The 72,089-nt window shown below is 46.6% G+C and overlaps 2 protein-coding genes across 3 annotated transcripts; one reads left to right on the top strand and one right to left on the bottom strand.

The window, feature by feature from the left end:
- Window positions 1–23,287: 23,287 nt before the first annotated feature.
- On the top strand, window positions 23,288–24,839 carry KCNJ10 (potassium inwardly rectifying channel subfamily J member 10). The gene is given in 4 exon segments (XM_075261414.1): window positions 23,288–23,447; window positions 23,450–23,868; window positions 23,870–24,091; window positions 24,094–24,839. Coding segments are annotated over 4 exon segments (1,173 nt in total). The 3' UTR covers window positions 24,466–24,839.
- Window positions 24,840–39,926: 15,087 nt separating this feature from the next.
- On the bottom strand, window positions 39,927–69,881 carry LOC142187009 (junctional adhesion molecule A-like). 2 transcript variants are annotated; one of them, XM_075261418.1, is made up of 9 exons: window positions 69,785–69,881; window positions 49,529–49,576; window positions 49,343–49,453; window positions 49,110–49,262; window positions 48,836–49,038; window positions 43,239–43,338; window positions 43,040–43,155; window positions 42,310–42,354; window positions 39,927–40,235 (listed from the first exon to the last, which is right to left on the bottom strand). In XM_075261418.1, the coding sequence occupies exons 1-9, from the start codon at window positions 69,834–69,836 to the stop codon at window positions 40,200–40,202; spliced, it is 864 nt and encodes a 287-aa protein (XP_075117519.1). In that variant the 5' UTR covers window positions 69,837–69,881; the 3' UTR covers window positions 39,927–40,199. The 2 variants fall into 2 exon arrangements, with proteins under 2 accessions (XP_075117519.1, XP_075117520.1); XM_075261419.1 differs by lacking the exon at window positions 69,785–69,881 and adding an exon at window positions 64,629–64,651.
- Between the last annotated feature and the right edge of the window lie 2,208 nt (window positions 69,882–72,089).

Genomic DNA, 72,089 nt, shown 5'->3' with positions numbered 1-72,089 from the left:
ACAGGAGATTAGGTCTTGTATGGAGAAGAGAGTTTGTGGAGATTACATGTGAGGAGAGGACAGGTTGTGGCGATAACACATGAGGAGAGGACAGGAGATTAGGTCATGTATGGAGAAGAGAGTTTGTGGAGATTACATGTGAGGAGAGGACAGGTTGTGGCGATAATACGTGAGGAGAGGACAGGAGATTTGGTCATATATGGAGAGAACAGGTTGTGGAGTTTACATGTGAGGAGGTATTAGGAGATTTGGTCATGTATGGAGAGGACACGTTGTGGAGATTGCATGTGAGGAGAGGACAGGAGATTAGGCCATGTATGGAGAGGACAGGTTGTGGAGATTACATGTGAGGAGAGGACAGGAGATTAGGTCATGTATGGAGAGGACAGTTTGTGGAGATTACATGTGAGGAGAGGACAGGTTGTAGCGATAACACGTGAGGAGAGGACAGGAGATTAGGTCATGTATGGAGAGGAGAGTTTGTGGAGATTACATGTGAGGAGAGGACAGGTTGTGGCGATAATACGTGAGGAGAGGACAGGAGATTTGGTCATATATGGAGAGGACAGGTTGTGGAGTTTACATGTGAGGAGGTATTAGGAGATTTGGTCATGTATGGAGAGGACACGTTGTGGAGATTGCATGTGAGGAGAGGACAGGAGATTAGGCCATGTATGGAGTGGACAGGTTGTGGAGATTACATGTGAGGAGAGGACAGGAGATTAGGCCATGTATGGAGAGGACAGTTTGTGGAGATTACATGTGAGGAGAGGACTGGTTGTGGTGATAACACGTGAGGAGAGGATAGGAGATTAGGTCATGTATGGAGAGGAGAGTTTGTGGAGATTACATGTGAGGAGAGGACAGGTTGTGTCGATAATACGTTAGGAGAGGACAAGAGATTTGGTCATATATGGAGAGGACAGGTTGTGGAGATTACATGTGAGGAGGTATTAGGAGATTTGGTCATGTATGGAGAGGACACGTTGTGGAGATTGCATGTGAGGAGAGGACAGGAGATTAGGCCATGTATGGAGTGGACAGGTTGTGGAGATTACATGTGAGGAGAGGACAGGAGATTAGGCCATGTATGGAGAGGACAGTTTGTGGAGATTACATGTGAGGAGAGGACAGGTTGTGGCGATAACACGTGAGGAGAGGATAGGAGATTAGGTCATGTATGGAGAGGAGAGTTTGTGGAGATTACATGTGAGGAGGTATTAGGAGATTTGGTCATGTATGGAGAGAACACGTTGTGGAGATTGCATGTGAGGAGAGGACAGGAGATTAGGCCATGTATGGAGTGGACAGGTTGTGGAGATTACATGTGAGGAGAGGACAGGAGATTAGGCCATGTATGGAGAGGACAGTTTGTGGAGATTACATGTGAGGAGAGGACAGGTTGTGTCGATAATACGTTAGGAGAGGACAGGAGATTTGGTCATATATGGAGAGGACAGGTTGTGGAGATTACATGTGAGGAGGTATTAGGAGATTTGGTCATGTATGGAGAGGACACGTTGTGGAGATTGCATGTGAGGAGAGGACAGGAGATTAGGCCATGTATGGAGAGGACAGGTTGTGGAGATTACATGTGAGGAGAGGACAGGAAATTAGGTCATGTATGGAGAGGGCAGGATGTGGAGATTACATGTTAGGAGGTATTAGGAGATTAGGTCATGTATGGAGAGGAAAAATTGTGGAGAATACATGTGAGGAGAACAGGAGATTAGGTCATGTATGGTGAGGACAGGTTGTGGAGAATACATTTGAGGAGAGGACAGGAGATTAGGTCATATATGGAGAGGACAGGTTGTGGAGATTACATTTGAGGAGAGGACAGGAGATTACGTCATGTATGGAGAGGACAGGTTGTGGAGAATACATTTGAGGAGAGGACAGGAGATTAGGTCATATATGGAGAGGACAGGTTGTGGCGATTACATGTGAGGAGAGGACAGGAGATTAGGTCTTGTATGGAGAGGACAGGTTGTGGAGATTACATGTGAGGAGAGGACAGGAGATTAGGTCTTGTATGGAGAGGACAGGTTGTGGCGATTACATGTGAGGAGAGGACAGGAGATTAGGTCTTGTATGGAGAAGAGAGTTTGTGGAGATTACATGTGAGGAGAGGACAGGTTGTGGCGATAACACGTGAGGAGAGGACAGGAGATTAGGTCATGTATGGAGAAGAGAGTTTGTGGAGATTACATGTGAGGAGAGGACAGGTTGTGTCGATAATACGTGAGGAGAGGACAGGAGATTTGGTCATATATGGAGAGAACAGGTTGTTGAGTTTACATGTGAGGAGGTATTAGGAGATTTGGTCATGTATGGAGAGGACACGTTGTGGAGATTGCATGTGAGGAGAGGACAGGAGATTAGGCCATGTATGGAGAGGACAGGTTGTGGAGATTACATGTAAGGAGAGGACAGGAGATTAGGTCATGTATGGAGAGGACAGTTTGTGGAGATTACATGTGAGGAGAGGACGGGAGATTAGGTCATGTATGGAGAGGGCAGGTTGTGGAGATTACATGTGAGGAGAGGACAGGAGATTAGGTCATGTATGGAGAGGACAGTTTGTGGAGATTACATGTGAGGAGAGGACAGGTTGTGGCGATAACACGTGAGGAGAGGACAGGAGATTAGGTCATGTATGGAGAAGAGAGTTTGTGGAGATTACATGTGAGGAGAGGACAGGAGATTACGTCATGTATGGAGAGGACAGGTTGTGGCGATTACATGTGAGGAGAGGACAGGAGATTAGGTCTTGTATGGAGAGGACAGGTTGTGGAGATTACATGTGAGGAGAGGACAGGAGATTAGGACATGTATGGAGAGGACAGGTTGTGGAGATTACATGTGAGGAGAGGACAGGAGATTAGGACATGTATGGAGAGGGCAGGTTGTGGAGATTATACGTGAGGAGAGTACAGGAGATTAGGTCATGTATGGAGAGGACAGGAGATTAGGTCATGTATGGTGAGTACATATGTTGTCCTGGAGATTATTCTTTGGATAGACGTGTTTGGTGCTCCTGAGAACTCTGTTAGTGATTAAGTCTTTGTAGATTTGGCTGCTTTGGGCAGTTGGGGTTTGTCATCTCCTCCTTGTGCTCTGTAACCCGTCTCAGTCCCGCGGTAGACATGGTAGACCACAGCTGCTTGGCTTTGGGGAATGTTTCAGAGGCGGTCTCTTTGGAGACACAGTATGAGGCATCGGAGAACGTTCTCTTTTGTAGTCCTGTAAATGTCGATCTTGTTGGTTGGCCGAGTCATTGTCTCTTTCGAGGCTGAAGATAATCCAGTGAAAGGTCTTTATAATTCAGTGACAAACCTTGGCAGAACGTACGTGGTCTAGAGCCGGATCGTTCCATGGAGAGATTACAGAGCATTTTCTGAATTCTGAGCAGTGTCCTCGAGAGGCGACAGTCCTGACAGAGACAGGAACTTTTCTTCCAGGTTTACAGTTTCCTAGAATGCAGCAGGTGAGCGGCAGGACCAAGAAAGTCAGACGACGAATAATCCACTTCTCACAGTCTAAGACCAGTCCAAGACCTTCACTAGAGCTGGCCAGAAGACAGCGAGGAGGTGACCACAAACCTTATAGTGGGCAGCGAGAGTGCTGGAATAGGTACCACGCCTCCGTGTCGAGTCACCGCACCGCGCCTCCGTGTCAGGTCACCGTACCGCGCCTCAGTGTCAGGTCACCGCACCGCGCCTCCGTGTCAGGTCACCGTACCGCACCTCAGTCTCAGCTCACCGTACCGCGCCTCAGTGTCAGGTCACCGTACCGCGCCTCAGTGTCAGGTCACCTCATCGCACCTCCGTGTCAGCTCACCATACCGTGCCTCCGTGTCAGGTCACCGTACCGCGCCTCCGTGTCAGGTCACCGTACCGCGCCTCAGTGTCAGGTCACCGCACCGCGCCTCCGTGTCAGGTCACCGTACCGCACCTCAGTCTCAGCTCACCGTACCGCGCCTCAGTGTCAGGTCACCGTACCGCGCCTCAGTGTCAGGTCACCTCATCGCACCTCCGTGTCAGCTCACCATACCGTGCCTCCGTGTCAGGTCACCGTACCGCGCCTCCGTGTCAGGTCACCGTACCGCACCTCAGTGTCAGCTCAACGTACCGCACCTCAGTGTCAGGTCACCGTACCACGCCTCAGTGTCAGCTCACCATACCGCGCCTCCGTGTCAGGTCACCGTACCGCGCCTCCGTGTCAGGTTACCGTACCGCGCCTCAGTGTCAGCTCACCGTACCACGCCTCAGTGTCAGCTCACCGTACCGCGCCTCAGTGTCAGGTCACCGTACCACGCCTCAGTGTCAGCTCACCGTACCGTGCCTCAGTGTCAGCTCACCGTACCGCGCCTCCGTGTCAGGTTACCGTACCGCGCCTCAGTGTCAGCTCACCGTACCGCGCCTCAGTGTCAGCTCACCGTACCGCGCCTCAGTGTCAGGTCACCGTACCGCGCCTCAGTGTCAGCTCACCGTACCGCGCCTCAGTGTCAGCTCACCGTACCGCGCCTCAGTGTCAGCTCACCGTACCGCGCCTCAGTGTCAGGTCACCGTACCGCGCCTCAGTGTCAGCTCACCGTACCGCGCCTCAGTGTCAGCTCACCGTACCGCGCCTCAGTGTCAGCTCACCGTACCGCGCCTCAGTGTCAGGTCACCGTACCGCGCATCAGTGTCAGGTCACCGTACCGCGCATCAGTGTCAGGTCACCGTACCACTCCTTAGTGTCAGCTCACCATACCGCGCCTCAGTGTCAGCTCACCATACCGCGCCTCAGTGTCAGCTCACCATACCGCGCCTCAGTGTCAGCTCACCATACCGCGCCTCAGTGTCAGCTCACCATACCGCGCCTCAGTGTCAGCTCACCATACCACGCCTCAGTGTCAGCTCACCGTACCGCGCCTCAGTGTCAGCTCACCGTACCGCGCCTCAGTGTCAGGTCACCGTACCGCGCCTCAGTGTCAGCTCACCGTACCGCGTCTCAGTGTCAGGTCACCGTACCGCGCCTTAACACTAGATCACACTATAAGGACGGCTCCACAACTACACAACATGCAATGTGTGCAAAACAATCTCCACTTGTCGTGGAGACCCTTGGAAGTAGAAACCTTACTGATATGCAAATGATTGTTCAGTATGCAGTGTAAGCGCCCCCTGAAGGAGTCCTGGCACTAACACACCCGGACCTGCAATCAATGGGGTCATTAATGGATGAGGAACAATAAGTCACACTGGAGAAAGTCATCAGGATTGTCTTCTGCAGCTTCTCTTACAATGAGACAAGTCTGGAGATGCTGCAGGCCAGACTGAGCGCCCACAACCTGGAGATGGAGACGGGGCGACACAGGCAGACGTACAAGCCACGGGAGAAGAGACTGTGCCAGCACTGTGACCAGGGGGTCCTAGAAGACCAGACCCACTTCCTGCTACACTGCACCAAATACTCAGCTGTGAGGGCCGTCTACTACCAAAGACTCTCTGCCCACATCCCAGACTGGGAGAAGAGGAAACTCTACATCCTACTGGGAGAAGAAGAGGCCACTGTGGAGATCGCTGCCCAATACGTGTCCAGCTGTCACCAAACAAGAGGAAGATGAGACTCCACGGACTGTTATATTTATCCCAATACACCCGCCCCACCCCCACCCCCCCATATAGCAGCCACCAACTAAGAGGAAGACGAGACTCCACGGACTGTTCATTATATAACCCCACACTGTAATACCAGGAGGAGGATCAAAGGGATGTTCCAGGACTCCTCACTATAGAGGATAGACCTCCATTCCAGGACACATCACTATATAGAGGATAGACCTCCATTCCAGGACACATCACTATAGAGGATAGACCTCCATTCCAGGACTCCTCACTATATAGAGGATAGACCTCCATTCCAGGACTCCTCACTATATAGAGGATAGACCTCCATTCCAGGACTCCTCACTATAGAGGATAGACCTCCATTCCAGGACACATCACTAGATAGAGGATAGACCTCCATTCCAGGACACATCACTATAGAGGATAGACCTCCATTCCAGGACACATCACTATATAGAGGATAGACCTCCATTCCAGGACTCCTCACTATAGAGGATAGACCTCCATTCCAGGACTCCTCACTATATAGAGGATAGACCTCCATTCCAGGACACATCACTATATAGAGGATAGACCTCCATTCCAGGACTCCTCACTATAGAGGATAGACCTCCATTCCAGAACTCATCACTATAGAGGATAGACCTCCATTCCAGGACTCCTCACTATATAGAGGATAGACCTCCATTCCAGAACACATCACTATATAGAGGATAGACCTCCATTCCAGGACTCCTCACTATAGAGGATAGACCTCCATTCCAGAACACATCACTATATAGAGGATAGACCTCCATTCCAGGACACATCACTATAGAGGATAGACCTCCATTCCAGGACTCCTCACTATATAGAGGATAGACCTCCATTCCAGGACTCCTCACTATAGAGGATAGACCTCCATTCCAGGACTCCTCACTATATAGAGGATAGACCTCCATTCCAGGACACATCACTATAGAGGATAGACCTCCATTCCAGGACTCCTCACTATAGAGGATAGACCTCCATTCCAGGACACATCACTATATAGAGGATAGACCTCCATTCCAGGACTCCTCACTATATAGGATAGACCTCCATTCCAGGACTCCTCACTATATAGAGGATAGACCTCCATTCCAGGACACATCACTATAGAGGATAGACCTCCATTCCAGGACTCCTCACTATATAGAGGATAGACCTCCATTCCAGGACTCCTCACTATAGAGGATAGACCTCCATTCCAGGACTCCTCACTATAGAGGATAGACCTCCATTCCAGGACTCCTCACTATAGAGGATAGACCTCCATTCCAGGACTCCTCACTATATAGAGGATAGACCTCCATTCCAGGACTCCTCACTATAGAGGATAGACCTCCATTCCAGGACTCCTCACTATAGAGGATAGACCTCCATTCCAGAACACATCACTATATAGAGGATAGACCTCCATTCCAGGACTCCTCACTATATAGAGGATAGACCTCCATTCCAGAACACATCACTATATAGAGGATAGACCTCCATTCCAGGACTCCTCACTATAGAGGATAGACCTCCATTCCAGAACACATCACTATAGAGGATAGACCTCCATTCCAGGACACATCACTATAGAGGATAGACCTCCATTCCAGGACTCCTCACTATAGAGGATAGACCTCCATTCCAGGACTCCTCACTATAGAGGATAGACCTCCATTCCAGGACTCCTCACTATAGAGGATAGACCTCCATTCCAGGACTCCTCACTATATAGAGGATAGACCTCCATTCCAGGACTCCTCACTATATAGAGGATAGACCTCCATTCCAGGACTCCTCACTATAGAGGATAGACCTCCATTCCAGGACTCCTCACTATAGAGGATAGACCTCCATTCCAGGACTCCTCACTATATAGAGGATAGACCTCCATTCCAGGACTCCTCACTATAGAGGATAGACCTCCATTCCAGGACTCCTCACTATAGAGGATAGACCTCCATTCCAGGACTCCTCACTATATAGAGGATAGACCTCCATTCCAGGACTCCTCACTATAGAGGATAGACCTCTGTCACGGAGCAAAGGTATACGTCTTCCTCCGGATGGTCTTTTGAATCAACAGGGACGCAAGAGGTCGGGAGACAACAGCAATTTATTGTAATCCACAAAGTTAGTAGCCGGCAGCGGTCACATCAACCGTAATAACAATAAGTCCACAGAAGTCACAATCCAATGATAACTTTGGTTCCTTGGTCCTGTAACTATATCCTGGCTCTCTGCAGAGCTGTGCACAGGCCGGCTAACACATACTAACTGCTAGCTATATACTATATACTAAACTGTTACACCTATACCTGGGGGTGGGAAGGGCTGAGCCACAGATCCTTCCCCCCTCACCTATGCCAAGGAGAGCAGACTCCCTGTCTACTATGGACAATGCACCATCCAACATCTTCTTGGAGACACTGATCAGATTATCTCCACCCATTGTCCTCACTAGTTAGAGGTATTTGCATACAATGTGCTAACACACTAGACCCGAATCAGCCAACTACACACTGATGTATATAACAGGTTAGAGAATACATTCCACATGAAATATATATTACACATTGCCTATAGTATAGACTCTAACCATCCCGTGACAACCCCTCCCCCTCTCAAAACATGTGCATGACACAATTGGCCTACACAGGTAAATTGGGGAATGCACATCAGTCTCTATAGCTCATATGTCCTCCTGCCGGGATAACCCATCTGCGTTCTGGTGTTGGTTCCCTCGGCGGTACTGAATGGTAAAGTTGTAGGTTTGAAGGGCTGGCATCTGGCAGAAAATCCGGTGGATCCATGTTGGCGTCTCTCTGAGCTTGGCTTCGGGTCACTGCTCCCACAAAGTGGCACTGTAGATTTCCAACATCGTTGCCTAACAGAACATCGGCCGGCAGCCCGCTCATCACACCAATTGTGCATCGTTTTGGTCCATAACCATAGTCGAGTTCCACGGTAGCTTTAGGAATACGTCTTTGAGTACCCCCTGCCAACTTGATAGAAATGCCAGGGCCCTCCTCTAGGGCCTCGGGTCGCACAACTCGGGGGTCCGCTACCGTTAGGAAAGCTCCCGAGTCCCGGAATCCAACAACTGTTCGGCCATCCAGTAGGACCTCCTGCAAGTGCTTCCTCTGAAGGTTTGCGGGATGTGTGGCGGAAGGCTGAATCCCATAGACCCCTGGAGGTGGAACAGATGGGTCATTCATGGAGTCACCTGGAAATGGGGCCAAACTTTCTGTCCTAGGGGTGGTTCCCAGGTAGTGAATAGGCCGGGATGCCACGGTGGCCCGTGCCCCCATGTTAACAGGGCAACTAGCTTGCAAATGTCCAGGCCGCCCGCACCCAAAACATCTGCGCTCTAGCATTCTTCCAGTGGGTCGTTGTCTAGGGACAGGGTTGTTCATAGCTGGAGGCCGATGGGCTGGGGCAGGGGTAGAGGGGGAATTGTAATCCTGAGGCCGGACACGAAAGGTGGGTGGCTGGCTGAAGGGTGTCTGGCGGACTGTGGTAGTTTTCCGCTCCTCTGCAAACAACCTCTTCCACTGCGGCTTGATGGTCAGGCCCTCATCTGCAAGAGAAGCAGCTTGCTCAACTGTGGCTGGGTTCCGTTCCAGCACCCACTCACGGATCTCAGCGGGGCACTGGGAAAAGAACTGTTCCTTAAGTATGACTTGGAGGATCTTATCGACTGTGACAGCCTCCTCTCCTTCTAGCCAGCGCTTGCATGCTTGCTTCAACTTGTGGGCGAACATGTGGAAGGAGCTTCCCCCATTGTAAGACAAAGAGCGGAACTGAACTCGGTAGGTCTCTGGAGTGACTGCATAATACTTCTGCACCGCTCTTTTAATGGCCTCATAGTCCCGCTGATCACTAGGGTCCATGGCTCTGAGAGCTTCCGCAGCCCCATCTCGTAGGTGTCCCACCAGATACCGGACCCAATCCTTCTCTGGGACTTCCATCAGGTGGCACTGGTGTTCGAAGTCCTGAAAATATCCATCAACATCCCCAGCCGCTTCATCAAAGGTCTTGAAGTGTTTATGGGAGACATATGGTGGTTCTCTCACTGTTGGGCTGGGGGTCGGCGTTTGATTATAATTCCTCGTAGTTATCTCAGCCATTCGCCTTTCATGCGCCATTCTTTCCTTTTCATGCGCCATTCTCTGTTCCTCCTTCTCCGTTTCCTGAGCCCTCTGTAATGCTCTACTCCTTTGCTCTGCAGTTGCTCCTAGCCCCAGCACTGCCAATTCCTCCTCATACAAAACAACCCATCTGCTCTTTTGGGTCTGTACCTGCCACTCCCGTATCTCTACTGTCTCCTGGGGGCAGCCCTCCTCATGGTCGCTTTGCAGGGTCATCTCCTCCAGTGCCTCGATCAGTTGATCTTTCGTTCTTCCCTGGTAACTCAGGTTTAGTTCCCGGGCCCTTACTTGTAGACGTGCCATAGTCCAGTTCCTGTATTCTGAGGTTGTGGCTCCATTAATCGCTGAGCTGCTGTAGTCCATCTCGCTGTCCGCTGTTGATCCCACCGCTGCCACCAGTTGTCACGGAGCAAAGGTATACGTCTTCCTCCGGAAGGTCTTTTGAATCAACACGGACGCAAGAGGTCGGGAGACAACAGCAATTTATTGTAATCCACAAAGTTAGTAGCCGGCGGCGGTCACATCAACCGTAATAACAATAAGTCCACAGAAGTCTCAATCCAATGATAACTTTGGTTCCTTGGTCCTGTAACTATATCCTGGCTCTCTGCAGAGCTGTGCACAGGCCGGCTAACACATACTAACTGCTAGCTATATACTATATACTAAACTGTTACACCTATACCTGGGGGTGGGAAGGGCTGAGTCACAGATCCTTCCCCCCTCACCTATACCAAGGACAGCAGACTCCCTGTCTACTATGGACAATGCACCGTCCAACATCTTCTTGGAGACACCGATCAGATTATCTCCACCCATTGTCCTCACTGGTCCTCACTAGTTAGAGGTATTTGCATACAATGTGCTAACACACTAGACCCGAATCAGCCAACTACACACTGATGTATATAACAGGTTAGAGAATACATTCCACATGAAATATATATTACACATTGCCTATTGCCGGACTCTAACCATCCCGTGACAACCTCCATTCCAGGACTCCTCACTATAGAGGATAGACCTCCATTCCAGGACTCCTCACTATATAGAGGATAGACCTCCATTCCAGGACTCCTCACTATATAGAGGATAGACCTCCATTCCAGGACTCCTCACTATAGAGGATAGACCTCCATTCCAGGACTCCTCACTATATAGAGGATAGACCTCCATTCCAGGACTCCTCACTATATAGAGGATAGACCTCCATTCCAGGACACATCACTATAGAGGATAGACCTCCATTCCAGGACTCCTCACTATAGAGGATAGACCTCCATTCCAGGACTCCTCACTATATAGAGGATAGACCTCCATTCCAGGACACATCACTATAGAGGATAGACCTCCATTCCAGGACCCCTCACTATAGAGGATAGACCTCCATTCCAGGACTCCTCACTATATAGAGGATAGACCTCCATTCCAGGACACATCACTATAGAGGATAGACCTCCATTCCAGGACTCCTCACTATAGAGGATAGACCTCCATTCCAGGACTCCTCACTATATAGAGGATAGACCTCCATTCCAGGACTCCTCACTATAGAGGATAGACCTCCATTCCAGAACACATCACTATATAGAGGATAGACCTCCATTCCAGGACTCCTCACTATATAGAGGATAGACCTCCATTCCAGAACACATCACTATATAGAGGATAGACCTCCATTCCAGGACTCCTCACTATATAGAGGATAGACCTCCATTCCAGGACTCCTCACTATATAGAGGATAGACCTCCATTCCAGGACTCCTCACTATATCGAGGATAGACCTCCATTCCAGGACTCCTCACTATAGAGGATAGACCTCCATTCCAGGACTCCTCACTATATAGAGGATAGACCTCCATTCCAGGACTCCTCACTATATAGAGGATAGACCTCCATTCCAGGACTCCTCACTATATAGAGGATAGACCTCCATTCCAGGGACACATCACTATATAAAGGATAGACCTCCATTCCAGGACTCCTCACTATAGAGGATAGACCTCCATTCCAGGACTCCTCACTATATAGAGGATAGACCTCCATTCCAGGGACACATCACTATATAGAGGATAGACCTCCATTCCAGGACACATCACTATATAGAGGATAGACCTCCATTCCAGGACCCCTCACTATAGAGGATAGACCTCCATTCCAGGACTCCTCACTATAGAGGATAGACCTCCATTCCAGGACTCCTCACTATATAGAGGATAGACCTCCATTCCAGGACTCCTCACTATATAGAGGATAGACCTCCATTCCAGGACTCCTCACTATAGAGGATAGACCTCCATTCCAAGAATCCTCACTATAGAGGATAGACCTCCATTCCAGGACACATCACTATATAGAGGATAGACCTCCATTCCAGGGACACATCACTATATAGAGGATAGACCTCCATTCCAGGACTCCTCACTATAGAGGATAGACCTCCATTCCGGGACTCCTCACTATATAGAGGATAGACCTCCATTCCAGGACTCCTCACTATAGAGGATAGACCTCCATTCCAGGGACTCCTCACTATATAGAGGATAGACCTCCATTCCAGGACTCCTCACTATATAGAGGATAGACCTCCATTCCAGGACTCCTCACTATAGAGGATAGACCTCCATTCCAAGAATCCTCACTATAGAGGATAGACCTCCATTCCAGGACACATCACTATATAGAGGATAGACCTCCATTCCAGGACACATCACTATAGAGGATAGACCTCCATTCCAGGACTCCTCACTATAGAGGATAGACCTCCATTCCAGGACTCCTCACTATAGAGGATAGACCTCCATTCCAGGACTCCTCACTATATAGAGGATAGACCTCCATTCCAGGACACATCACTATATAGAGGATAGACCTCCATTCCAGGACTCCTCACTATATAGAGGATAGACCTCCATTCCAGGACTCCTCACTATAGAGGATAGACCTCCATTCCAGGACTCCTCACTATATAGAGGATAGACCTCCATTCCAGGACTCCTCACTATATAGAGGATAGACCTCCATTCCAGGACTCCTCACTATATAGAGGATAGACCTCCATTCCAGGACTCCTCACTATATAGAGGATAGACCTCCATTCCAGGGCTCCTCACTATATAGAGGATAGACCTCCATTCCAGGACACATCACTATAGAGGATAGACCTCCATTCCAGGACTCCTCACTATATAGAGGATAGACCTCCATTCCAGGACACATCACTATAGAGGATAGACCTCCATTCCAGGACTCATCACTATAGAGGATAGACCTCCATTCCAGGACACATCACTATAGAGGATAGACCTCCATTCCAGGACTCCTCACTATATAGAGGATAGACCTCCATTCCAGGACACATCACTATATAGAGGATAGACCTCCATTCCAGGACTCCTCACTATAGAGGATAGACCTCCATTCCAGGACACATCACTATAGAGGATAGACCTCCATTCCAGGACTCCTCACTATATAGAGGATAGACCTCCATTCCAGGACACATCACTATATAGAGGATAGACCTCCATTCCAGGACTCATCACTATATAGAGGATAGACCTCCATTCCAGGACACATCACTATAGAGGATAGACCTCCATTCCAGGACACATCACTATAGAGGATAGACCTCCATTCCAGGACTGCTCGCTATAGAGGATAGACCTCCATTCCACTCCATTCCAGGACTCATCACTATATAGAGGATAGACCTCCATTCCAGGACTCATCACTATAGAGGATAGACCTCCATTCCAGGACACATCACTATATAGAGGATAGACCTCCATTCCAGGACACCTCACTATAGAGGATAGACCTCCATTCCAGGACCTCCTCACTATAGAGGATTAGACCTCCATTCCAGGACTCCTCACTATATCGAGGATAGACCTCCATTCCAGGACTCCTCACTATAGAGGGATAGACCTCCATTCCAGGACACATCACTATATAGAGGATAGACCTCCATTCCAGGACTCCTCACTATATAGAGGATAGACCTCCATTCCAGGACTCCTCACTTATAGAGGATAGACCTCCATTCCAGGACTCCTCACTATATAGAGGATAGACCTCCATTCCAGGACTCCTCACTATATAGAGGATAGACCTCCATTCCCAGGACTCCTCACTATAGAGGATAGACCTCCATCCCAGGACACATCACTATATAGAGGATAGACCTCCATTCCAGGACTCCTCACTATATAGAGGATAGACCTCCATTCCAGGACACATCACTATATAGAGGTATAGACCTCATTCCAGGACTCCTCACTATAGAGGATAGACCTCCATTCCAGGACTCCTCCACTATATAGAGGATAGACCTCCATTCCAGACTCCTCACTATAGAGGATAGACCTCATTCCAGGACTCCTCACTATAGAGGATAGACCTCCATCCCAGGACACATCACTATATAGAGGATAGACCTCCATTCCAGGACTCCTCACTATATAGAGGATAGACCTCCATTCCAGACTCCTCACTATATAGAGGATAGACCTCCATTCCAGGACACATCACTATAGAGGATAGACCTCCATTCCAGGACTCCTCACTATATAGAGGATAGACCTCCATTCCAGGACTCCTCACTATATAGAGGATAGACCTCCATTCCAGGACCCATCACTATATAGAGGATAGACCTCCATTCCAGGACTCCTCACTATAGAGGATAGATCTCCATTCCAGGACTCCTCACTATAGAGGATAGATCTCCATTCCAGGACTCCTCACTATATAGAGGATAGACCTCCATTCCAGGACTCCTCACTATAGAGGATAGACCTCCATTCCAGGACTCCTCACTATATAGAGGATAGACCTCCATTTCCAGGACTCCTCACTATAGAGGATAGACCTCCATTCCAGGACCCATCACTATATAGAGGATAGACCTCCATTCCAGGACTCCTCACTATAGAGGATAGATCTCCATTCCAGGACTCCTCACTATATAGAGGATAGACCTCCATTCCAGGACTTCCTCACTATATAGAGGATAGACCTCCATTCCAGGACACATCACTATAGAGGATAGACCTCCATTCCAGGACACATCACTATAGAGGATAGACCTCCATTCCAGGACACATCACTATAGAGGATAGACCTCCATTCCAGGACTCCTCACTATATAGAGGATAGACCTCCATTCCAGGACAACATCACTATAGAGGATAGACCTCCATTCAGGACAGACCACCTCACTATAGAGGGATAGACCTCCATTCCAGGACACATCACTATAGAGGATAGACCTCCATTCCAGGACACATCACTATATAGAGGATAGACCTCCATTCCAGGACTCCTCACTATATAGAGGATAGACCTCCATTCAGGACACATCACTATAGAGGATAGACCTCCATTCCAGGACACCTCACTATAGAGGATAGACCTCCATTCCAGGACACATCACTATAGAGGATAGACCTCCATTCCAGGACACATCACTATAGAGGATAGTCCTCCATTCCAGGACTCATCACTATATAGAGGATAGACCTCCATTCCAGGACTCCTCACTATATAGAGGATAGACCTCCATTTCTAGGACTCCTCACTATAGAGGATAGACCTCCATTCCAGGGACACATCACTATAGAGGATAGACCTCCATTCCAGGGACTCCTCACTATATAGAGGATAGACCCTCCATTCCAGGACTCCTCACTATATAGAGGATAGACCTCCATTCCAGGACTCCTCGCTATATAGAGGATAGACCTCCATTCTAGGACTCCTCACTATAGAGGATAGACCTCCATTCCAGGACACATCACTATATAGAGGATAGACCTCCATTCCAGGACTCCTCACTATATAGAGGATAGACCTCCATTCCAGGACACATCACTATATAGAGGATAGACCTCCATTCCAGGACTCCTCACTATAGAGGATAGACCTCCATTCCAGGACTCCTCACTATAGAGGATAGACCTCCATTCCAGGACACATCACTATATAGAGGATAGACCTCCATTCCAGGACTCCTCACTATATAGAGGATAGACCTCCATTCCAGGACACATCACTATATAGAGGATAGACCTCCATTCCAGGACTTCTCACTATAGAGGATAGACCTCCATTCCAGGGACTCCTCACTATAGAGGATAGACCTCCATTCCAGGACACATCACTATATAGAGGATAGACCTCCATTCCAGGACTCCTCACATAGAGGATAGACCTCCATTCCAGGACTCCTCACTATATAGAGGAATAGACCTCCATTCCAGGACTCCTCACTATATAGAGGATAGACCTCCATTCCAGGACTCCTCACTATATAGAGGATAGACCTCCATTCCAGGACTCCTCACTATAGAGGATAGACCTCCATTCCAGGACTCCTCACTATATAGAGGATAGACCTCCATTCCAGGACACATCACTATAGAGGATAGACCTCCATTCCAGGACTCCTCACTATATAGAGGATAGACCTCCATTCCAGGACTCCTCACTATAGAGGATAGACCTCCATTCCAGGACTCCTCACTATATAGAGGATAGACCTCCATTCCAGGACACATCACTATATAGAGGATAGACCTCCATTCCAGGACACATCACTATATAGAGGATAGACCTCCATTCCAGGACTCCTCACTATATAGAGGATAGACCTCCATTCCAGGACTCCTCACTATAGAGGATAGACCTCCATTCCAGGACCCCTCACTATAAGAGGATAGACCTCCGTTCCAGGACTCCTCACTATATAGAGGATAGACCTCCATTCCAGGACTCCTCACTATAGAGGATAGAACCTCCATTCCAGGACTCCTCACTATATAGAGGATAGACCTCCATTCCAGGACTCCTCACTATAGAGGATAGACCTCCATTCCAGGACTCCTCACTATATAGAGGATAGACCTCCATTCCAGGACACATCACTATAGAGGATAGACCTCCATTCCAGGACACATCACTATATAGAGGATAGACCTCCATTCCAGGACTTCCTCACTATATAGAGGATAGACCTCCATTCCAGGACACATCACTATAGAGGATAGACCTCCATTCCAGGACTCCTCACTATATAGAGGATAGTCCCTCCATTCCAGGACCCCTCACTATATAGAGGATAGACCTCCATTCCAGGACTCCTCACTATAGAGGATATAAGACCTCCATTCCAGGACTCCTCACTATAGAGGATAGACCTCCATTCCAGGACTCTTCACTATATAGAGGATAGAACCTCCATTCCAGGACTCCTCACTATATAGAGGATAGACCTCCATTCCAGGACACATCACTATAGAGGATAGACCTCCATTCCAGGACTCCTCACTATATAGAGGGATAGACCTCCATTCCAGGACTCCTCACTATAGAGGATAGACCTCCATTCCAGGACTCCTCACTATATAGAGGATAGACCTCCATTCCAGGACTCCTCGCTATATAGAGGATAGACCTCCATTCCAGGACTCCTCGCTATATAGAGGATAGACCTCCATTCTAGGACTCCTCACTATATAGAGGATAAGACCTCCATTCCAGGACACATCACTATAGAGGATAGACCTCCATTCAGGACACATCACTATATAGAGGATAGACCTCCATTCCAGACACATCACTATATAGAGGATAGACCTCCATTCCAGGACACATCACTATAGAGGATAGACCTCCATTCCAGGACTCCTCACTATAGAGGATAGACCTCCGTTCCAGGACTCCTCACTATATAGAGGATAGACCTCCATTCCAGGACTCCTCACTATATAGAGGATAGACCTCCATTCCAGGACACATCACTATATAGAGGATAGACCTCCATTCCAGGACTCCTCACTATAGAGGATAGACCTCCATTCCAGGACTCCTCACTATAGAGGACAGACCTCCATTCCAGGACACATCACTATAGAGGATAGACCTCCATTCCAGGACTCCTCACTATAGAGGATAGACCTCCGTTCCAGGACTCCTCACTATATAGAGGATAGACCTCCATTCCAGACTCCTCACTATATAGAGGATAGACCTCCATTCCAGGACACATCACTATAGAGGATAGACCTCCATTCCAGGACATATCACTATATAGAGGATAGACCTCCATTCCAGGACACATCACTATATAGAGGATAGACCTCCATTCCAGGACTCCTCACTATATAGAGGATAGACCTCCATTGCCATGTTGCTGTAGATTGCTGATGTGCGGTCAGTGATCACCTGCAGTCGGACGTCTCGCTCACAATCTATTTTGGTGTTAACCCCTTGTACTGATTTGTCTCCTGCCCTGGGCTTGGGATGTGACACTTGTAGTACAGACTGGAGCACTGCGCCCCGTTTCTCTGATCTTATGATCCCCTGTAGTGTAGTCGCCTCCCACATGTCACAGATTAGAGTTGGAAATGTCATCACGTGCAGATCTTAGAGACAGCAGTGATTTCCGGGTTGTGCAGCGCCCCCTTCTGGAGGGTGGATGTCAATGCTGAGGAGTATAGACAATATATAGATGGGTGTATATAGATGGATGTATAGACAGTATATAGATGAGTGTATGAATAGATGGGTGTATAGACAGTATATAGCTAGGCGGATGTATATATGGGCATATAGACAGTATATACATGGGCGTATATAGATGGATATAGTCAGGGTATATCTAGTCGGTCAAGTTTCTCTCTCATCCTGGGCTTTTCATGTCAGCGGCCTGAAGGGGAGATGTTGACAGAGGGTAACAGAGCGGAGGTTGGGGAGGCCGGGGGCTGGCGGCGGCCCACCCCTCTCTGTGCATCCTAATGAGGCCTCCATTGTAAGCGGCTCTTTGTGCGGCCTCAGATCCATTCAGGCCTCTCCTCAGGAATGGACAATGGTGCCAGTGTCTGCTCCGCCAACACTCAGGGCCTTTCACTACCTTCCTCCTCCTCCTCTCTGCCGCAGCTCAGGAAGCAGGACACAGGTGCAGTCCTGACTGCCAAGGGACCCCAAATCTGCCGGGACTCTTGGGGTGCCTCAGGCTACTTGATCAGGACTGTGGTGGTGTCTGATAGGTCCTGAATGTTCTTGGAGTCCTCATAGTATACTGAGCAGCCAACCAAAGAGGCCATAGAAAGCAGCCGATCCCAAAATTATAACTGTCCGCCCCTAGTACGTGCGGCCGATCCCAGAGTCAGGACTGACCACAGAGTCAGGACTGACCGCCCCTAGTATGCGCAGCCGATCCCAGAGTCAGAACTAACCGCCCCTAGTACGTGCGACCAATCCCAGAGTCATGTCTGACCGCCCCTAGTACGTGCGGCCTATCGCAGAGTCAGGTCTGACCGGACTTAGCACGTGCGGCTGATCCCAGAGTATGGACTGACCGCCCCTAGTACGTTTGGCCGATCCCAGAGTCCCGTCTGACCAGACTTAGCACGTTCGGCCGATCCCAGAATCAGGTCTGACCGGACCTAGTACGTGCGGCCGATCCTAGAGTCAGGTCTGACCAACCCCAGTACGTGCGGCCAATCCCAGAGTATGGACTGACTGCCCCTAGTATGTGCGGTGGATCCCTGAGTCAGGTCTGACCCACCCCTAGTACTCACAGCCGATCCCACAGTCAGGACTGACTGCCCCTAGTATGTGCGGCCGATCCCAGAGTCAGGACTGACCTCCCCTAATACGCGCGGCCGATCCCAGAGTCAGGACTGGCTGGACCTAGTGCGTGCGGCCGATCCCAGAGTCAGGACTGACTGCCCCTAGTGCGTGCGGCCGATTTCAGAGTCAGGTCTGGCCGGACCTAGTACCTGCGGCCGATCCCAGAGTCAGGTCTGGCCGGACCTAGTGCGTGTGGCCAATCCCAGAGTCAGGACTGACTGGACCTAGTGCGTGCGGCCGATCCCAGAGTCAGGACTGACCTCCCCTAATACGCGCGGCCGATCCCAGAGTCAGGACTGGCTGGACCTAGTGCGTGTGGCCAATCCCAGGGTCAGGACTGACTGCCCCTAGTGCGTGCGGCCAATCCCAGAGTCAGGACTGGCTGGACCTAGTGCGTGCGGCCGATCCCAGGGTCAGGACTGACTGCCCCTAGTGCGTGCGACCGATCCCAGGGTCAGGACTGACTGCCCCTAATACGCGCGGCCAATCCAGGGTCAGGACTGACTGCCCCTAGTGCGTGCGGCCAATCCCAGAGTCAGGACTGGCTGGACCTAGTGCGTGCGGCCGATCCCAGGGTCAGGACTGACTGCCCCTAGTGCGTGCGACCGATCCCAGGGTCAGGAACTGACTGCCCCTAGTGCGTGCGGCCAATCCCAGAGTCAGGACTGACTGCCCCTAGTACCTGCAGCCGATCCCAGAGTCAGGACTGACTGCCCCTAGTACCTGCAGCCGATCCCAGAGTCAGGACTGGCTGGACCTAGTGCGTGTGGCCAATCCCAGGGTCAGGACTGACTGCCCCTAGTGCGTGCGGCCGATCCCAGGGTCAGGACTGACTGCCCCTAGTGCGTGTGCGACCGATCCCAGGGTCAGGACTGACTGCCCCTAGTGCGTGCGGCCAATCCCAGAGTCAGGACTGACTGCCCCTAGTACCTGCAGCCGATCCCAGAGTCAGGACTGACTGCCCCTAGTACCTGCAGCCGATCCCAGAGTCAGGACTGACTGCCCCTAGTGCGTGCGGCCGATTTCAGAGTCAGGTCTGACCGGACCTAGTACCTGCGGCCGATCCCAGAGTCAGGTCTGGCCGGACCTAGTGTGTGTGGCCAATCCCAGGTTCAGGATCTGACTGCCCCTAGTGCGTGCGGCCGATTTCAGAGTCAGGTCTGACCGGACCTAGTACCTGCGGCCGATCCCAGAGTCAGGACTGACTGCCCCTAGTGCGTGCGGCCGATTTCAGAGTCAGGTCTGACCGGATCTAGTACGTGTGGCCAATCCCAGAGTCAGGTCTGACCGGATCTAGTACGTGTGGCCAATCCCAGAGTCAGGTCTGACCGGATCTAGTACGTGCGGCCAATCCCAGAGTCAGGTCTGACCGGATCTAGTACGTGCGGCCGATCCCAGAGTCATCCCTGGTATATTATTACCGCTACGTATCCTGCACCACATCCACCACCACATTGCCTGATATCTCTGCTATACAGAGGTGTCTTGTGGGGGGAATCAGTCCATGATCTTCGGCCTCTGTACACACAGCCCTGCTGCTCTTAGCTTTGGACTCGGCTGTACTGTGATTTCAGCTCTTAACAATGAGCGGCCATTATTCATTGGCTTCCAGTCATTCATCCACCTCCCACCAATCACCGCACAGGGTTTAACCTCTGACCCCGTCTGGGTTTTGGAGAGATTCTTCTGCCCAGTATCCACAGGCGAGCGGAGTGCCAATCTGGTGACCATAGCTACAGGTCTGACCGTGAGGACAGGGCCTCATACACACTGAGGAGTCTCCAGGCTATGCACACAAGAGGGAAGACTAAGAAGGACATCTACAGAGTGAGGTCACTGACATCAAGCTAAGACGTGAAGGCCACCCCTCAAAGGGACCTTCTGCTGTCGGCATCGGGGGGCAGACGTATAGAAATCACTACAGGGGACAGAGCTCAGGTCCTCATCTCTCTTCTAGTCTCATCTCTATGGTCCATGTATAGTCCTCACCATAAGCCTCAGATCTTTCAGTTCTTGGACTTCAGACAACCTGAGGAACCTGTGATGTAGGGGTGGATTGTGTACGGAGAAGCTCCCACCACCTGATGTGGGTGGGGGGGGGGGGGAGGTTGTTCCCGTCCTTCAGGCGTCCCCTCTGGTTGTTACTGACCACATCTCTTCTGGTCCTCATCTTTCTTGTAATCTTCTCTCTCTCCGTGCTTGACTGAAATGGTCGCTACCTTTTCGGACCATTCATGGATCATGTGATTCAGGACAAATGAGAGATGAACTTGTGGCACCTGGAAAGCTGGAATTCCTCTCTAAAGTTCCTGCACTAGGTGTCTCCCTTCTAACTAGTTTGCAGCTCACTCTCTGTTACTTGGGAAGGTCTGTCCATAGATGCAAAACGACTTGACAAAGAATGTTGTGGGGAGGGGCTGATTCTCCTCATAGCCTCTATGCTGGTCTGCAAACTGCTTTCTCTGTGCACAGGGTTGAGCATTCAGCACATGTCACACAGTCTTTTGTGTCCTAGTATCTCCTCCTGGCCACCTGTGTGGTTGCAGATGGGATGTTAGTCACAGACAGAAGCTTTCCTTGCTGTGCTCATAGGTTGTGCTCTATTCCTGGGTCTACGCCTGCATGCGTGTCCCTTTTCCTTTGTGGCTCAGTGTTCCTGGATCTCCTATAGGTTGGTGACTTGGGATTTTCTCAGTATTTGTTTGCTCTTGTACAGTTACTCCTGGCAGAATTCTATGTAAAGAAACCAGTAGTAGATATAATGGATAGGGGAGGAGTCAGACTGCTCTTTATTGTTCACACCCACAATTTGCCGCAGCCATAAAGGGATAGGATGTCATGTGTGAACAGAGGCGTACAAGACTGCCCAGCACGGCTCTGAAGGCTCAGGACCCCTTTAAGACAGACTGAGGAGTTTCTTTACTCTATCAGCTTTCCTTGTAGATTTCACTTCTGGGCCAAACAGAGGTCTCAGTGGTCAGAACATCTGGATTAGTGGGTGCCCTTATATAAATCTTGACCTAGTCCTGCTCACACTGTGGATGACCACTGGGACTACACTGACACACTGTAACAAAGCCTTAGCCCATGATCAGCCATCCATGGCTCCTCCTTTGCAGCACACAGTAAGGTCTCTGAGATGATGAGGGTGGTAGTTGCTGCTGCAGGAGACCTTCCTCTGGGTCATACATGGTGACATGCGAGGGTTAATGTCAGGCAGGTTCTCTCCATTAGACAGGATCATCTTCAAGTCTTCAGCTCCACCAGCTGACCACTGGCGGTACTGCAGACACATTGCCGGGGTCATTGGTCATATAGAGAGAGGCCAGCCAGAACCAGGGGGCCCCCTGACACCTTATATCTCCACGCCTCAGGTAGTCATGCCCATGAGGGGAGGTGGGGGTCTCACAGAGACTGTCCAGGGGTGCTGCACGTGAAGTACCAATCTTCAGCTAGATAGTGAGCTGCCCCTAGAGGTAAAACTTGTCCCCTGATCCCATGACCAGTGCTCCCTCATGTGGTAGATGCTGGGACATACTGGACATGATAGTAGAGGATGACGCAATTAGATCCATGAATGATCACCAAAGCTGCAGGAACAGCGCCCCCTCCTGTCTACGGGTTTGACGTTAGAGTGGGACATAGACAAGTCGGGGGTAGGGTTAAATCCGATTTTCGATCATTTTCCAGCCAATCCCGATTGTGAAATTTGCTCGATGGCTGATCGGGATCCGATCTTTCCCGATCACGCTCGCTCAACCCAAGTAGGGGGCCTCTAGCATGTCTCTGAGGTCTTATGTTCTACAGACTGGAGATCCTGGATGTGTGAGCTCGTCTCCACTCATGCTAATGCTTCTTCTCTTCCATAGATGACTTCTCCGGTGAAGGTCTACTACAGCCAGACCACGCAAACAGACAGCCGGCCTCTTATCGCTTCCACCCTGAGGAGGAGACGTGTGATGACCAAGGATGGCCGGAGCAACGTGCGCATCGACCACATCACTGACAAGAGCTACCTCTACCTCAAGGACTGTGGACTACGTTCATTGACATGCAGTGGAGATACAAGCTGCTGCTTTTCTCTGCTACGTTTGCAGGAACCTGGTTTATTTTTGGAGTCTTCTGGTACTTGGTGGCTTTGGTCCATGGAGATCTGTTGGAATTTAATGCTCCCGCTAACCACACGCCTTGTGTCATGCAGGTGCACACGCTGACTGGAGCCTTCCTCTTCTCCCTGGAGTCACAGACCACCATTGGTTACGGGTTTCGGTACATCAGTGAGGAGTGCCCCTTGGCCATTGTGCTGCTCATCACTCAGCTGGTTCTCACTACAATCCTAGAAATTTTCATTACCGGAACCTTTTTGGCAAAAATCGCTCGTCCAAAAAAAAGGGCCGAAACCATCAAATTCAGTCAGAACGCCGTGGTGGCGCAACACGAAGGCAAAACTCTGCCTGATGATCCGAGTGGCCAACATGCGCAGGAGCCTACTGCTGGGATGTCAAGTGTCTGGAAAGCTTCTCCAGACGCAGGTCACCAAGGAAGGAGAGAACGTTCATCTCAATCAGATCAATGTCGAATTCCAGGTGGACACCTCCTCCGACAGTCCCTTCTTAATCCTACCACTCACCTTCTATCACGTGGTGGATGAATCGAGTCCGCTGAGAGAGGTGGCCAATTCGCTCTGGGAGAAGGAGACTTTGAGCTGGTGGTCATTCTCAGTGGGACGGTGGAATCTACAAGTGCCACGTGCCAGGTGCGCACGTCTTACCTTCCTGAGGAGATCCTCTGGGGTTACGAGTTCAGCCCTATCATTTCACTGTCCTCTAGTGGAAAATATGTGGCCGACTTCAGCCTCTTCGATCAGGTCCTTAAAGTATCTCCTCCGTGCTGCTTCCATGAGACTGTCCGCTTTGGAGATCCGGAGAAACTCAAACTGGAGGAATCATTCAGGGATAAATCTGAGAAGGACGGGAGTCCTTTAAGTGTCCGCATCAGCAATGTTTTGATGCCCAGAAGACCAGAGGAGCACTCTTACATTCTATAGTAGAGACTTGATCATCGCAATGCACTGCCTTATATCCTAATACCTTCTAGGAACTGATAGAAAACCACCAGGTGAATGTTTCTGCAGGACCAGACAATGACAAGAACTTGTCCCATAGTCCAGGAGCTGGAGAAGATGTAGTGTCAGCAGCAGGTCCCACTGTATAGGTGGGAGCGCTCCACTGTGTCTCCGTCTTCAGGGAGTCATTGTATCTCAATCAGATCCTGCTCCAGGAGAACATAGACATGATAGGGATGCCGCTTCACTCCACCTCAATCACGTTCTGGTGAAAACCCGATCCATGGTCCAGACTGTGGACACTACATGACCAATAGACAGACAAGAGATGGAGGACTAGAGAACCTATAGACAGGCAGGAGATGAGGACACTAGAGGACCTATAAGCAGGCAAGCAGGAGATGGAGGACACTAGACGATCTACAGACCGATAGCCTGGAGACAGAGTACTGTAGAAGACCTATAGAATTATATCCAACATACAGAAGACACTAGAGGACCTATAGACATGTAGCCAGGAGACAGAGGACACTAGAGGACCTACTGACATGTAGCGAGGAGACAGAGGACACTAGAGGACCTATAGACATGTAGCCAGGAAACAGAGGACACTAGAGGACCTATAGACATGTATCCAGGAGACAGAGGACACTATAGGACCTATAGATATGTATCCAGGAGACAGAGGACACTAGAGGACCTATAGACATGTATCCAGGAGACAGAGGACACTAGAGGACCTATAGACATGTATCCAGGAGACAGAGGACACTAGAGGACCTATAGACATGTATCCAGGAGACAGAGGACACTAGAGGACCTATAGACATGTAGCCAGGAGACAGAGGACACTAGAGGACCTATAGACATGTAGCCAGGAGACAGAGGACACTAGAGGACCTACTGACATGTATCCAGGAGACAGAGGACACTATAGGACCTATAGACATGTATCCAGGAGACAGAGGACACTAGAGGACCTATAGACATGTAGCCAGGAGACAGAGGACACTATAGGACTTACTGACATGTATCCAGGAGACAGAGGACACTATAGGACCTATAGACATGTATCCAGGAGACAGAGGACACTAGAGGACTTACTGACATGTATCCAGGAGACAGAGGACACTAGAGGACCTATAGACATGTAGCCAGGAAACAGAGGACACTAGAGGACCTATAGACATGTATCCAGGAGACAGAGGACACTATAGGACTTACTGACATGTATCCAGGAGACGGAGGACACTAGAGGACCTATAGACATGTATCCAGGAGACGGAGGACACTAGAGGACCTATAGACATGTAGCCAGGAGACAGAGGACACTAGAGGACCTATAGACATGTAGCCAGGAGACAGAGGACACTAGAGGACTTACTGACATGTATCCAGGAGACAGAGGACACTAGAGGACTTACTGACATGTATCCAGGAGACAGAGGACACTAGAGGACCTATAGACATGTATCCAGGAGACAGAGGACACTATAGGACTTACTGACATGTAGCCAGGAGACAGAGGACACTATAGGACCTATAGACATGTATCCAGGAGACAGAGGACACTAGAGGACTTACTGACATGTATCCAGGAGACAGAGGACACTAGAGGACCTATAGACATGTAGCCAGGAAACAGAGGACACTAGAGGACCTATAGACATGTAGCCAGGAGACAGAGGACACTATAGGACTTACTGACATGTATCCAGGAGACGGAGGACACTAGAGGACCTATAGACATGTATCCAGGAGACGGAGGACACTAGAGGACCTATAGACATGTAGCCAGGAGACAGAGGACACTATAGGACTTACTGACATGTAGCCAGGAGACAGAGGACACTATAGGACTTACTGACATGTATCCAGGAGACAGAGGACACTATAGGACCTATAGACATGTAGCCAGGAGACAGAGGACACTATAGGACTTACTGACATGTATCCAGGAGACAGAGGACACTAGAGGACTTACTGACATGTATCCAGGAGACAGAGGACACTAGAGGACTTACTGACATGTATCCAGGAGACAGAGGACACTAGAGGACCTATAGACATGTAGCCAGGAGACGGAGGACACTATAGGACTTACTGACATGTAGCCAGGAGACAGAGGACACTATAGGACCTATAGACATGTAGCCAGGAGACAGAGGACACTATAGGACTTACTGACATGTATCCAGGAGACGGAGGACACTAGAGGACCTATAGACATGTAGCCAGGAGACAGAGGACACTATAGGACTTACTGACATGTATCCAGGAGACGGAGGACACTAGAGGATCTATAGACATGTAGCCAGGAGACGGAGGACACTAGAGGACCTATAGACATGTAGCCAGGAGACAGAGGACACTAGAGGACCTATAGACATGTAGCCAGGAGACGGAGGACACTAGAGGACCTATAGACATGTAGCCAGGAGACGGAGGACACTAGAGGACCTATAGACATGTAGCCAGGAGACAGAGGACACTAGAGGACCTATAGCTATGTAGCCAGGAGACAGAGGACACTAGAGGACCTATAGACATGTATCCAGGAGACAGAGGACACTATAGGGCCTATAGACATGTAGCCAGGAGACAGAGGACACTAGAGGACCTACTGACATGTAGCCAGGAGACTGAGGACACTAGAGGACCTATAGACATGTATCCAGGAGACGGAGGACACTAGAGGACCTATAGACATGTATCCAGGAGACGGAGGACACTATAGGACCTATAGACATATTGCCAGGAGACAGAGGACACTATAGGGCCTATAGACATGTAGCCAGGAGACGGAGGACACTATAGGACCTATAGACATGTAGCCAGGAGACAGAGGACACTATAGGGCCTATAGATATGTAGCCAGGAGACTGAGGATACTAGAGGACCTATAGACATGTAGCCAGGAGACGGAGGACACTATAGGACCTATAGACATGTAGCCAGGAGACGGAGGACACTATAGGGCCTATAGATATGTAGCCAGGAGACGGAGGACACTAGAGCTGCTATAGATGGGGGAGTTGGAGGATCTTTCCTGTGTGTACTAACCCGCACTTTATCCATGAATGTACGTGTCACGACTGATGGAAGGGGCACAACTACAATTAGGAAATTAAACCTATTAATGCACAAGGTCCTGTGTTGTGGTTTCTATATGGGGTCGGATTCCGTCCTCCCCAGTCGGCACGCCTAGAAGGACACAGCATGCGGCTGAAGAGTGGTAGCTCTCTGTAAACTAAGCTACGCAACAGACATTGAACGTTACCACACACTAGATCACCGGGAATGGTGGTACAACTAATACACACTAGATCACCGGGAATGGTGGTACAACTAATACACACTAGATCACCGGGAATGGTGGTACAACTAATACACACTAGATCACCTGGAATGGTGGTACAACTAATACACACTAGATCACCTGGAATGGTGGTACAACTAATACACACTAGATCACCGGGAATGGTGGTACAACTAATACACACTAGATCACCTGGAATGGTGGTACAACTAATACACACTAGATCACCGGGAATGGTGGTACAACTAATACACACTAGATCACCTGGAATGGTGGTACAACTAATACACACTAGATCACCGGGAATGGTGGTACAACTAATACACACTAGATCACCTGGAATGGTGCTACAACTAATACACACTAGATCACCGGGAATGGTGGTACAACTACCAAACACTTGATCATCGGGAATGTTAGTACAACTACCACACACTAGATCACCAGGAATTTCAGTACAACTACCACACACTAGATCACCGGGAATGGTGGTACAACTAATACACACTAGATCACCAGGAATGGTGGTACAACTACTACACACTAGATCACCGGGAATGGTGGTACAACTACCAAACACTAGATCACCAGGAATTTCAGTACAACTAATACACACTAGATCACCAGGAATGGTGGTACAACTACTACACACTAGATCACCGGGAATGGTGGTACAACTACCAAACACTAGATCACCAGGAATTTCAGTACAACTACCACACACTAGATCACCGGGAATGTTGGTATCGCTTCTACACACTAGATCATCGGGAATGTTAGTACAACTACCACACACTTGATCATCGGGAATGTTAGTACAACTACCACACACTTGATCATCGGGAATGTTAGTACAACTACCACACACTTGATCATAGGAAAATGTTAGTACAACTACCACACACTAGATCACCGGGAATGTGATCCCCTTAGATAATGCTACCGTTACTACCAGAGGTGAACCTGCCCCGTTTGCCTCCCGAGGCGATCGACAGAAAGCCCCCACCCCGGGAGGAGGTGGCGTGGCGGTGGGGGGGTGGGGCTAAGCGAAGGGGTGGGGCTTAATGGAGTTCGCAGGCAGAGAGCAGGCACGGAGAGGACCTGCTCTCTGCCTGAGCGTGAGGGGAGGCTGCTGGAGCAGCACTGCTCCAGTGGCCTCCCCAATCCACCGCTCGGTGCTAAGCCAGTCCAGGACAGCTTGTCCTGGACTGGCTTAGGTAAGCAAAAATGCCGCCCTCCCTGAGGTCCTGGCATAGTGCCGCCTGAAGCGGTCGCTTCAGGTCGCCTCATGGGAGGTGCGGCGCTGGTTACTACACAATTTTCTCTGGTAAGTAAATATTTGGAATTCGAATCAGAGAAGATTCACAGAAGGGGGCGGACCATACCACCATAGAAATTCTATGATATCTAAAACTTCACTTTTATTATATAATTCATTAAAACATGAAAAAGTATAAAAACCTGTCCCGCACCATACACCACCTGCTCAAGGCACAACACCATGAGGATGGGAGGTGCTATAGGGAGATTAACCCTACAGAGTATTCCTTACTGCCTCCCTATGCCACATAGGATGTGAGCCAAGACTCCACCACCATGAACCAGAACCGAACCTCTATACCTCTCTGTTGGCGTGGCGTTAGGCCTGTAACCTCAGAGAGGTGGGGGAGACATCCATTGAGCAAGAGGTATAGAGGTTCAGTTCTGGTTCATGGTGGTGGAGTCTTGGCTCACATCCTATGTGGCATAGGGAGGCAGTAAGGAATACTCTGTAGGGTTAATCTCCCTATAGCACCTCCCATCCTCATGGTGTTGTGCCTTGAGCAGGTGGTGTACGGTGCGGGACAGGTTTTTATACTTTCTTTTTCATGTTTTAATGAATTATATAATAAAAGTGAAGTTTTAGATATCATAGAATTTCTATGGTGGTATGATGGTACGCCCCCTTCTGTGATAATAGTACGCCCCCTTCTGTGAATCTACCATTACTACACACTAGATCTCCTGGGATAACATTCCTGTTAATACACACTAGATCTCCTGGGATAACGCTCCCGTTATTATACACTAGATCTCCTGAGATAACGCTACCACATGACTACACACTAGATCCTATTAGAGAATGCTTCTGTTACTACACACTAGATCTCCTGCGATATCGCTACCTCTACTACACACTAGATCTCCTGTGATATTTCTGCATATACTACACACTAGATCTCCTGGGATAACACTACTGTTACTACACACTAGATCTCCTGGGATATTGCTACCATTACTACACACTAGATCTCCTGGGATAATACTACCGTTACTACACACTAGATCTCCTTAGATAACGTTACTGTTACTACACACTAGATCTTATTAGATAATACTCCCATTACTACACACTAGATCTCCTGGGATAACACTACTGTTACTACACACTAGATCTCCTGGGATATCGCTACCATGACTACACACTAGATCTCCTGGGATAACACTACTGTTACTACACACTAGATCTCCTGGGATAATACTACCATTACTGCACACTAGATCTCCTTAGATAACGTTACCGTTACTACACACTAGATCTCCTGTGATAATTCTGCATATACTACACACTAGATCTCCTTAGATAACACTCCCATTACTACACACTAGATCTCCTGTGATAACGCTACCGCTACTGCACAATAGATCTCCTTAGATAATGTTACTACACACTAGATCTCCTTGGATAACGCTACCATTACTACACACTAGATCCTCTTAGATAACATTACTACACTCTACAAATTACCATCCCTGCCCTATAAGGGATAAGAGCCCCCCGTGTGTTTTCTGTCCTGTATGGGGGAGTGGGGATTCCTTGGCCGCCTCTTTCTTCCCTTTTTCTGTTGTTAGAGTTCTTTCCTTCCTGTGACGTTCCTTCCCTTCGCTGCTCCTGATGTCTTTGTGTCCCTGATTTCTTTTCCTTTCTGCCGGGACTTTCCGACATTGTGATGAAGCAGCGTTCTTATGTCGTGGCCCCATCTTCTGAGGACACTGACGTCTTCTACTTCTGTAGTTGGCTACTCCTACAACATGGATCTTACCTGATGGAGAGCGACATTCCTCTCCCGGATGGCTATGACTACAATCACGGTCGCCCCCTCTGAAGAACCCTCCATTCAAGGAGTATGTGGAGGACTCTATGAAAGATTAAAGAATCCATCTCCCAGATTTTCTAGAAACCCTGACTTTCTAGTTCTGTTATGTTTTCCAACAAGGAATTTGGTGTCTTCTGATGATGAACTGGAAGGGTCTGGCATGCCAATCTTTCCTGTAGAGAGGATTCAAAAGTTTCTCAAGTCCGTCAAGTCAGGCAACCATGATGGAGAAGCCTCTGAGTCCATCTCTTGGGGGTCTAGGGTCTTCAAAGTGGAAAGAGCTATGATGTCTGAATGGAGATACCCTGAGAAAACCTTCATCCCAACAAGATGGCTCAAAACACTTCATCTAATTTAGGAGGACCAATTTAACAGCTGGAATCCACCACTTAAAAGTGGTGAATCCCATGGCTGCCTAATCCATGGCTTTACTATGGCTGCCCATAGACTCTTCTGGCTGAGACCTTGGCAGGTCGATAACACCTCCACCCATTACATCTCTGCTCTTCCCTTTGAAACTGGTAAAAGCTATTGAAAAAGAGTTGGATAATATTATGTAAGGGTTAGCGGACAACAAGGGGAAGTCTCTTCTACAATCCTTCTGTAGAAGTCCCAGACAAGCTAGAAGGGGTAGGAGCCCTCAGAGATTTAAGCAGCCCAGATCCAGGTTTCAGAGGGGTTCCAGGCTCTAGAATAGAGGGCCAGGGCGTAAAAACTTCAAGGAAACAGAGAAACAAGAAGCCTGAAGTTTGATGCCAGGTTCTTCCCAGTGAAGATAATCCCATTGGAGATTGTGCATATTTTTTTCTTCTAGGGTGGGAAACCTTTATTTCAGACCCTTGGCCATAAAACATTATCCAGTCAGGCTCATGTTTTTTTCTCTTCCTCCATCAGACAAATTCCTCTGGTCCAGAATTCTCCCGGCAGAAAAACAAAGTATCCTTAAGAAATCTGTCAACCCTTCAAATTGCAAAACGGTTCTGGGTTTCATCTTCAGTTTAAGAGAAATGGCCCGAAAATTAAGAGTCATTGAGGCTGCAAGATTCCTATCCATTCCTCGTCAGGCACTATCTGGACAGCCATGTGAATGAGGCTCCTTGGGCCTTGTAGTACCTGCGGCCTCTTCAGGAAGAAGTCCTCCAAGTATGCAATTACAGGCCTCAAGGGTTAGACAAGAAGATCTCCCGGTCTCGGAATACCTGTCATTCCCTCTCATTGTGGATCAGTCCACGATCCCTCCTCGTTGGACCTTGTTGACCACAGATGTGTCTCTCTTGGGCTGGATGGATGTTCCAGTACAAGGAATTTGGAGTTCTCTAGAGAGGAGTAGGTCGTTCAATATGGCAGAACACAGAGCAGTTTATATGACATTACTCCAATCCTCCCCTCAGCTCAGAGGGAAATCCCGGTAAGGATCCGTTCAGACAACGCGACGACTGTTCTCTTTACCAACAGACATGGAGGTACCAGATCCCAAGTGCTCCTCAGAGATGTGTGGAGGAGATTATTTTGTGCAAAGAACGATCTGTCCCATTAATTGGCTGCACACATCAGAGGTTCTCGGAATATAATAGCGGACCAAGTGAGTTGGGGTCACACATGATTGCCAGGGAGTGGTTTCTGGGCATATTTCTTCAGATTACCCAAATGTGGGGATCCTCAGAAGTGGATCTCATGGCAACCAGACTGAATGCCATGGTAGAAATGTTCTGCGCTCTATATCAGGAGGACAATCTCTTGGCATTGGACACCCTGTCCATCCCTTGGAGGTTCTGGCTGGCCAACATATTCCCCCCACTTTCCATGATCCTGAAGGTATTGATGAACATGAGACAGGACCAAGCCACGGCAATAGTCATCATACTGTTCTGGCCAGAAAGAGGTTGGTTTTCCCCAACTCATTCAGATGAGTTGAGGGATTTACTGGAGGCTTCCCCTAATCCAGAACCTGGTTTGTCAAGGATCCCAGATGTACTTGGATCTGAAGAGGTTCACCCTGACAGCCTGGAGGTTGACCAGTCCATATTAAAATCTAGAGGAGGGAGATATTAAATTTCTGCTGCTGAAGGTGACCTTTCTATTGGACGTTACTATGGCAGAAAGAGTTGGAGAGCTTCAGGCCTTGTCTTCTGAAGGACCTTACGTCTTTGTGCCCCGACAGAGTTAAGGTTTCATCCCTAAAGTGACTTCTGGGATTTACGCTAATCAGATTCCCTACCTGTAGTTACTCCTAGTCTTCCTTCCACAGAAGAGGACAAGGTTCATTCTCCATCTTTCCAAATGTCTCAGGGTTTTTTGGACCAAACGTTACCCTTTCGGAAGTCTGAGAATCTTCTAATAAATTATTCTGGAACAGAGGCCTTTCTGGGCAAAAAATAATTTTTCAAAAAAGGTCCATCAGTGCCCTTAATGGCTTAATAAGAGCACCGAATCCCTCTCGCAGTGTTGAGTCATTTCTGGTACTCCGGAAGCTCCGGGCATCTTCTGCATTTGTTGCTTTGGGCCACTCAGAGATGAATCCTCCCCCCTCACACCCACCTCAGTGTTTCCCTAGCTAGCCCCCCAACTACTAGCCCTTTCTAACTCCCTCAACCCCCCCACCCCATCATATTTACCATTATTCAGTATTGGTCACGTTTCATTTCACCTCTTCCAGTAATGAAACATCAATTGAAAAATCAGAAAATGTTTATGGGGCACAATTTATCCCAGGGCAACACGGTGGCTCAGTGGTTAGCTCTGTAGCCTTGCAGCGCTGGAGTCCTGGGTTCCAATCCTGCCAGGAACAACATCTGTAAGGAGTTTGTATGTTTTCTCCGTGTTTGTGTGGATTTCCTCCCATTCTACAAAGACAGACTTGAATGCTCTTTCAGTGACAACTCTATGTATGTCTATACTGCCAGACCGGCCATCACCGCTGCACTGTAGTCTGACTGTCCAGGTCACCCTTTGAGTGCTAAATCTCATCTCAGGGATTCTATTATGCACAATTTGCCATCACTCAAGTGATCTAGTATGGCCGGGCCGGAGTGTATAGTGACAACGCTAGTTTGTTTAACCCTCTCCCAACATCTGCCGTACGATGATAGATATATAAATACACTGGCCGCCATAGCCGCCGAGTCTCTGCTGTTTTATAACCTCACAGATCATGGGAATAAAGGACCCCGATGCCCAATGAAAGCTGACCGAGGTGCCCAATGAAAGCTGACCGAGGTGCCCAATGAAAGCTGACCGAGGTGCCCAATGAAAGCTGACCGAGGTGCCCAATGAAAGCTGACCGAGGTGACCAATGAAAGCTGACCGAGGTGACCAATGAAAGCTGACCGAGGTGCCCAATGAAAGCTGACCGAGGTGCCCAATGAAAGCTGACCGAGGTGCCCAATGAAAGCTGACCGAGGTGCCCAATGAAAGCTGACCGAGGTGCCCAATGAAAGCTGACCGAGGTGCCCAATGAAAGCTGACCGAGGTGCCCAATGAAAGCTGACCGAGGTGCCCAATAGGGTTGAGCTGATCTTGAGATTTCAGGATCGATCTTAAAATCCTCTTTCCGATCATTTTCCAGCCGATCCCGATTGTGAAGTTTCTTCAATCGCTATCGGGATCCGATCTTTCTCGATCGCTCAACCCTAGTCAATGCTTCTCTATGGGAAAAGTCAAAAGTCTTGATATTTCAAAATCCGATTTCCGAACATTTTCCTCCTGATCGCGATTGTGAAACTTGCTCGATCGGCGATCGGTATCCGATATTTTCTGATCCCAATCGCTCAACCCTAGTGCTGAATGAAAGCTGGCCGAGGCGCCATTTTCCCAGTGGTCTCCCATTGATTTGCATGGCAGGCTCTTTGTGCAGCTTTATAAACCTCTAGAAAGATTTTTCCCATACGGTGAGCTCTGGAGCAGGATAGAATCATGATGGACAATATTTCACTCTTCGGCTCTATCGTCTGCAGGAACTTGCTACCAAAGGAGAGGTCCGATGTGCCAGAAAGGTCCAATCTACAATGTGTAGTAAATGTATGGACCAAAGACCAAGTAGCTGTTCTACAGATCTGGTCTAAGGAGGCCTCAGCCCCAACAGCCCAATGGACAGGGCTCTGGTAGAACGAGCTTTAAGGTGCCTACACCCAGACACAGATAGGCCCTACAAATCACATTCTTAACCCAACAGCAAGAGACTTCCTTGACAATTTCTTCCCTTTGTTTGGGTCACAAAACTGAATAAAAATCTTCTCATCCTTTCTCCAAACTGAAGAGGCTTCCAGATAAGAAGGGGAAGGGACAGGTCTACGAACATCAAGCCTATGAAATGATTCTTCCCTCCTGTCAGATGGACGTGGACAAAAGGATGAAGGAATGATCTCCTGCGACACACGAAAATTGGAAACCACTTTGGATAAAGAGTAGGGTCAGGCCGGAACACTATTCTGTCCTCCAAAATTTTTAGGAAAGGTTGTCTGGTAGCGAGGGCCTGAATTTCACTAACTCTCCTGGCAGATGTTATGGTAACCAGAGAAGCCGCTTTCCAGGACAATTCCCCGATATTGGACTGAGCGGATCGCTAAAAAGGCCGTAGAGTTAGGCCCTTAAGGACCACGATGAGATCCCACTGGGAGAAACCTGCAGGCCTTTGAAAAAAATCTTTTGACCCGGTGATGGTTGGCCAAGTCAGAACAACTGCTAAGGGATGACTCTTGTACCTTCAGAGCATTAGGTTTTCGACCAACCCTTATCCAGATCTGCTCACAAAAACTCCGAAGATTTTTGCTATATTTGGGTGGTTTATATCAGGAACACTACGGCCACACCAGGAAAGGGATTTCTTCCACACCTTACTGTAGATCACATGGGTAGCTTTGCTCAGGCTGCTAACTGGTTTCTCTGAGGGTCTGGATGGAATATTGGACCTTGATGTAAAAGGTTTGGAACTAACAGAAGCACCAGAGGATCCGCTAGGTGGAGTTTGTTTAGAAGACCAAGCCATGCTCTTTTGGGCCATACTGCGGCTATTAGGAGAATCTTCAGATCCCCCTGATTATCTTGTGTAGAACCCTTGGAAGTAACGGAATCGGAGGGAAAGCATATGCCAGGGTGGACTCCTGATGGTGGGAGAGGGTGTCTTCCCCTAGACAAGGTTCTCTTGGGTTGAGTGAAAAGAACTGAGGAACTTTTGTGTTTTGATGATTGGCAAGTAGGTCCACTCCTGGAGTCCTCCAGATCTGACAACCTGCTGGGAGAATTCTGTCTTTAGACTCCAATCTCATACTTTAGAGGTTTCCTGCTCAGAAAATCCTTTGGCAGGCTGAAGATCCCTTTAGATGGAGAGCAGAAATGGATGTTAGGTGACTCTAGGCAGAATATTTGTGTTGAGAATGTAAAGATTTTACCATCGAGCACCACCCTGGGGCACAGAACCGCTACTGCGGACATGTTGTCAGACAATATCCTGACATATGAGTCTTATCAATGGCTCCCCAATCTGATCTGATTGTATCTGTAGTAATCTGAATTACCAGAGAAGGGTTCCAAGGGATTCCCTCTTGTAGATGAGCCACTGAGCAGCATATAATCCCGTGTGTGGGCCCCTGCGCATCATATAATCCCGTGTGTGGGCCCCTGCGCATCATATAATCCCGTGTGGGGGCCCCTGCGCATCATATAATCCCGTGTGTGGGCCCCTGCGCATCATATAATCCCGTGTGGGGGCCCCTGCGCAGCATATAATCCCGTGTGGGGGCCCCTGCGCAGCATATAATTCTGTGGGGGTGGCCCCTGCGCAGCATATAATCCTCTTTGGAGGCCCCTGCGCAGCATATAATCCCATGTGGGGGCCTCTGCGCAGCATATAATCCCGTGTGGGAGCCCCTGCGCATCATATTCTCTTTGGAGGCCCCTGCGCAGCATATAATCCCGTGTGGGGGCCCCTGCGCAGCATATAATCCTCTTTGGAGGCCCCCTGCGCAGCATATAATCCCATGTGGCGGCCCCCTGCGCAGCATATAATCCCATGTGGCGGCCCCCTGCGCAGCATATAATCCCATGTGGCGGCCCCCTGCGCAGCATATAATCCCATGTGGCGGCCCCCTGCGCAGCATATAATCCCATGTGGCGGCCCCCTGCGCAGCATATAATCCCATGTGGGGGCCCCCTGCGCAGCATATAATCCCATGTGGCGGCCCCCTGCGCAGCATATAATCCCATGTGGGGGCCCCTGCGAAGCATATAATGCCGAGTGTCCCAGTATTGGTTACATGCTGACTGTGTTCTTTTTCTCTCTCTTTCATGTATCGCTGCATCACCCGTAATCGCCACTATCAAGAATTCGCTCTAGGGAGGGAGGTAGGGGGCCCACAAGACGTTAGTCACTAGGTTAGGGGTGGGCAATTAATTTCCCCATGGGGCCACATGAGAAATTGTAACGGTTCTATAGGGCCATGCGCGCCACGGCAAGTTTAGCTCCACCCACTTCTATGCTGACTCTGCCCATTCTCAATCATCTTTCCAAATGCCCCCAGAAAGTATAATCCTCCTAAAGTCACCCGTACATTATATGTCCCCACATTATAATGTTCCCCTCCAATAGTCCCACAGTATTAAGTCCCTCTCCTGGTGCCCCAGTATAAACTGGAGGAAACTAGAGGGGATATTAAACTAGGGCAGCTGGAGGGGGACATTAAACTGGGGGCAACTAGAGGCAGACACGTCCCCCTCCAGCTACCCCCCATGGTTTAATATCCTCCTCCATCTGCCCGCTAGTTTAATGTCCCCCCTCCATGTGCATTCAGTGTAACTGCCCCCCTACATCTGCCCCTAGTTCCCCCTCTTGCTCACACATGCGGTCTCTTCTCTCTCTATCATCCAGCAGCCTCCATTGCTGGCAGCTTGCAGAAAGAACACAGTCCTGTGTGGCTCCGCCCACTAACGATTGTGATAGGCTGTGAAGATATCATCTCAGGTCCTTGAACGAACTGCCACAAGTTATGCGGGCCGGTTAGAAGCAGCCAGAGGGCCGGAGGTTTTTAGCAGCCTCCATTGCGCTGTGTTCTCCACTCCACCAATAGGGAGGTCTCTGGTCCACCTGATCCTCAGGACGCCAAACATTTTAAGTTTCCTCTTTGGTACCTTTTCCTGAAAAACCATAAGTGTGTAAGTCAAAACCAGAAGTGACGTTGGCGGGTAGCGTGGAACGCAGGCTCCGTATAGCAGGTGGGGGACGAGAAGGAACGAGGCTGGCACTACCCATCTCCACTTTACCAGGATGGCGCAGGGAGAGACATCACTCACCACTGAGACTCCGAGGAGAAACTGCGCAGGACTGCAAGGACAACCGCACTGGACCCTCCTCTGCCAAGTACATAAAACCTCATCTACCCCAACTGGGAAGGGCTAGTTAACCTCTTGTGTGCCTCTCCCACCCCTAATAGTGGGTGCAGATACAACCTCCTGCTGTGCCGTCATGGAGGGCATTTGGAGGTCCTAATTCTATCACATTTCTCAGGAATGGGAAAGTCTTTCTGTTGCCAATTCTGTTGAACCTTCCATTCATGAGGGCCAATCACATAGGTGGTCACCTACATAGTTACCCACATGGGATCGGACATAGATGGGCTTTACAGATGTTATCCCCCATGTCCAGGACTCCACTGAGGCATCTATGAGGAATCCTCCTGACTGTAAAAGCAGAGGACGTGAAGCAAGAAGTTCTTCTCTTGGGTTCCTCGGCTGAGATGGTTCTCCAATGGACTTAACTATGTAGACATCGACCTGGCCACACAGATATTGACCTCTGCCTTACACTCCATAGGACGCTTTAGTGGCAAAGAATCTTCCACAAGGGTGATGGTTCCTTCCCCACTCAACACCAGTATGTCCACTTTAGGGGTGGGGTCAGCAGAAACACTTGTATCCATTGAAGATACTAATTAGATATTGGTGGAATTGGACCGACCCGTAGAACTCAGGTGACATCTCCGTTTGGTGGAACAGTGAACGCTGTAAAAACTAAGCCCAAAAGAAAGTCGCACACACACTTTTTGTCACAGTCTTCAGTAAGACCACTCATAACAGTAGAACGCTCAGGATCAGATTGTGAGGGGTCAGGAGAGATGGCCGGAGAAGAGGTCACCTCCTCCTGGGTTTGTGTCTTGATGCTACCTATAAGCAAAGATTGTTTCTTCTCAGTGGAGGGTTAGAAGTAGATGGTGATCTTGAGGAACATCTAGCACAACACTTGCAGGCCTGAGATTTCCACTTTTTTCTTGTAAAAATCCATCCTTGTCTCCTTATAAGACATAAGTCCTTACATTACTAGCCTTAGTGGGCTGGGGACAGCACCATGTTCCACAGACTCGGAGCGAGCGGGAGCAGTCACCATGGTCAGACATTACTGTAGCCTCAGGGGGGCGAATGACCACTGGTGCAGAGATTAAATTCTGCCTCCACCAACAGATACAACCTCCTCTTACATGGGCCACTCCAATCCCAAAGCCACCAGACGAGTCACAAAAAACTTAATTGGTCTGGTGGGCAGGCTCTTGTGGCCGATATGTTCTCATCTGGTAAAGAGACTTCCAAGATGGAGAGTACCAAGTCTCCATGGAGAAAACGGAAGCCCGAAAATACAACTCCCAGCATAAAAAGTGATGGAAGGAGCCGGAAGCAAAGTCCCATCAGGAAGAGGAAGGCAGAGGGATACACAAGCGATCCAGACACCAGTCACTCTGTGCCCTATAGCATGTGGAAGAGGAGGAGCTTCCTCTGAAACCCGTTTCCTGTCTCTATTAGGTCATGGGGTCATCTCCCCATGGTGCTGTCATGGAGGGTAACTGGGAATACGAGGATTGGAATCTGCCTCTACCCCCTGATAGAGAGCAGGGCCCTATGGCGAGAAGGTTCTGGAACATGCTGCCACTATAATAGTGGAGGGGACCCCGCTGCAGATCATCTCACGACACTCTCAGATTGGGTTTATTTCATTTATTCCCAAGAATTGATTAAAAAACAAAAACAAAAAAAGATAGAAAACACAAGATAAAAACATTTCAGACAGAAGACAATGTAAAATGCCCAGCCCCCCACCCCCCGCTCCGCAGGGCCTTCTAGTGGTCATTTAGGAGTCTTGCTACCAGTTCATTTCATGAAGATCCAACATAGTGCAAATATCAGCCGGGGGAGCCCAACGTGGGGGGCGGCGGGGGGCGATAAATAACAGGGTGAGACTCCAGCAGTGTTCAGGCAGACGACAGCAGCTCGCGCTCCGCTCACACCACAAAGGACGACGTCTGCTGGAAGTTCTTCTACAAGACAGATTAACAAAAAAAAGTAAAAACATTCAGCATCTTAGAGGGCAGAAGATGTGACCCCGGAGGCCGACCACTGAGAGCAACTGTAGGGGACGCACCACAGCAAAGGAGCAACACCAGTACAGTCACATGACCTCTGGAGAGTGCAACCATCCCCCCCATCACATGACCTCCTCCTACCCCTCTCAGAGCAGCCATCCCCCCCATCACATGACCTCCTCCTACCCCTCTCTGAGCAGCCATCCCTCCCCATCACATGACCTCCTCCTACCCCTCTCTGAGCAGCCATCCCTCCCCATCACATGACCTCCTCCTACCCCTCTCTGAGCAGCCATCCCTCCCCATCACATGACCTCCTCCTACCCCTCTCTGAGCAGCCATCCCTCCCCATCACATGACCTCCTCCTACCCCTCTGAGCAGTCATCCCCCCCATCACATGACCTCCTCCTACCCCTCTCTGAGCAGCCATCCCTCCCCATCACATGACCTCCTCCTACCCCTCTGAGCAGCCATCCCTCCCCATCACATGACCTCCTCCTACCCCTCTCTGAGCAGCCATCCCTCCCCATCACATGACCTCCTCCTACCCCTCTCTGAGCAGCCATCCCCCCCATCACATGACCTCCTCCTACCCCTCTCTGAGCAGCCATCCCTCCCCATCACATGACCTCCTCCTACCCCTCTCTGAGCAGCCATCCCTCCCCATCACATAACCTCCTCCTACCCCTCTCTGAGCAGCCATCCCCCCCCATCACATGACCTCCTCCTACCCCTCTCTGAGCAGCCATCCCTCCCCATCACATGACCTCCTCCTACCCCTCTGAGCAGCCATCCCCCCCATCACATGACCTCCTCCTACCCCTCTCTGAGCAGCCATCCCTCCCCATCACATGACCTCCTCCTACCCCTCTCTGAGCAGCCATCCCTCCCCATCACATGACCTCCTCCTACCCCTCTGAGCAGCCATCCCTCCCCATCACATGACCTCCTCCTACCCCTCTCTGAGCAGCCATCCCTCCCCATCACATGACCTCCTCCTACCCCTCTCTGAGCAGCCATCCCTCCCCATCACATGACCTCCTCCTACCCCTCTCTGAGCAGCCATCCCTCCCCATCACATGACCTCCTCCTACCCCTCTCTGAGCAGCCATCCCTCCCCATCACATGACCTCCTCCTACCCCTCTGAGCAGCCATCCCTCCCCATCACATGACCTCCTCCTACCCCTCTCTGAGCAGCCATCCCTCCCCATCACATGACCTCCTCCTACCCCTCTCTGAGCAGCCATCCCTCCCCATCACATAACCTCCTCCTACCCCTCTCTGAGCAGCCATCCCTCCCCATCACATGACCTCCTCCTACCCCTCTCTGAGCAGCCATCCCTCCCCATCACATGACCTCCTCCTACCCCTCTCTGAGCAGCCATCCCCCCCATCACATGACCTCCTCCTACCCCTCTCTGAGCAGCCATCCCCCCCATCACATGACCTCCTCCTACCCCTCTCTGAGCAGCCATCCCCCCCCCATCACATGACCTCCTCCTACCCCTCTCTGAGCAGCCATCCCTCCCCATCACATGACCTCCTCCTACCCCTCTCTGAGCAGCCATCCCCCCCATCACATGACCTCCTCCTACCCCTCTCTGAGCAGCCATCCCCCCCATCACATGACCTCCTCCTACCCCTCTCAGAGCAGCCATCCCCCCCATCACATGACCTCCTCCTACCCCTCTCTGAGCAGCCATCCCTCCCCATCACATGACCTACTCCTACCCCTCTCTGAGCAGCCATCCCTCCCCATCACATGACCTCCTCCTACCCCTCTCTGAGCAGCCATCCCTCCCCATCACATGACCTCCTCCTACCCCTCTCTGAGCAGCCATCCCCCCCATCACATGACCTCCTCCTACCCCTCTCTGAGCAGCCATCCCCCCCCATCACATGACCTCCTCCTACCCCTCTCTGAGCAGCCATCCCTCCCCATCACATAACCTACTCCAGCTATCCTTCCTAGCACGGCCTCTTCATCGCAGCCATCCCACCCAATCACATGACTTCATCACACTTACATCGCTGCGGGTCTCTGACGGTTGGCTGTAGATGACTTTTTTGCTGTAAGAATAAGAGAGAAATCGTGAGACACTTCTGGCAGCAGCCATGATACCAAACAGACGACTGCTACCACCAGGCTGCTCCTGAAAACGGCGCCCTCCACAGGCACGGCTACAGAACTCCACTTACTTGGTTTTCTCTGAAATAGAAGATGATAAAGGCCATTAGACCACAAGAAATTACAGGTCCTCCACCACCACCACCAGAAATTACAGGTCCTCCACCACCACCACCAGAAATTACAGGTCCTCCACCACCACCACCAGAAATTACAGGTCCTCCACCACCACCACCAGAAATTACAGGTCCTCCACCACCACCACCAGAAATTACAGGTCCTCCACCACCACCACCAGAAATTACAGGTCCTCCACCACCACCACCAGAAATTACAGGTCCTCCACCACCACCACCAGAAATTACAGGTCCTCCACCACCACCACCAGAAATTACAGGTCCTCCACCACCACCACCAGAAATTACAGGTCCTCCACCACCACCACCAGAAATTACAGGTCCTCCACCACCACCACCAGAAATTACAGGTCCTCCACCACCACCACCAGAAATTACAGGTCCTCCACCACCACCACCAGAAATTACAGGTCCTCCACCACCACCACCAGAAATTACAGGTCCTCCACCACCACCACCAGAAATTACAGGTCCTCCACTACCCTCAGTCAGATACTCACTCCCGATGTATCCACGGCTGTACGCAAACCACACGCCAAATGCAATCAGGCCCACGAGGAGGAGGACGATGATGACCGCAGCCACAATCCCACCAACATTCTTCTCATCTGCAAGGATCGAAAAGTAAGTGACCCTCCACTCCAGCTGCAGAAGACAACAGTGGGCTCCACACCACAGAACGTGTACTCACATGTCTCCATAGTGACTGGTACAGACGTCAGGCGACCTAGTTCATTGGACGCCTCGCAGTAATAGTCCCCAGCGTCCGCCTGCGTCACAGGGTTAAAGGTCTAAAGGACAATGAAGGAAATTGTGGTTAATAGCGCTCACCTATACAGAAGGGATGTGGAAAAATAGATGATCACCACACAAATCCATGAGCAGTATAGAGGAGATCAGTATGGAGATGGGGAGCTCACCATATAGATCCATGAGCAGTATAGGGGAGATCAGTATGGGGGAGATCAGTATGGAGATGGGGAGCTCACCATATAGATCCATGAGCAGTATAGAGGTGATCAGTATGGAGATGGGGAGCTCACCATATAGATCCAGGGGCAGTATAGAGGTGATCAGTATGGGGGAGATCAGTATGGAGATGGGGAGCTCACCATATAGATCCAGGGGCAGTATAGAGGTGATCAGTATGGAGATGGGAGCTCACCATATAGATCCATGAGCAGTATGGGGGAGATCAGTATGGAGATGGGGAGCTCACCATATAGATCCATGAGCAGTATGGGGGAGATCAGTATGGAGATGGGGAGCTCACCATATAGATCCATGAGCAGTATGGGGGAGATCAGTATGGAGATGGGGAGCTCACCATATAGATCCATGAGCAGTATGGGGGAGATCAGTATGGAGATGGGGAGCTCACCATATAGATCCATGAGCAGTATGGGGGAGATCAGTATGGAGATGGGGAGCTCACCATATAGATCCATGAGCAGTATAGAGGTATCAGTATGGAGATGGGAACTCACCATATAGATCCAGGGGCAGTATAGGGGAGATCAGTATGGAGATGGGGAGCTCACCATATAGATCCATGAGCAGTATAGGAGAGATCAGTATGGAGATGGGAGCTCACCATATAGATCCATGAGCAGTATAGAGGAGATCAGTATGGAGATGGGGAGCTCACCATATAGATCCATGAGCAGTATAGGGGAGATCAGTATGGAGATGGGGAGCTCACCATATAGATCCATGGGCAGTATAGGGGAGATCAGTATGGAGATGGGGAGCTCACCATATAGATCCATGAGCAGTATAGAGGTGATCAGTATGGAGATGGGAGCTCACCATATATATCCATGAGCAGTATAGAGGTGATCAGTATGGAGATGGGGAGCTCACCATATAGATCCATGGTCAGTATAGAGGTGATCAGTATGGAGATGGGGAGCTCACCATATAGATCCATGGGCAGTATAGAGGAGATAAGTATGGAGATGGGGAGCTCACCATATAGATCCATGAGCAGTATGGGGGAGATCAGTATGGAGATGGGGAGCTCACCATATAGATCCAGGGGCAGTATAGGGGAGATCAGTATGGAGATGGGGAGCTCACCATATAGATCCATGAGCAGTATAGGGGAGATCAGTATGGAGATGGGGAGCTCACCATATAGATCCATGGGCAGTATAGGAGAGATCAGTATGGAGATGGGGAGCTCACCATATAGATCCATGAGCAGTATAGGGGAGATCAGTATGGAGATGGGGAGCTCACCATATAGATCCAGGGGCAGTATAGGGGAGATCAGTATGGAGATGGGGAGCTCACCATATAGATCCATGAGCAGTATAGGGGAGATCAGTATGGAGATGGGGAGCTCACCATATAGATCCATGAGCAGTATAGGGGAGATCAGTATGGAGATGGGAGCTCACCATATAGATCCATGAGCAGTATAGGGGAGATCAGTATGGGGGAGATCAGTATGGAGATGGGGAGCTCACCATATAGATCCATGGGCAGTATAGGGGAGATCAGTATGGAGATGGGGAGCTCACCATATAGATCCATGAGCAGTATAGAGGTGATCAGTATGGAGATGGGAGCTCACCATATAGATCCATGAACAGTATGGGGGATATCAGTATGGAGATGGGGAGCTCACCATATAGATCCATGGGCAGTATAGAGGAGATAAGTATGGAGATGGGGAGCTCACCATATAGATCCAGGGGCAGTATAGGGGAGATCAGTATGGAGATGGGGAGCTCACCATATAGATCCATGAGCAGTATAGGGGAGATCAGTATGGAGATGGGAGCTCACCATATAGATCCATGAGCAGTATAGGGGAGATCAGTATGGAGATGGGAGCTCACCATATAGATCCATGAGCAGTATGGGGAGATCAGTATGGAGATGGGGAGCTCACCATATAGATCCATGAGCAGTATAGGGGAGATCAGTATGGAGATGGGGAGCTCACCATATAGATCCATGAGCAGTATGGGGAGATCAGTATGGAGATGGGGAGCTCACCATATAGATCCATGAGCAGTATAGGGGAGATCAGTATGGAGATGGGGAGCTCACCATATAGATCCATCGGCAGTATAGAGGTGATCAGTATGGAGATGGGGAGCTCACCATATAGATCCATGGGCAGTATAGGGGAGATCAGTATGGAGATGGGGAGCTCACCATATAGATCCATGAACAGTATGGGGGATATCAGTATGGAGATGGGGAGCTCACCATATAGATCCATGAGCAGTATAGGGGAGATCAGTATGGAGATGGGAGCTCACCATATAGATCCATGAGCAGTATAGGGGAGATCAGTATGGAGATGGGGAGCTCACCATATAGATCCATGAGCAGTATAGGGGAGATCAGTATGGAGATGGGAGCTCACCATATAGATCCATGAGCAGTATAGAGGTGATCAGTATGGAGATAGGGAGCTCACCATATAGATCCATGAGCAGTATAGGAGAGATCCGTATGGAGATGGGAGCTCACCATATAGATCCAGGGGCAGTATAGAGGTGATCAGCATGGAGATGGGGAGCTCACCATATAGATCCATGAGCAGTATGGGGAGATCAGTATGGAGATGGGAACTCACCATATAGATCCATGAGCAGTATAGGGGAGATCAGTATGGAGATGGGGAGCTCACCATATAGATCCATGGGCAGTATAGAGGTGATCAGTATGGAGATGGGGAGATCACCATATAGATCCATGAGCAGTATGGGGGAGATCAGTATGGAGATGGGGAGCTCACCATATAGATCCATGAGCAGTATGGGGGAGATCAGTATGGAGATGGGAGCTCACCATATAGATCCATGAGCAGTATGGGGGAGATCAGTATGGAGATGGGGAGCTCACCATATAGATCCATGAGCAGTATAGGGGAGATCAGTATGGAGATGGGGAGCTCACCATATAGATCCATGACCAGTATGGAGGTGATCAGTATGGAGATGGGAGCTCACCATATAGATCCAGGGGCAGTATAGGAGAGATCAGTATGGAGATGGGGAGCTCACCATATAGATCCATCGGCAGTATAGAGGTGATCAGTATGGAGATGGGGAGCTCACCATATAGATCCATGGGCAGTATAGGGGAGATCAGTATGGAGATGGGGAGCTCACCATATAGATCCATGAGCAGTATAGGGGAGATCAGTATGGAGATGGGGAGCTCACCATATAGATCCATGAGCAGTATAGGGGAGATCAGTATGGAGATGGGGAGCTCACCATATAGATCCATGAGCAGTATAGAGGTGATCAGTATGGAGATGGGGAGCTCACCATATAGATCCATGGGCAGTATAGAGGTGATCAGTATGGAGATGGGAGCTCACCATATAGATCCATGGGCAGTATAGGGGAGATCAGTATGGAGATGGGAGCTCACCATATAGATCCATGGGCAGTATAGAGGTGATCAGTATGGAGATGGGGAGCTCACCATATAGATCCATGAACAGTATGGGGGATATCAGTATGGAGATGGGGAGCTCACCATATAGATCCATGAGCAGTATAGGGGAGATCAGTATGGAGATGGGAGCTCACCATATAGATCCATGAGCAGTATAGGGGAGATCAGTATGGAGATGGGGAGCTCACCATATAGATCCATGAGCAGTATAGGGGAGATCAGTATGGAGATGGGAGCTCACCATATAGATCCATGAGCAGTATAGAGGTGATCAGTATGGAGATGGGGAGCTCACCATATAGATCCATGGGCAGTATAGGAGAGATCAGTATGGAGATGGGAGCTCACCATATAGATCCATGGGCAGTATAGAGGTGATCAGTATGGAGATGGGGAGCTCACCATATAGATCCATGAGCAGTATGGGGGAGATCAGTATGGAGATGGGAGCTCACCATATAGATCCATGAGCAGTATAGAGGTGATCAGTATGGAGATGGGGAGCTCACCATATAGATCCATGAGCAGTATGGGGGAGATCAGTATGGAGATGGGGAGCTCACCATATAGATCCAGGGGCAGTATAGAGGTGATCAGTATGGAGATGGAAAGCTCACCATATAGATCCATGAGCAGTCTAGGGGAGATCAGTATGGAGATGGGGAGCTCACCATATAGATCCAGGGGCAGTATAGAGGTGATCAGTATGGAGATGGGGAGCTCACCATATAGATCCATAGACAGTATAGAGGTGATCAGTATGGAGATGGAAAGCTCACCATATAGATCCATGAGCAGTCTAGGGGAGATCAGTATGGAGATGGGGAGCTCACCATATAGATCAATGGCCAGTATAGGGGAGATCAGTATGGAGATGGGGAGATCACCATATAGATCCATGGGCAGTATGGGGGAGATCAGTATGGAGATGGGGAGATCAGTATGGAGATGGGGAGCTCACCATATAGATCCATGAGCAGTATGGGAGAGATCAGTATGGAGATGGGGAGCTCACCATATAGATCAATGGCCAGTATAGGGGAGATCAGTATGGAGATGGGGAGATCACCATATAGATCCATGAGCAGTATAGGGGAGATCAGTATGGAGATGGGGAGCTCACCATATAGATCAATGGCCAGTATAGGGGAGATCAGTATGGAGATGGGGAGATCACCATATAGATCCATGAGCAGTATAGGGGAGATCAGTATGGAGATGGGGAGCTCACCATATAGATCAATGGCCAGTATAGGGGAGATCAGTATGGAGATGGGGAGATCACCATATAGATCCATGGGCAGTATGGGGGAGATCAGTATGGAGATGGGGAGATCAGTATGGAGATGGGGAGCTCACCATATAGATCCATGAGCAGTATGGGAGAGATCAGTATGGAGATGGGGAGCTCACCATATAGATCAATGGCCAGTATAGGGGAGATCAGTATGGAGATGGGGAGATCACCATATAGATCCATGAGCAGTATAGGGGAGATCAGTATGGAGATGGGGAGCTCACCATATAGATCAATGGCCAGTATAGGGGAGATCAGTATGGAGATGGGGAGATCACCATATAGATCCATGAGCAGTATGGGGGAGATCAGTATGGAGATGGGGAGATCACCATATAGATCCATGGGCAGTATGGGGGAGATCAGTATGGAGATGGGGAGATCACCATATAGATCCATGGGCAGTATGGGGGAGATCAGTATGGAGATGGGGAGATCAGTATGGAGATGGGGAGCTCACCATACTCCATGAGCAGTAACATGTGGATTCAGTGATGGGTACAGACATGAGGGATCGGTAGACACGTATACAGGGTACATTAGGATTTGGCTCAGCAGGTTACCAGGTCTCCAGTTGTAGGGTCAATGGTGTAGGTTGAGTTCAGGAAGCTGGGACTGGTCTTGGGGTCTTCGGGCATTAGGACCTTATTCTTGTACCAGTTGATGATGGGGCGGGGCGAGGCGTCGCTCTCAGCACAGTGCAGTGTAGTGGGGCTCCCAATGGTCACAGATTTGGGCACATGAGCCACGGGTGTAGATGGTGGAACTGGCAAGTAACAGAGAACAAGTTAGAGACATTGTAAAGAGAAGCTGAGGCCATCGGAGAACGTCCCTTACCCAAGACCACCAGCTGGGTCTTCTTCTCTGCGTAGGACGGTTTCCCAGAGCTGGTGTCCGTCACCTCACACGTGTACTCGCCCGAATCCTTCCTGGTCAAACCATTCAGCCGCAGCCCTCGTGGGTAAGGTTGGGCTCGGTCCTGATAGTTCACTAGAAGAAGGAGACTAGTCAGACAGGTCCTCAGGTCAAAATCGGGCAGATCTGTGACCCCCTATATTTAGAGCACGCACCGGTCGTCTTTCCATCGAAATAGATGAGCGAGGCTTCCTGGCTGGAGGTGAACTTCCACTCGATACGCGGATTCTGAAAGCTGGAGGGGTAATCACAGGGGAACTCCACACCTGCAGAGAGATAATGACATGGTCAGCAGGGGGCGCAGTCACCGGGCAGTGGCACTACATGATGAGATGACTTACTCTCTCCTTCCTTGGCCCTAATAGGGTTGTCACCGAACACAGCAGCACCTGTAGAGGGAGAAGACGAGACTGTCAGAGGCAGGCGGTGACATCAGGCTGACTTTCACTCTGAAATCTCTGCTATATCTGCCATGTGGATGTAGGGGTTGATGCTGGAGCTAAACATGTCAGTGCTGCTCTATATATGTCCCGCACAGTCCTGGGACCGCTCCTGAGTCAGAGCGGCTTCACAGTCCCATCGCCAGAGGAGGGAGCACTGCCTGGTCACCGGACCCGGTCCACACACACATCTGACACAGAATATAAGAAATCTCTAGACCACTGGTTGCGATCGGACACCCAGAGCCCATCCTGATCAGCTATTTGGGCTGCCAGAAACCTATTTAATCCCTTACGGACCGCGCCTCTTTATATGGCAATAACAGAGACGCTGTAACTTACACAAGTGAATGTGAGATTGCTTTTTCGTGACACATTGCACTTCATGTTAGTGGTAAACATTGATCAAAATTTTGGGGAAATTTGGAAAAAAGATTGCAATTTTCAAAATGTGAAATTCTCCGCTTTTCAGGCAGATTTCAGATGAAATTTAGACATTTCATTTTTTGCAGTAATCTATTCATTTACCCTAAAATGATCCCATTCACAAAGGGTTAAAGGAGAAAATCCATCTCACAGTTTGTTCTACAATGACTCCGGAGCACAGAAATCCCCCACATGGGGGTGTCACTGATATTTAGGCAGACGGACCCTCGGGAGTGAAGGAGCGACACCGGGGGTAAGAAAAGCAGATTTTGCTGGAATAGTTTTCAGGCGCCCGGTCTCATTTGCAGAGCCCCTAGGGGACCAATAGAGTGGAAACCCCCCAAAAGTGACCCCATTATAAAAACTACACCCATCAAGGAATGTACCAAGGGGTATTATCAGTGTGAGGCTAAAAAGGCTTCCCAAAAATGTATGTACAAAATGAAAATCAAAATATTGAAAGAAATCTGCCATTTCAGTGCCCAATACATTGCACCCACTTTGTGCTGTCAGAGACCTGCACTCCAAAAACCATGAAGGGGCCAAAACATTATGTATGTGGGTGTAAACTGCTGCTCGGGCACACCGCAGGGCTCAGGTGGGAAGGAGCACTGCGCTTGTTAGCTATTGGGGTACAGAGTTACAGGGACTTTCTGGGCGCCATGTTGTTTTTGCAGAGCCCTGGAGGTGACAGTAAATACCCCAAGAGGTGACCCCATATTTTAGGGTCTCTGCAAAAGTGTCATGGCATCCAAAAACCAAATACCCCCTTCTTCCCTTCTGTGTCCGGCTGTGCCCTAATATCAGTATATACCACATATGACATTAGATACGTTATCCTGGGTACACCAGTGTCATACATGTGCCCTAATATCAGTATATACCACATATGACATTAGATACGTTATCCTGGGTACACCAGTGTCATACATGTGCCCTAATATCAGTATATACCACATATGACATTACATATGTTATCCTGGGTACACCAGTGTCATACATGTCCCCTAATATCAGTATATACCACATATGACATTACATATGTTATCCGGGGTACACAAGTGTCATACATGTGCCCTAATATCAGTATATACCACATATGACATTACATATGTTATCCGGGGTACACAAGTGTCATACATGTGCCCTAATATCAGTATATACCACATATGACATTACGTCCGTTATCCTGGGTACACCAGTGTCATACATGTGTCCTAATATCAGTATATACCACATATGACATTACATATGTTATCCTGGGTACACCAGTGTCATACATGTGCCCTAATATCAGTATATACCACATATGGCATTGTGTATGTTATCTGGGGTACACCAGTGTCATACATGTGCCCTAATATCAGTATATACCACATATGACATTACATATGTTATCTGGGGTACACCAGTGTCATACATGTGCCCTAATATCAGTATATACCACATATGACATTACGTCCGTTATCCCGGGTACACCAGTGTCATACATGTGCCCTAATATCAGTATATACCACATATGGCATTGTGTATGTTATCTGGGGTACACCAGTGTCATACATGTGCCCTAATATCAGTATATACCACATATGACATTACATATGTTATCTGGGGTACACCAGTGTCATACATGTGCCCTAATATCAGTATATACCACATATGACATTACGTCCGTTATCCTGGGTACACCAGTGTCATACATGTGCCCTAATATCAGTATATACCACATATGACATTACGTCCGTTATCCGGGGTACACCAGTGTCATACATGTGCCCTAATATCAGTATATACCACATATGACATTACGTACATTATCCTGGATACACCAGTGTCATACATGTGCCCTAATATCAGTATATACCACATATGACATTACGTACATTATCCTGGATACACCAGTGTCATACATGTGCCCTAATATCAGTATATACCACATATGACATTACATATGTTATCCGGGGTACACCAGTGTCATACATGTGCCCTAATATCAGTATATACCACATATGACATTACATATGTTATCCGGGGTACACCAGTGTCATACATGTGTCCTAATATCAGTATATACCACATATGACATTACGTACATTATCCCGGGTACACCAGTGTCATACATGTGCCCTAATATCAGTATATACCACATATGACATTACGTACATTATCCTGGATACACCAGTGTCATACATGTGCCCTAATATCAGTATATACCACATATGACATTACATATGTTATCCGGGGTACACCAGTGTCATACATGTGCCCTAATATCAGTATATACCACATATAACATTACGTACGTTATCCTGGGTACACCAGTGTCATACATGTGCCCTAATATCAGTATATACCACATATGACATTACATACATTATCCCGGGTACACCAGTGTCATACATGTGCCCTAATATCAGTATATACCACATATGACATTACGTCCGTTATCCTGGGTACAGCAGTGTCATACATGTGCCCTAATATCAGTATATACCACATATGACATTACATCCGTTATCCGGGGTACACCAGTGTCATACATGTGCCCTAATATCAGTATATACCACATATGACATTACATACGTTATCCGGGGTAGACCAGTGTCATACATGTGCCCTAATATCAGTATATACCACATATGACATTACATACGTTATCCTGGGTACACCAGTGTCATACATGTGTCCTAATATCAGTATATACCACATATGACATTACGTACGTTATCCTGGGTACACCAGTGTCATACATGTGCCCTAATATCAGTATATACCACATATGACATTACACACATTATCCTGGGTACAGCAGTGTCATACATGTGCCCTAATATCAGTATATACCACATATGACATTACGAATGTTATCCGGGGTACACCAGTGTCATACATGTGCCCTAATATCAGTATATACCACATATGACATTACGTACATTATCCGGGGTACACCAGTGTCATACATGTGCCCTAATATCAGTATATACTACATATGACATTACATACATTATCCCGGGTACACCAGTGTCATACATGTGCCCTAATATCAGTATATACCACATATGACACTACGTACATTATCCGGGGTACACCAGTGTCACACATGTGTCCTAATATCAGTATATACCACATGACATTACATACGTTATCCTGGGTACACCAAGTGTCATACATGTGCCCTAATATCAGTATATACCACATATGACATTACATACGTTATCCTGGGTACACCAGTGTCATACATATGTCCTAATATCAGTATATACCACATATGACATTACATACGTTATCCTGGGTACACCAGTGTCATACATGTGCCCTAATATCAGTATATACCACATATGACATTACGTACGTTATCCAGAGTACACCAGTGTCATACATGTGCCCTAATATCAGTATATACCACATATGACATTACACACATTATCCTGGGTACACCAGTGTCATACATGTGCCTTAATATCAGTATATACCACATATGACATTACATACATTATCCAGAGTACACCAGTGTCATACATGTGCCCTAATATCAGTATATACCACATATGACATTACATACGTTATCCAGAGTACACCAGTGTCATACATGGCCTTAATCTCAGTATATACCACATATGACATTACATCCGTTATCCGGGGTACACCAGTGTCATACATGTCCCTAATATCAGTATATACCACATATGACATTACGTCCGTTATCCTGGGTACACCAGTGTCATACATGTGTCCTAATATCAGTATATACCACATATGACATTACATATGTTATCCTGGGTACACCAGTGTCATACATGTGCCCTAATATCAGTATATACCACATATGACATTACGTCCGTTATCCCGGGTACACCAGTGTCATACATGTGCCCTAATATCAGTATATACCACATATGACATTACGTACGTTATCCTGGGTACACCAGTGTCATACATGTGCCCTAATATCAGTATATACCACATATGACATTACATATGTTATCCGGGGTACACCAGTGTCATACATGTGCCCTAATATCAGTATATACCACATATGGCATTGTGTATGTTATCTGGGGTACACCAGTGTCATACATGTGCCCTAATATCAGTATATACCACATATGACATTACATATGTTATCTGGGGTACACCAGTGTCATACATGTGCCCTAATATCAGTATATACCACATATGACATTACGTCCGTTATCCCGGGTACACCAGTGTCATACATGTGCCCTAATATCAGTATATACCACATATGACATTACGTACGTTATCCTGGGTACACCAGTGTCATACATGTGCCCTAATATCAGTATATACCACATATGACATTACATATGTTATCCGGGGTACACCAGTGTCATACATGTGCCCTAATATCAGTATATACCACATATGACATTACATACATTATCCCGGGTACACCAGTGTCATACATGTGCCCTAATATCAGTATATACCACATATGACATTACGTCCGTTATCCTGGGTACAGCAGTGTCATACATGTGCCCTAATATCAGTATATACCACATATGACATTACATCCGTTATCCGGGGTACACCAGTGTCATACATGTGCCCTAATATCAGTATATACCACATATGACATTACATACGTTATCCGGGGTAGACCAGTGTCATACATGTGCCCTAATATCAGTATATACCACATATGACATTACGTACGTTATCCGGGGTAGACCAGTGTCATACATGTGCCCTAATATCAGTATATACCACATATGACATTACATACGTTATCCTGGGTACACCAGTGTCATACATGTGTCCTAATATCAGTATATACCACATATGACATTACGTACGTTATCCTGGGTACACCAGTGTCATACATGTGCCCTAATATCAGTATATACCACATATGACATTACGTACATTATCCTGGGTACACCAGTGTCATACATGTGCCCTAATATCAGTATATACCACATATGACATTACATACGTTATCCTGGGTACACCAGTGTCATACATGTGTCCTAATATCAGTATATACCACATATGACATTACATACGTTATCCGGGGTAGACCAGTGTCATACATGTGCCCTAATATCAGTATATACCACATATGACATTACGTACGTTATCCGGGGTAGACCAGTGTCATACATGTGCCCTAATATCAGTATATACCACATATGACATTACATACGTTATCCTGGGTACACCAGTGTCATACATGTGTCCTAATATCAGTATATACCACATATGACATTACGTACGTTATCCTGGGTACACCAGTGTCATACATGTGCCCTAATATCAGTATATACCACATATGACATTACGTACATTATCCTGGGTACACCAGTGTCATACATGTGCCCTAATATCAGTATATACCACATATGACATTACATACGTTATCCTGGGTACACCAGTGTCATACATGTGCCCTAATATCAGTATATACCACATATGACATTACACACATTATCCTGGGTACAGCAGTGTCATACATGTGCCCTAATATCAGTATATACCACATATGACATTACGAATGTTATCCGGGGTACACCAGTGTCATACATGTGCCCTAATATCAGTATATACCACATATGACATTACATCCGTTATCCGGGGTACACCAGTGTCATACATGTGCCCTAATATCAGTATATACCACATATGACATTACGTACATTATCCTGGGTACACCAGTGTCATACATGTGCCCTAATATCAGTATATACCACATATGACATTACATCCGTTATCCGGGGTACACCAGTGTCATACATGTGCCCTAATATCAGTATATACCACATATGACATTACGTACATTATCCTGGGTACACCAGTGTCATACATGTGCCCTAATATCAGTATATACCACATATGACATTACGAATGTTATCCGGGGTACACCAGTGTCATACATGTGCCCTAATATCAGTATATACCACATATGACATTACATACATTATCCCGGGTACACCAGTGTCATACATGTGCCCTAATATCAGTATATACCACATATGACATTACATACGTTATCCTGGGTACACCAGTGTCATACATGTGCCCTAATATCAGTATATACCACATATGACATTACATACATTATCCCGGGTACACCAGTGTCATACATGTGCCCTAATATCAGTATATACCACATATGACATTACGTACATTATCCTGGATACACCAGTGTCATACATGTGCCCTAATATCAGTATATACCACATATGACATTACGTACATTATCCGGGGTACACCAGTGTCATACATGTGCCCTAATATCAGTATATACCACATATGACATTACGAATGTTATCCGGGGTACACCAGTGTCATACATGTGCCCTAATATCAGTATATACCACATATGACATTACATCCGTTATCCGGGGTACACCAGTGTCATACATGTGCCCTAATATCAGTATATACCACATATGACATTACGTACATTATCCCGGGTACACCAGTGTCATACATGTGCCCTAATATCAGTATATACCACATATGACATTACATACATTATCCCGGGTACACCAGTGTCATACATGTGCCCTAATATCAGTATATACCACATATGACATTGTGTATGTTATCTGGGGTACACCAGTGTCATACATGTGCCCTAATATCAGTATATACCACATATGACATTACGTCCGTTATCCCGGGTACACCAGTGTCATACATGTGCCCTAATATCAGTATATACCACATATGACATTACGTCCGTTATCCTGGGTACACCAGTGTCATACATGTGCCCTAATATCAGTATATACCACATATGACATTACATACATTATCCCGGGTACACCAAGTGTCATACATGTACCCTAATATCAGTATATACCACATATGACATTACATACATTATCCGGGGTACACCAGTGTCATACATGTACCCTAATATCAGTATATACCACATATGACATTACATACATTATCCCGGGTACACCAAGTGTCATACATGTACCCTAATATCAGTATATACTACATATGACATTACATACATTATCCCGGGTACACCAGTGTCATACATGTGCCCTAATATCAGTATATACCACATATGACATTACATACGTTATCCTGGGTACACCAAGTGTCATACATGTACCCTAATATCAGTATATATGACATTACATACGTTATCCTGGGTACACCAGTGTCATACATGTGCCCTATATGATATAGAGATTAGAGTGTCAGCTCCTGGGGTCAGGGATGATGGGGGTGATACTTGGTGTATGTGCAGTGTCAGTAGTAGAGCAGGTCGGACCGGTCAGGTGACATTCTGTTCGGGCTCTCCTATGTACATAGTGGGGGGGGGGTGTTACATTCTCAGTATCGTTTCCACCCACATCACCACCAGGCCTGGGGGGGTTTCTCATGACTTGTGCTGCGCCCCCAGGACTCTGGTAACTGCCCCAGACCTGCTGACACATTGTAACGAACCTTCAGCTGCTCTACAGTTACTCCAATCATCTAACATGACCAGCAAGCTTTGGGCACAGGGACAAGAAGAGGGGCCCCGACAGATCAGCGGCAGCACGTCACCCCCCGAATATTACCAGATACCTAAACATCAGGAAGGCAAACCCCCAAAACTTCTCAGCTGTATATAGTCACACGTATACAGCACTATATACAGTAGTATCTATATAGTCACACACATACAGGACTATATACAGTATTATCTATATAGTCACATATACAGGACTATATACAGTAGTATATATACTCACATATACAGGACTATATACAGTAATATCTATATAGTCATACATATACAGGACTATATACAGTAGTATCTATATGGTCACACATATACAGGACTATATACAGTAGTATCTATATAGTCACACATATACAGGACTATATACAGTAATATCTATATAGTCACACATATACAGCACTATATACAGTAGTATCTATATGGTCACATATACAGGACTATATACAGTAGTATCTATATAGTCACACATACAGGACTATATACAGTAGTATATATACACACATATACAGGACTATATACAGTATTATCTATATAGTCACATATACAGGACTATATACAGTAGTATATATACTCACATATACAGGACTATATACAGTAGTATTTATATAGTCACACATATACAGGACTATATACAGTAATATCTATATAGTCACACATATACAGCACTATATACAGTAGTATCTATATGGTCACATATACAGGACTATATACAGTAGTATCTATATAGTCACACATACAGGACTATATACACACATATACAGGACTATATACAGTAGTATCTATATAGTCACACACACAGGACTATATACAGTAGTATCTATATAGTCACACATACAGGACTATATACAGTAGTATTTATATAGTCACACACATACAGGACCATATACAGTAGTATCTATATAGTCACACACATACAGGACTATATACAGTAGTATCTATATAGTCACACATATACAGGACTATATACAGTGGTATCTATATAGTAACACACATACAGGACTATATACAGTAGTATCTATATAGTCACATATACAGGACTATATACAGTGGTATCTATATAGTCACACATATACAGGACTATATACAGTGGTATCTATATAGTAACACACATACAGGACTATATACAGTAGTATCTATATAGTAACACACATACAGGACTATATACAGTAGTATCTATATAGTCACACATATACAGGACTATATGCAGTAGTATCTATATAGTCACACACATACAGGACTATATACAGTAGTATCTATATAGTCACACATACAGGACTATATACAGTAGTATCTATATAGTCACACATACAGGACTATATACAGTAGTATCTATATAGTCACACATACAGGACTATATACAGTGGTATCTATATAGTAACACACATACAGGACTATATACAGTAGTATCTATATAGTCACACATATACAGGACTATATACAGTATCTATATAGTCACACACATACAGGACTATATACAGTGGTATCTATATAGTCACACACATACAGGACTATATACAGTAGTATCTATATAGTCACACACATACAGGACTATATACAGTGGTATCTATATAGTCACACACATACAGGACTATATACAGTAGTATCTATATAGTCACACACATACAGGACTAAATACAGTAGTATATATACACACATATACAGGACTATATACAGTAATATCTATATAGTCATACATACAGGACTATATACAGTGGTATCTATATAGTCACACACATACAGGACTATATACAGTAGTATCTATATGGTCACACATACAGGACTATATACAGTAGTATCTATATAGTCACACACATACAGGACTATATACAGTAGTACCTATATAGTCACACACATACAGGACTATATACAGTAGTATATATACACACACACATACAGGACTATATACAGTAGTATCTATATGGTCACACACATACAGGACTATATACAGTAGTATCTATATAGTCACACACATACAGGACTATATACAGTAGTATCTATATAGTCACACACATACAGGACTATATACAGTAGTATCTATATAGTCACACACATACAGGACTATATACAGTAGTACCTATATAGTCACACACATACAGGACTATATACAGTAGTATATATACACACATACAGGACTATATACAGTAGTATCTATATAGTAACACACATACAGGACTATATACAGTAGTATCTATATGGTCACATACAGGACTATATACAGTAGTATCTATATGGTCACATATACAGGACTATATGCAGTAGTATATATACACACACATATACAGGACTATATACAGTAGTATCTATATAGTAACACACATACAGGACTATATACAGTAGTATTTATATAGTCACACACATACAGGACTATATACAGTAGTATCTATATAGTCACACACATACAGGACTATATACAGTAGTATCTATATACTCACATATACAGGACTATATACAGTAGTATCTATATAGTCACACATACAGGACTATATACAGTAGTATCTATATAGTCACACATACAGGACTATATACAGTACTATCTATATGGTCACATATACAGGACTATATACAGTAGTATCTATATGGTCACACATACAGGACTATATACAGTAGTATCTATATAGTCACACATACAGGACTATATACAGTACTATCTATATGGTCACATATACAGGACTATATACAGTAGTATCTATATAGTCACACATACAGGACCATATAAAGTAGTATCTATATAGTCACACATATACAGGACTATATACAGTAGTATCTATATAGTCACACACATACAGGACTACCCTACAACACCTGAACATGCTCCTGATGAGGCTGAGTAGTGTGTGTGACCTCCACGTGTCTGTATGACCTCCCTACAACACCTGGACATGCTCCTGATGTGGCTGAGTAGTGTGTGTGACCTCCACGTGTCTGTATGACCTCCCTACAACACCTGGACATGCTCCTGATGTGGCTGAGTAGTGTGTGTGACCTCCACGTGTCTGTATGACCTCCCTACAACACCTGGACATGCTCCTGATGAGGCTGAGTAGTGTGTGTGACCTCCCCGGGCCTGTATGACCTCCCTACAACACCTGGACATGCTCCTGATGAGGCTGAGTAGTGTGTGTGGCCTCCACGTGGCTGTATGACCTCCCTACAACACCTGGGCATGCTCCTGATGAGGCTGAGTAGTGTGTGTGACCTCCCCGGGCCTGTATGACCTCCCTACAACACCTGGGCATGCTCCTGATGAGGCTGAGTAGTGTGTGTGACCTCCCCGGGCCTGTATGACCTCCCTACAACACCTGGGCATGCTCCTGATGAGGCTGAGTAGTGTGTGTGACCTCCACGTGTCTGTATGACCTCCCTACAACACCTGGACATGCTCCTGATGAGGTTGTGGATGGTCTCCTGAGGGATCTCCTCCCAGACCTGGACTAAAATATCTGACAACTCCTGGACAGTCTGTGGATGGAGGAGACATGATGTCCCAGATGTCTCCATCGGATTCAGGTTTGGGGAACGGGCGGCCAGTCCAGAGCTTCAATGTATTCATCTTGTAGGACCTGCTGACACACTCCGACCACTTGAGGTCTGGCATTGTCCTGCATTAGGAGGAACCCAGGGCCAACCGCACCAGCATATGGTCTCACAAGGGTCTGAGGGTCTCATCTCGGTACCTAATGGCAGTCAGGCTACCTCTGGCAGCACATGGAGGGCTGTGTGGCCACCCCACACCATTACTGAGCCACTGCTGGTCATGCTGAAGGATGTTGCAGGCAGCAGATCACTCTCCACGGTGTCTCCAGACTGTCACATATGCTCAGTGTGAACCTTCATCTGTGAAGCGCTCAGGGCGCCAGTGGCCAATCCTGGTGTTCTGTGGTAAATGCCAAGCGTCCTGCACGGTGTTGGACTGTGAGCACAACCCCCACCTGTGGACGTCGGGCCCTCACACCATCCTCATGGAGTTGGCTTCTAACCGTTTGTGCAGACACATCTGTGGCTTGCTGGAGGTCATTTTGCAGGGCTCTGGCAGTTCTCCTCCAGTTCCTCCTTGCACAGTGGCGGGGGTAGCGGTCCTGCTGCTGGGTTGTTGTCCTCCTACAGCCCCCTCCATGTCTCCTGGTAGCGCCTCCAGCGTGTCATGTGGCAGCACAGACTGTCCAGGAGTCGGCAGAGTCTTTAGTCCAGGAGGTCTGGGAGGAGATCCCCCTCCTGCCAGTACGGTGTATAGCGCTATACTGTGAGGGGGCGTTCCTTACAGCTAAGCGTCATGGCAGGGGTAAGTAACACCCCCTCATAGTATAGCGCTATGCACAGTACTGGCAGGAGGGGCGCTCTCAGCTAGACTATCAGGAACTCCATTCTGACAGTGAAGAGGCAACGGCACATAACGGGAAGCTAAATTCAGCGCACTGTCGACTTTCTAGCGGTATATAAAACCGCATGTGCCCGAGGACATTATAGGTCCTATGTTTCTTTACTTCTGTAACTGTATACAGCCATTAGCCCTATATACCAGGCCCAAGGGGACTATATAGGACTGAACAAGTCATTTCCCCTCTGTTGTGTTTACATTTGGTTGGGGAGGGGGTAATTGCAAAACCACTGAGAGGATTTGGATGAGATTTGTCCCATAGAAACTCTGTAACCTGGAGTAACACATCGGCTACTTTGTATCCCGGTACATGACGTGGCTTCACTACTGTTCTGGATTTATGGTCACATACTATATTACATGCCCCATAGAAACTCTGTAACCTGGAGCAACACATCGGCTACTTTGTATCCTGGTAAATGATATGGCTTCACTACTGTTCTGGATTTATGGTCACATACTATATTACATGTCCCATAGAAACTCTGTAACCTGGAGTAACACATCGGCTACTTTGTATCCCGGTACATGACATGGCTTCACTACCGTTCTGGATTTATGGTCACATACTATATTACATGTCCCATAGATACTCTGTAACCTGGAGTAACACATCGGCTACTTTGTATCCTGGTAAATGACATGGCTTCACTACTGTTCTGGATTTATGGTCACATACTATATTACATGTCCCATAGATACTCTGTAACCTGGAGTAACACATCCGCTACTTTGTATCCCAGTACATGACATGGCTTCACTACTGTTCTGGATTTATGGTCACATACTATATTACATGTCCCATAGATACTCTGTAACCTGGAGTAACACATCGGCTACTTTGTATCCCGGTACATGACATGGCTTCACTACTGTTCTGGATTTATGGTCACATACTATATTACATGTCCCATAGATACTCTGTAACCTGGAGTAACACATCGGCTACTTTGTATCCCGGTACATGACATGGCTTCACTACTGTTCTGGATTTATGGGCACATACTATATTACATGTCCCATAGATACTCTGTAACCTGGAGTAACACATCGGCTACTTTGTATCCCGGTACATGACATGGCTTCACTACTGTTCTGGATTTATGGTCACATACTATATTACATGTCCCATAGATACTCTGTAACCTGGAGTAACACATCCGCTACTTTGTATCCCAGTACATGACATGGCTTCACTACTGTTCTGGATTTATGGTCACATACTATATTACATGTCCCATAGATACTCTGTAACCTGGAGTAACACATCGGCTACTTTGTATCCCGGTACATGACATGGCTTCACTACTGTTCTGGATTTATGGGCACATACTATATTACATGTCCCATAGATACTCTGTAACCTGGAGTAACACATCGGCTACTTTGTATCCCGGTACATGACATGGCTTCACTACTGTTCTGGATTTATGGTCACATACTATATTACATGTCCCATAGATACTCTGTAACCTGGAGTAACACATCCGCTACTTTGTATCCCAGTACATGACATGGCTTCACTACTGTTCTGGATTTATGGTCACATACTATATTACACTGCTCCTGCAGCCGCTTATCTCAGCTCCCAGGTTAGTTATCTCTCTATGTAACACTCAGCTAACCCTCAGTCCATTGTGTACAAGCATCTGCATATTATCTGATCTGCTCCAGTGCTGACACACTGGAGGGGAATCACCTTTACTCCACATTGGCAGTTTGCTGATATTAAACATGGCGGGAAAAAGAAAATCTAATTTGTCACAAACAATGAGATCTATGAAGGAGCCAGAAGTCACAGAGGTCTCCTCAAGCGGAGCTGACGGGATCATCGGCACCAACAACACGCTCATTATATGGCGTCCCAGCGAGCTGCTGAGATACCGGAACAATCATAGGCACAGCGCGAGGAATGAGTTCAGTGGCAGGACAGCATGAGAGCTGCCGAAACGTCAGAGCAGGCGAACCATCAATGGTAGAAATTTGGTAAGTCGCGAGCAGAGGCTAGTCACACCTATACAGCACTATATACAGCACTATATACAGCACTATATACAGCTCTATATACAGCTCTATATACAGCTCTATATACAGCTCTATATACAGCTCTATATACAGCTCTATATACAGCTCTATATACAGCTCTATATACAGCTCTATATACAGCTCTATATACAGCTCTATATACAGCTCTATATACAGCTCTATATACAGCTCTATATACAGCTCTATATACAGCTCTATATACAGCTCTATATACAGCTCTATATACAGCTCTATATACAGCTCTATATACAGCTCTATATACAGCTCTATATACAGCTCTATATACTCACACCTATACAGCACTATATACAGCTCTATATACTCACACCTATACAGCACTATATACAGGGCACAGCTCTATATACTCACACCTATACAGCACCATATACAGCTCTATATACTCACACCTATACAGCACCATATACAGCTCTATATACTCACACCTATACAGCACTATATACAGCTCTATATACTCACACCTATACAGCACTATATACAGGGCACAGCTCTATATACTCACACCTATACAGCACTATATACAGCACTATATACAGCTCTATATACAGCTCTATATACTCACACCTATACAGCACCATATACAGCTCTATATACTCACACCTATACAGCACTATATACAGGGCACAGGTCTATATACTCACACATATACAGCACTATATACAGGGCACAGGTCTATATACTCACACATATACAGCACTATATACAGCTCTATATACTCACACCTATACAGCACTATATACAGCTCTATATACTCACACCTATACAGCACTATATACAGGGCACAGGTCTATATACTCACACATATACAGCACTATATACAGCTCTATATACTCACACCTATACAGCACTATATACAGCTCTATATACTCACACATATACAGCACCATATACAGCTCTATATACTCACACATATACAGCACTATATACAGCTCTATATACTCACACATATACAGCACTATATACAGCTCTATATACAGCACTATATACAGCTCTATATACTCACACATATACAGCACCATATACAGCTCTATATACTCACACATATACAGCACCATATACAGCTCTATATACTCACACATATACAGCACTATATACAGCTCTATATACTCACACATATACAGCACTATATACAGGGCACAGGTCTATATACTCACACCTATACAGCACCATATACAGCTCTATATACTCACACCTATACAGCACCATATACAGCTCTATATACTCACACATATACAGCACCATATACAGCACTATATACTCACACATATACAGCACTATATACAGCTCTATATACTCACACATATACAGCTCTATATACTCACACCTATACAGCACTATATACAGCACTATATACTCACACATATACAGCTCTATATACTCACACCTATACAGCACCATATACAGCTCTATATACTCACACCTATACAGCACTATATACAGCACTATATACTCACACATATACAGCTCTATATACTCACACCTATACAGCACCATATACAGCTCTATATACTCACACCTATACAGCACCATATACAGCTCTATATACTCACACCTATACAGCACCATATACAGCTCTATATACTCACACCTATACAGCACCATATACAGCTCTATATACTCACACCTATACAGCACCATATACAGCTCTATATACTCACACCTATACAGCACCATATACAGCTCTATATACTCACACCTATACAGCACCATATACAGCTCTATATACTCACACCTATACAGCACCATATACAGCTCTATATACTCACACCTATACAGCACCATATACAGCTCTATATACTCACACCTATACAGCACCATATACAGCTCTATATACTCACACCTATACAGCACCATATACAGCTCTATATACTCACACCTATACAGCACCATATACAGCTCTATATACTCACACCTATACAGCACCATATACAGCTCTATATACTCACACCTATACAGCACCATATACAGCTCTATATACTCACACCTATACAGCACCATATACAGCTCTATATACTCACACCTATACAGCACCATATACAGCTCTATATACTCACACCTATACAGCACTATATACAGCTCTATATACTCACACCTATACAGCACTATATACAGGGCACAGCTCTATATACTCACACCTATACAGCACCATATACAGCTCTATATACTCACACCTATACAGCACCATATACAGCTCTATATACTCACACCTATACAGCACCATATACAGCTCTATATACTCACACCTATACAGCACTATATACAGGGCACAGCTCTATATACTCACACCTATACAGCACTATATACAGCACTATATACAGCTCTATATACAGCTCTATATACTCACACCTATACAGCACCATATACAGCTCTATATACTCACACCTATACAGCACTATATACAGGGCACAGGTCTATATACTCACACATATACAGCACTATATACAGGGCACAGGTCTATATACTCACACATATACAGCACTATATACAGCTCTATATACTCACACCTATACAGCACTATATACAGCTCTATATACTCACACCTATACAGCACCATATACAGCTCTATATACTCACACATATACAGCACCATATACAGCTCTATATACTCACACATATACAGCACTATATACAGCTCTATATACTCACACATATACAGCACTATATACAGCTCTATATACTCACACATATACAGCACCATATACAGCTCTATATACTCACACATATACAGCACCATATACAGCTCTATATACTCACACATATACAGCACCATATACAGCTCTATATACTCACACATATACAGCACTATATACAGCTCTATATACTCACACATATACAGCACTATATACAGGGCACAGGTCTATATACTCACACCTATACAGCACCATATACAGCTCTATATACTCACACCTATACAGCACCATATACAGCTCTATATACTCACACATATACAGCACCATATACAGCACTATATACTCACACATATACAGCACCATATACAGCTCTATATACTCACACATATACAGCACCATATACAGCTCTATATACTCACACCTATACAGCACCATATACAGCACTATATACTCACACATATACAGCTCTATATACTCACACCTATACAGCACCATATACAGCTCTATATACTCACACCTATACAGCACCATATACAGCTCTATATACTCACACCTATACAGCACCATATACAGCTCTATATACTCACACCTATACAGCACCATATACAGCTCTATATACTCACACCTATACAGCACCATATACAGCTCTATATACTCACACCTATACAGCACCATATACAGCTCTATATACTCACACCTATACAGCACCATATACAGCTCTATATACTCACACCTATACAGCACCATATACAGCTCTATATACTCACACCTATACAGCACCATATACAGCTCTATATACTCACACCTATACAGCACCATATACAGCTCTATATACTCACACCTATACAGCACCATATACAGCTCTATATACTCACACCTATACAGCACCATATACAGCTCTATATACTCACACCTATACAGCACCATATACAGCTCTATATACTCACACCTATACAGCACCATATACAGCTCTATATACTCACACCTATACAGCACCATATACAGCTCTATATACTCACACCTATACAGCACCATATACAGCTCTATATACTCACACCTATACAGCACCATATACAGCTCTATATACTCACACCTATACAGCACCATATACAGCTCTATATACTCACACCTATACAGCACCATATACAGCTCTATATACTCACACCTATACAGCACCATATACAGCTCTATATACTCACACCTATACAGCACCATATACAGCTCTATATACTCACACCTATACAGCACCATATACAGCTCTATATACTCACACCTATACAGCACCATATACAGCTCTATATACTCACACCTATACAGCACCATATACAGCTCTATATACTCACACCTATACAGCACCATATACAGCTCTATATACTCACACCTATACAGCACCATATACAGCTCTATATACTCACACCTATACAGCACCATATACAGCTCTATATACTCACACCTATACAGCACCATATACAGCTCTATATACTCACACCTATACAGCACCATATACAGCTCTATATACTCACACCTATACAGCACCATATACAGCTCTATATACTCACACCTATACAGCACCATATACAGCTCTATATACTCACACCTATACAGCACCATATACAGCTCTATATACTCACACCTATACAGCACCATATACAGCTCTATATACTCACACCTATACAGCACCATATACAGCTCTATATACTCACACCTATACAGCACCATATACAGCTCTATATACTCACACCTATACAGCACCATATACAGCTCTATATACTCACACCTATACAGCACCATATACAGCTCTATATACTCACACCTATACAGCACCATATACAGCTCTATATACTCACACCTATACAGCACCATATACAGCTCTATATACTCACACCTATACAGCACCATATACAGCTCTATATACTCACACCTATACAGCACCATATACAGCTCTATATACTCACACCTATACAGCACCATATACAGCTCTATATACTCACACCTATACAGCACCATATACAGCTCTATATACTCACACCTATACAGCACCATATACAGCTCTATATACTCACACCTATACAGCACCATATACAGCTCTATATACTCACACCTATACAGCACCATATACAGCTCTATATACTCACACCTATACAGCACCATATACAGCTCTATATACTCACACCTATACAGCACCATATACAGCTCTATATACTCACACCTATACAGCACCATATACAGCTCTATATACTCACACCTATACAGCACCATATACAGCTCTATATACTCACACCTATACAGCACCATATACAGCTCTATATACTCACACCTATACAGCACCATATACAGCTCTATATACTCACACCTATACAGCACCATATACAGCTCTATATACTCACACATATACAGCACTATATACTCACACATATACAGCACTATATACAGCTCTATATACTCACACATATACAGCACCATATACAGCTCTATATACTCACACCTATACAGCACCATATACAGCTCTATATACTCACACCTATACAGCACCATATACAGCTCTATATACTCACACCTATACAGCACCATATACAGCTCTATATACTCACACCTATACAGCACCATATACAGCTCTATATACTCACACCTATACAGCACCATATACAGCTCTATATACTCACACCTATACAGCACCATATACAGCTCTATATACTCACACCTATACAGCACCATATACAGCTCTATATACTCACACCTATACAGCACCATATACAGCTCTATATACTCACACCTATACAGCACCATATACAGCTCTATATACTCACACCTATACAGCACTATATACAGCACCATATACAGCACCATATACAGCTCTATATACAGCTCTATATACAGCTCTATATACTCACACCTATACAGCACTATATACAGCTCTATATACTCACACATATACAGCACTATATACAGCACCATATACAGCACCATATACAGCACCATATACAGCTCTATATACAGCTCTATATACAGCTCTATATACTCACACATATACAGCACTATATACAGCTCTATATACTCACACCTATACAGCACCATATACAGCTCTATATACTCACACCTATACAGCACCATATACAGCTCTATATACTCACACATATACAGCACTATATACAGCTCTATATACTCACACATATACAGCACTATATACAGGGCACAGCTCAGTCTCTTGGCCTCCTCCATGTCTCCTCGGTCTGTCCTCGGTCTCTCCCCGGTATCTCTCCTCGGTGTCTCTTCGGTCTCTGAAGTTTCGGTTGGAGTCTGAGAACAAACAAGTTGTGAGCCCCGCCCCGAAAGGTCCCGCCCACCTGCCTCACCTGCCGGGCGGCGGCCGCTGATTGGGCTTTGCGGTTTCTCCCTCGGCGCTGATTGGTTGAGGAGAAAGTCAATCACAAGAGTCTCAGGTGCGAGACCGGAAGTGGCTGAGGGAGGAGCCAAATCTCCTCAGGTATCGACTGGGGCGGAGCTACGGATGGGAGCGCCAGAACAGGAAGAGGTGACGTCACCGTCCTAAAGTGTCTATAGAGGCTGTGTGTGACGTCATAGACGTGTGTTATGTCCTCACTGCTGTATAATGATGTCTATAAATTATATATACACCTAAGGAGAGAGGGACAAGTGGCTCCACCCACTTATAAATGGTCTCCATAACCCGATTATTACATCACTCATATACTACCCTATATAATATCCTATATACTTCCCTAATACTACCCTATATCATATCCCATATACTACCTTATATAATATCCCATATACTATCCTATATAATATCCTATATAATATCCCATATACTACCCTATATAATATCCCATATACTATCCTATATAATATCCCACATACTACCCTATATAATATCCTATATACTTCCCTAATACTACCCTATATCATATCCCATATACTATCCTATATAATATCCTATATAATATCCCATACACTATCCTATATAATATCCTATATAATATCCCATATACTACCCTATATAATATCCCATATACTATCCTATATAATATCCCACATACTACCCTATATAATATCCTATATACTTCCCTAATACTACCCTATATCATATCCCATATACTATCCTATATAATATCCTATATAATATCCCATACACTATCCTATATAATATCCTATATAATATCCCATATACTACCCTATATAATATCCCATATACTATCCTATATAATATCCCACATACTACCCTATATAATATCCTATATACTTCCCTAATACTACCCTATATCATATCCCATATACTACCTTATATAATATCCCATATACTATCCTATATAATATCCTATATAATATCCCATATACTACCCTATATAATATCCCATATACTACCCTATATACTATCCCATATACTATCCTATATAATATCCCACATACTACCCTATATAATATTCTATATACTTCCCTAATACTACCCTATATCATATCCCATATACTATCCTATATAATATCCTATATAATATCCCATACACTATCCTATATAATATCCTATATAATATCCCATATACTACCCTATATAATATCCCATATACTACCCTATATAATATCCCATATACTACCCTATATAATATCCCATATACTATCCTATATAATATCCCACATACTACCCTATATAATATCCTATATACTTCCCTAATACTACCCTATATAATATCCCATATACTAACCCATATACTATCCTATATAATATCCCATATACTACCCTATATAATATCCCATATACTATCCCATATACTATCCTATATAATATCCCATATACTATCCCATATACTATCCTATATAATATCCCATATACTACCCTATATAATATCCCATATACTACCCTATATAATATCCCATATACTATCCTATATAATATCCCACATACTACCCTATATAATATCCTATATACTTCCCTAATACTACCCTATATCATATCCCATATACTACCTTATATAATATCCCATATACTACCCTATATCATATCCCATATACTACCTTATATAATATCCCATATACTACCCTATATAATATCCCATATACTACCCTATATAATATCCCATATACTATCCTATATAATATCCCACATACTATCCTATATAATATCCTATATACTTCCCCAATACTACCCTATATAATATCCCCTATACTACCCTATATACTACCCTATATAATATCCCATATACTCCCCCAATACTACCCTATATAATATCCTATATAATATCCCCTCACTCGGACCCCTCAATATAAAGGGCTGGCCCCATCCCTAGCATCCCTATATATACTGGGAACTTATATAGAAACTGAAGACGTTTCCTCCAGAGATTCCATTACAAATGCTGCTTTGTTTGCCTGCTTTGGGACCTTATTCCTGCCATTTCCATAGCGCCGGACCTGTGTGATATTATCCTCACTCCTGTATAATGTGATATCTATATATCC

Source organism: Leptodactylus fuscus, unplaced genomic scaffold (genome assembly GCF_031893055.1).
Source record: "Leptodactylus fuscus isolate aLepFus1 unplaced genomic scaffold, aLepFus1.hap2 HAP2_SCAFFOLD_129, whole genome shotgun sequence".
Taxonomy (NCBI): Eukaryota; Metazoa; Chordata; class Amphibia; order Anura; family Leptodactylidae; genus Leptodactylus; species Leptodactylus fuscus.
Note: the sequence above shows the minus strand (reverse complement) of the source record. Positions and strands in the feature narration are given on the sequence as shown.

Bases quoted from the DNA above. Each gene is read 5' to 3' on its own strand.
- LOC142187009 (XM_075261418.1), bottom strand. From the start codon at position 69,836: ATGGAGGAGGCCAAGAGACTGAGCTGTGCCCTGTATATAGTGCTGTAT. The intron at 49,577-69,784 runs GTGAGTATATAG...CTCCCTCTACAG, and splicing joins GTATATAGTGCTGTATATGT to GTGCTGCTGTGTTCGGTGAC. The intron at 49,039-49,109 runs GTAAGGGACGTT...GTTACTTGCCAG, and splicing joins GACCCAGCTGGTGGTCTTGG to TTCCACCATCTACACCCGTG.